The sequence below is a fragment of the Chenopodium album genome, chromosome 24 (assembly GCF_948465745.1).
Source record: "Chenopodium album chromosome 24, dcCheAlbu1.1, whole genome shotgun sequence".
NCBI lineage: Eukaryota > Viridiplantae > Streptophyta > Magnoliopsida > Caryophyllales > Amaranthaceae > Chenopodium > Chenopodium album.
Genome location: NC_137857.1, coordinates 5,388,382 through 5,460,470, shown reverse-complemented (window position 1 = coordinate 5,460,470; position 72,089 = coordinate 5,388,382). Strand labels below are relative to the sequence as shown.

The following is a 72,089-nucleotide window of genomic DNA, read 5'->3' as shown; positions in this document are numbered from 1 at the left end:
TCGAAATTCATATAAGCAAGAATCCTAGTCATTTCAGAATTAACTCCCTCGAAAGAAAGGGCGATACTCTCTACTAGGGCTAGGGTTTTTCTGCCGGTTTTGGCCGGATTTTGCTGATTTCTTCATGTTTCTTCCCATTAATTCCTGTTCTCTATGGCGAATGAACTGATTCTCCGGTACGCAAACCTTAATCTGAATGAAGAGGAGGGTGCTGTTGTGGACTTAGGGGCAATTGATTCATCTGCGTCGAATGATAAATTTAATTTGATGTTAATCGGAAAATTAATTACTACGCGTCCGTATAATGTGGAGGCTTTTAAGAGCACGATGATAAAGTCGTGGTCTCTATCTGACAAAGTTATTATTAGGGTTCTTAGCCCTAACCTCTATGCGTTCCAATTCCTCCATTGGCGTGACAAGAAGAGGGTTTTAGAAGGCAGACCTTGGAGTTTTGATAACATGCTGCTTGTTCTTAAAGAAGTTGAGGGGGATGAGCAGCCTGAACATGTATCGTTGGTGCATTCACCTTTTTGGATTCGAATTAAACATCTCCCCTTTAGCTGTCGTTCTGATAATGATGTGAGGGAGATAATGCTGAACTTGGGTGAGGTTCTTGAGATTGAGGAGGATCTTCTTGGATTGGAGCGTTTTCGTAGGGTCAAAGTGATGCTGAACATAACTAAGCCTCTGCGGCGTTGCCAGAAGATTCGTGATAAGGGAGGAAAGGATATTATGGTGGAATTTTCTTACGAACGTCTCCCTTTCTTTTGTTATGCTTGTGGTGTAATAGGTCATTCGGAGAAAGATTGTGTTATGATCTCCGAAGAAAGTAAGAAAAAGAAATTGGGGTGGGGAAGGTGGATTAAGGCTTCACCTAGGCGTGGTAGGATGCAGGACATGGAGGAGTTAGACGAAATTCTTAGTGCTCGAAAGCAGCTTTTTGTTACCGAAAAAACTGATGGGGGTGAGTCGAAGCTTCTTGACTTGGAAGATGGTGAGATTGAGTAGCCAGGTGACAAATTCGACAATTCTATCAAGCAGCCTGAGAATGATGTTCCTACTACTAGCTTGCTGCAGGGTCTGGCAGATGCTTCGGTGCCTAAGGGGACTGTCTCGTGTGTAAGGGTGGAGAGGGGGAAGGAGAAGGATAGAGAGATGATAGGTGGTGGGGGGCTTCAAAGTGATGGAATAGGAGCAGGGGCGGGTGCTGGGGGTGCTTTTGATATTCAGCAGCCTTTAATTTTTAAGGTTGGTGAGGGGGGTCATAATTCAAAGGGGTCGAGTAAGAAGTAAAGGGCGCGTGCAAAAGAGAAAGATAGTAGTGGGGGGAGTGCTATGGAGTTAGATGGTGATAAAGTATTAGGCAAAAGATACAGAGAGTGTGAGGATGGGGTTGCTGAAGAGGAGGTGCGAAGTAAGAGGTCTATGCTTGACTATGATGATAATGGATTGCGGTTGGCGGAGGTTGCAAATTTGCAACCCCGCCGAGCTCCATGAGTATTTTGAGCCTCAACTGTAGAGGGTTGGGCAATCCTTCTGCAGTTGATGGCCTCCGGGATCTTGTCCGGAGTGAGGCCCCGTCTGTGATATTTTTATCAGAGACGAAATTGAGTAGTGTCGAATTTCGGAAAGTTCAGAGTAGAATTGGTGATTTTCAAGGTGTGAGTGTTGATTCGGCTGGTCGGTCGGGAGGATTGGCTTTACTCTGGAGGAAAGGGGTGAATGTTGTGCTTCTCTCCATGTTGGTTCACCATATCGATGTGGAAATTAAAGGTGGTTTAGGTGGTATGAGGTGGAGACTTATGGGCTTTTATGGGTGGCCGGAGATTCAGAACCGCCACTTGTCTTGGAGTTTGTTGAGAGAGCTTTCCTCGCATTCAAGCCTTCCGTGGGCTTGTATTGGTGACTTTAATGAGACATTTTTTGGGTCGAAGCAGCTAGGGGGTAATGCAAGAGCCGAATGGCAAATGGCAAATTTTCGTGATGCAGCTAATTTTTGTGGTTTAAACACCATTGCTTTCACTGGCTATGAGTTCACTTAGGACAATGGTAGAGAAGGTGTTGAGAACGTTCAAAGAAGACTTGATCGTGCCTTAGCGACAGAGGATTGGAAGGATATTTTTGTTGAGTCGCATCTCATACACATCGATAGGGAATGGTCCGACCATGCCCTATTAAACTTTATTTGCGCAAGAATGAGAAATGTAAGCTTGGTGATAAGCCGTTCCGATTTGAACAAGTGTGGCAAACTAACGAGGGGTGTGAAGGTGTTATCGAAGCTGCTTGGTGTGGGGGTTTCACTTTGGAGTCGAAACTTGCTATGTGTGCTGCTAATTTGAAGGAGTGGAGTTTTTCGAAGTTTGGGGAGATTTTTCGTGAGTTGAGAAAGAAGAGGGAAAAGCTGAAGAAATTAAACAAGGGTGGACTCACGGCTGCTCAACTTGCTAAGCGGCGTAGTCTAATCCAAGACATTGCGGGGTTGGTCACGTATAAGGAGGTCTATTGAAGGCAGAGGTCAAGGGTCTTATGGCTGACGGATGGAGACAGGAATTCGAAGTTCTTCCACCAAAGGGCTTCGGGTCGAAAGCGAAAAAACACCATAAGCAGAATTAAGAATGAGGAGGGCTCTTATGTTTCGGGTGATGAAGTTGTGGGGAAGGTAGCCGTGTCGTACTTTAGGGATATTTTTACTACCTCTAATCCGCCTCTCATTGAACAAGCTTTGCAAAATTTTCAAGCTCGAGTCACTGATGAAATGAATGATATTCTTCGGGCTGAGTACACGGGGGAGGAGGTAAAGGTGGCTTTAAGTCAAATGCACCCGATTAAGGCCCTGGGGCCGGATGGTATGTGTCCTTTATTTTTTCAATCCTATTACCATATTGTGGGCCCTTCTGTGATCAATTCTGTGCTTAGTATTTTACGTGGAGCTTTTATTCCTTCATATTTGAATCGAACTTACATTGCCCTTATTCCGAAAAAATCTGATGCTGATTCTATGATGGATTTTAGACCAATTTCCTTATGTAATGTGGTCTATAAGCTTGTGTCGAAGGTTCTTGCTAATAGATTGAAATTATTCCTTGACAAGATTATTTCTGTAAATCAGAGTGCTTTTACCCCGGGGAGGTTAATTACAGATAATATTCTTGTGGCCTTTGAGCTTTTTCATCATATGAAAAATTTTCCAAATAAGGGTGGTTGTATGGCTATGAAGCTTGATATGTCAAAAGCTTATGATAGGATTGAGTGAAATTTTCTAGATGATGTTCTCGATAGATTTGGTTTTGAGTATAATTGGAGGAGGTGTGTGATGGATTGTGTTCGATCGGTTTCTTTCTCTGTCCTTGTCAATGGTAGGCCCTCTGATGAATTTTCTCCTGGAAGAGGTATCCAACAGGGTGATCCGATTTCCCCCTATTTGTTTATTTTATGTGCAAAGGTCTTTTCTCATCTGATTCGTAGTGCGGAGGAACGAGGTAGTCTCCATGGGGTTCGCATTGCTCAAACGACCCCTTCAATTAGTCACTTATTATTTGCTGATGATTGTATAATCTTTTTGAAGGCTTCGTTGGGTGATTCGGAGGCAATTCGGGAGGTGCTTGAGGTGTATGAGCAGTCTTCGGGGCAAAAAATTAATTTTGAGAAGACGACCATCTTTTTTAGCAAGGGGGTGCCGGATGATAAGAGAGTGGAGTTGGCGGAAAGTTTGGGGGTCCGGAGGGTTGATATTCATGACTGTTATCTTGGGCTTCCAACGGTCGTTGGGAGGTCTGAGAAAGTTATCACAAAAGGGGTGAAGGAGAAGTTATGGAAGAAGCTTCAAGGGTGGAAGGGGATGGCACTATCTAAGGCGGGCAGGGAGGTTATGATAAAGGTTAGGGAATGGGTGAACGTGGATGCTGGGTTTTTGGGGGACTTGGGATGTGGTTTGGGGGCTGTGGTGTGAGACGAGAATGGTGGTGTTGTGGCAGCTGGTGTGCAGCAGATTAAGGCCTTATGGGAGGTGCGTGTTGCGGAGGCGAAGGCTGTTGAGTGGGGTTTGCGTGTAGCTGCTGGCTTGGGGGTGCGTGACTTGGTTGTGGAGAGTGATTGTCTTCAGGTTATCCAAGCCCTGAAGAACAAGACTGCAGATTTGAGTGAATTTTCTCTTATCATTGATGATATTTTACTGCTTTATAGTAGCTTTGATAATATTTGTTGGTCTTTTGTTAAGCGTGGAGGAAACAAAGTAGCGCATTTTATGGCTCATTTTCACCCTTGGGAGGTGGGTCAGAGAGTGTGGCAAAATGTAATCCCGGCTAGTATTGTTGATGTAGCTTCGGCTGATTTATCTAATTAATCCCCTTTGTGGGTTTTTTCAAAAAAAAAAAAAAAGAATCCTAGTCATTTCGATTGTTTGTTCTATTATTCATCATGAAGGATTAATCTATCTAACCAAAGTTTTATTAGTTTATCACGAATCTTGTTAAAATTGAAAGACCAATTTTAGATGCTGAAATAGTTGTTCAACCAAGACATTACCTATAACTCTATAACATAACGATCCTTGTTTAGATTAGGAAACCACCTTTTCTTAAATTTATTTAGGCATCAAGAAAACATATACTTGAAGGTACGTAGTACATAACAGAAAACACAACTAGCCAACCAGGCGGTCCAACACAACTACTAGTTAGCCCCAAAATACAACGCTAGCTATAGATATGTTTAATGTGCTTTTAATTAATCGAAGGACAATTATTGAAATTCATACGCGCAAGAATCTTAGCAATTTCGGCTATTAATCCTATTGTTTGCAACGGATTAACCTTGTCTAGAACAAAACTCACAACCCTTAGAGCATACATAAATTTCGCTTTTAGAAATTCCCAATTTAATTTTTGGTGTACCCAAAATTCAAATCTTATCAGTCAATAAGAATGATTGGCAAAGATAAAACATGGTTAAAACATATATAATACTTGCATGTACGTAGTACGTAACAATAAGACATGGCTAAAACATATCTTGAATGTATGTAGTACGTCATAGCAATAATTTTGGGCGTACTCAAAAATTGATTTTTATTTGTTAATCAAAAAATTTACTAATATAAGACTTGATTAAAACATAGATCATGGTATATAAAATGTTTTTTTAGTTTGGGTATACCTAAAACAAAGTGACTCAATACTTTTTTTTAAAAAAATACAGAAGTATAAAGTTAATCCTGCATAATCACATCCATTTTTAGCACTCTTAGCTTGACTAGATTTATTGCAACTCTATATAATCAAGGTCTCATTAGTTTAATCATGGTTCTTATTATAATAAAATAAAGTAGATTTTTATTGATAAGCTATATTTGGAAGCTTGAAGATTATAGGTAATGGATAAAATAAAGAAGATTTTTATTGATATAATAAGTTGTACTTTATTTATAAACAATATATATATATAGTGTATGTGAGTGTGTGACTTTTAGGTTATTTTAACATAAATAGGTTGGTTGCGTCGTTTTTACAGCTTTTTCAGGAATGAGGCCTAAGGCCCTTTTTACCCTGCTGTTCTGAGTAAGTGACACATGTCATGTCCTGATTGGCTCTTTGAGTGCTAAGCTAGGCCTCTAAGGGACACGTGTCACTATACAATTGATGCACGTGGTTATGGTATTTTTACCTTACCCTAAACAACTAGGCGGTCCCAAATGACTACTAGTTAGTCCCAAAATCAAACACTAATAAAGTTACGTTTTTCTTTAATCGAAAGACAGTTATCTAAATTCATACATGAAAGAATCTTATAGCAATTTTGTCTATTAGTCCTATTGTTTGCAACATATTAATATAATCTTGCATTGAAATAAACTCACAACCCCTAAAGCATACATAAACTTCGCTTTTAGGTATCATCAATTTAATTTTGGGTGTACCCAATTAACATGCGAATCTTATTCGTCAATTTGAACGATTGACAAAGATAAGACTTGATTAAAAAATAAATCATGGTTTATAATATAATGTTTCATAGTTTTGGGTATAACTAAGTTATAAATGGGTGTACCTAAAACGAAGTGGTTCAATTCCTTTTTTTTTTTTTTTTTTTTTTTTGTTTACAAAATACAGAAATATAAGATTATTTTGGATGACCACATCTGTTTTTAGTACTCTTGAGTCTTAACTAGATTAATTACCACTCTCACTAACCAAGGTCCTATTAGCTTAGGGTGTATTCTATTCACCTGATTTTCACTGATCTGAACTTATCTTAATTAACTTATCTGAACTTATTAAACGTTATTAAAATTATTTTAGTTGTAATTTGTACTTGGGTTACCCTTATCAGAACTTATTAAATCTGATCTGAACTTATTACACCTGAAATAAGTGAAAATAAGGTGAACAGAATATACCCTAAATTGTTGTTCTGATTTAAGTAGAAATTCCAAATTTATATGCTGAAAATAGTTACTCGGCCAAAACATTACCTATTACATAACCTTTAGAGATGATCAATGGGCGGCCAGGTCGAAGGCAAAAAAATTTGCCCATTTCTTGGGCCGGGCCGGGTCGGGCCATGCTTCAGGCCGAAAAAACTTGTGCCCAAACCCGCCCAAACTAGTCTGCCATGCGGGCTTTTCGGGCCAATTTCAGGCCGGGCAAAAAAAATCAACAAAAAATGCATAAAATCCATTTCCCAAACCCGTCCAAACTTTTTTTTAAATCGGGCCGGGTCGGGCCTGACCCGATTTCGGGCCGGAAAAAACTGGCCAAAACCCGCGCAAAATTGGGCCGGGTCGGGCCGGGCTCATTATGATCAGCTCTAATAACCTTAGATTAATTTAAGGATACGTGAACATATATATACTTGAATGTATGCAGTACGTAACAATGCTTAGGCTGCCACAAACGTCTACTAGTTAGTCCCAAAATAAAACGCTAAAGATTAGTAGTTTTCCTTTAGTATCGAAATATAATTATCAAAATTCATAAATGCAAGAATCCTAGTAATTTAGATTGTTTGTCCTATTATTTACAATTAAGGATTATCCTTGCGTAAATAAAAAAAATTAAAAAAAAAAAAAAAATCTAAACCCCTATAGAGGATACTTACATAAATTTCGCTTTTAGATATCCCCAATTTGTTTTTCGGCATACCCAAAATTATTTAGTTTTGTGCATATCCAAAATCGAAAGACAACTAATTAGAATGATTGATAAAGATAAGACTTGACTAAGACATAGATTACGGTGTATAAAATGTTTCTTATTTTAGGTATACCGAAGTTATATTTGGGCGTACCTAAAAATGAAGTGGTTCAATTCTTTTTTGTAAAAAATACCTAATGTTTAAGGTTATTTCAGATAATCACATCCATTTTTAGGACTTTGACTATATTTATTGCTACTCTATCTATCCAAGGTTAAAACATTATATACTTTTTTTTTGGTCCAATGGTTAAAACCTATACTTGAATGTGCATATTATGTAACAACAAGACATGGCTAAAACATATACTAGAATGTATGACGTAGTATGTAACAATAATTTTGGGCGTACTCAAAAGTTGATTTTTATTTATTCATCAGAAAATTGACTAAGACAAGACTTGATTAAAACATAAATCATGGTATAAAATGTTTCCCAATTTTGGTATACTTAAGTTATATTTGGGCATACCTAAAACAAACTGGCCGGTTCAATATTTTTTTTTTAAAAAAAAAAAATACAGAGTATAAAATTATTTCGGATAATCACATCCGTTTTTAGCACTCTTGATTAGATTTATTACAAATCTATCTAATCAAGGTCTCATTACCTTAATCACGATTCTTATTAAATTAGAATAAAAAGACCGATTTTAAATGCTGAAAATAGTTACTTAGCCAAAACATTATTACCTATTACATAATGATCATTGTTTAGGAGAGCCCCTTATCTTAAATTAATTTAGGAATAGGCAAAAATATTTATACTTGAATGTACGTAGTATGTAACAAAGAAATAAACTAAGCGGTCTCAAACGACTATTAGTTAGTCCCAAAATAAGTCGCTAAAGATTGGTTATCTTTTAATCAAAGGGTAGTTATCAAAATTCATACACGTACAATTGAGACGAGTTAATATACATAGGGTATGTTCACATTTACTGAACTGAGCTGCACTAAACTGAACTGAACTGATTGGAGTTAAAGTGAACTAAACTGATTGGAACTGAACTGAACTGAATAGAGCTAAAGTGAATATTTTATGAGAGAAAGAAATTAGGAACTGAACTAAAATGAAATGATTGGAGCTGAACTGAACTAAAATGAACTGATTGAAGCTGAACTGAATTGAAATGAACTGATTGGAGCTGAACTGAATTGAACTGAAATTAAGCTGAAGTGAACAGGCCCATAGTTCAATTTTTATTTACCAAATAAAGCGAATATGCAAATTACATTTTCAGGCTAGTAAAAATTACAAATAAGAAAATATTATATAAGAAAGGAAAAACTACCAACCTTGAAAAAAATAGTGAAATAAAAAAAGTATGACATATAATTATGTACAACATTACAAGTATAATTCAAATTATACGCTAAATACACTAATTTGGTAAAAATCCAATTAACATTTATTTTGAGGGGAAAAAATCCAATTAATAAGTATAAGATTTTAACTCAATTTTGTCGGATTCCCTAAAAAAAAAACTAAAATGTTTTCGGTAAGATATTTTTTTTGGAGAAAATAATAAAGATAAAGATAAAATTTAACAAAAATAAAAATTAAAAAAAATAAAAAACAAATCCCCAATTATGCCTAACTAGCAACTACCCTCAAAAAAAATTTTACTTCCCTCAAATCCTCAATCACGGTATTCATGGCTAACTTTTTTTTTGAATGGAATAGGGAGGGGTGATTTCATTAAATAATAATAGCCATTTGACACTTACAATCATCTCTTAAGAGATCTAAATTCTCAATGGCATCGCTTCTGAACTTCTCTAGATAATTTTAGATGTCTTTGCATCATTTTTGATTGAGCTCCATAGATGTATAGTCGCAAAAGAGATATAACTTGATTGATCATCAAGATCTGCAAATTTGCCAGACGAATCTTCTAAATTTGCACCCTTATACCAACAGACGCTCAATTCCACAAATTTACAAGACGAATCTTCTAAATTTGTATCCCTGCACACACTAACACCAAACAAACAAACAATACCATCCTTTTCTTTTTCCTTTATTTTATTTCCTTTTTTTTTTACCTCATTTCCATGTTTATTTATTTATTTATTATTTTTTTTAAGGCTATTATTTTTAGAGCTTTAAAGTTCTTCATCAATGGTGATTATGATAAAAAAAAAAAAAAAAAAAAAAAAAAAAAACATAAAATCAAGTACCGTTTAGAAGGATGAAGGTATATAAATAAAATAATGAAGTAAAAAATGGAGGTTTAATACGGAGTAGTAATGTTGACAATAGAGTTTAATAATATAGATGGATCATTATGGAGGCTGAAGATCTTTTTTTGTTATACTTCTGGGATAATCATGTTTGATTAATACAGAGTAGTGTATAATTTAATCAATCTTAATTTTACATTCTTAATAAATCAACAATACAACTTCTTAACGTATCAACAATTTAGATCTAACATTTTTATTACATCAATGAATGATGAATATTTATTGTTAAAGATGACATAGATTGAAGATGAAGTTCAACCCAATTTATACGAAGGTTAATAATAAGGTTAAAGGTTATATAGGTTGAAGTTGAAATAATTAAAATTTGAAATATAGAAAAATCTATTAAAAAAAAAATATAATTCATGCGTGTATAACCAAAAAATAATAACCAAACAAACTCTTAATGATTGTGAAACATATGTGTTGAATTGGACGATTAGGGTTAGACAAATAATATATTAACGGTTTAGATTTAAAATATTACTGTAGTCGACCATAGTCGTCCATAGCCGTCCGTAGTCGACAAATACGGTAGAATTTTTAATTAATAAACACAAATAAGAAGAGTAAAAGTACATTGAAAAAGTAAACTGACATTAGGTAGGCAAAAAAGTAGAGAGATAATGTAATAAAAGTACATGGGAAAACAAAATATACATAGGAAATTTAAATTTGCACAAGTATTGTTGCAAATTGGAGGGAATTTTGGTAAAACAATTAATATTATTGGTTGTTGGAAAAAGCAAATGGGATGAACATTTTGGGACTAAAATTTGTCCATAAGGAACTATCAAAAGAGGACAGATGGAGTATTAGTATAAAAGTTATCGCCGGCGACGTATTGGTATTAAAGTTAGCAAGTTGTGACAAATTGGTATAAAAGTTAGCTACCGCCGACATATTAGTATAAAAGTTAACAAAGTGCGACAAATTGGTATAAAAATTAATAAGTTGTGACATTTCACCCTTTCTTCTTGCCAAAGGATTTTTTTTTTAATTTTTAATTTTATTTGTGGTAATTCTCATTTTATGCCAAGTACGTAATTCTCTCCTCCATGCTCATGCACCTAAGATAACGACCCAAAAAAAATGTGAGTTAAAAAATAATCTCAAAAAAATGAATGAAAAGAGAAATTTTTATGATTTAATGTCTCAAAAGTTAAAATTGGCATGTATTAAGTTGTACTAAATATTTAAGAAGTTAAGGAGCAAATAAATTACTACCTCCGGTCCACATTAGTTGGAACTTTTGTCATTTTGGGCTGGTCCACATTAGTTGCAACTTTCCCATTTATTTCCTTTTGTAGTAAATTTTTAGTGATTAAATTACAATTTTACCCTTACTTTTTTTTAAAAACAACCTAATTAAAAAACTGATTTATCTAATTAGCTAAAACCCTAACATTAATTAAGTTAACTATTTTCACCAAAATCAACCCCTTTCCATCTAATCAGCCACCTTCATCTTCTTTCTCATCACCATTATTCATCAAATTTCTACATCTTCTTCCACATCCCCATTTTTTTTTTCTCTCTCCTCCTTCAACCTTCCTCGTGAATCGGCGTAGATTTCAACGGCGATTTCCGAGCCGCAGATTTTAGCGGCGATTTGCTGGGTTGGTTGCGTCGGTGGCCTCGTGAGTTTGTTGGGTTGGTTGCGTCGGTGGGTTGGTTGATTTGCTGGGTTGGTTGCGTCGGTGGCCTCGTGGGTTTGCTGGGTTGATTTGGTGGGTTGGTTGCGTCGGTGGCCTCGTCGGTGGCCTCGTGGGATTCAAATCGGTGGGTTGGGATTGGTGGTTTCGGTGTGGTTGAGTCGGTGTGTTGGGTTGGTGGTTTCGGTGTCGGTGTGTCGCGGGTTTGCTGGGTTGGTTGCGTCAGTGTGCTGGGTGTGGTCGTGGCTGGGTTGGTGGTTGTAGGTTAGTGGTCGTGGTCGGTGGCTTGGTTGGTGGTCTGGTGGTCGTGGCTGGGTTGGTGGTCATGGCTGGGTTGGTGGTGGTGTACTAGTGGGTTTCTTTTGTTAAATTGGGTTGAATTTGTTTTTTTTTTTTAATTACTTGATTAAAACTTAAGCATATACCCTTATATTTCAATAATCATGTTTATGAAATTTTGCCTCGGCCTCCGCAATCACCCCCAAATTTGCAACTAATGTGGACCGGAGGTAGTATATAAAATTGAATATTGGGAAAAAAAAAGCTCGATACAATCTTGAAAATATTTAATCAAAGAGTTTGATCTTGTAATAATTCTTGATTAATTTTTATGCATAATCTTGAATATTTCTCTATATTTTTCTATTTTTCCCTTTTGTATTCTTTAACTTCTAATAGCGTCTAAGAAATTTACAATAAATATTTGAAGCAAATATATATATATATACAGAAAAACAATAGATTTGAGCTACAAGAATAAGAATAATTATTTGTATAATATACACTTATTATTCTAATAAGAAAGAGGGTTAAATGTCATCACTAGCAAATTTTTATACCAATATGTCATCACATGGTAACTTTTATAACAATATGTCGCCGGTGATTAACTTTTATACCAATATATCAGAACTTGCTAACTTTTATACCAAACTGTCGCCAGTGATAACTTTTATACCAATATATCACAAGGGTGCTAACTTTTATACCAATTTAGTTAATTGGCCTAATAAGGTCAAATAAGTTCAGATAAATTCAGATTAGTTCAGATAAGTTAAAATAAGTTCAGATCAGTGAAAATAAGGTGAATAGAACACACCCTTAGTACTTGTTCTCTTCACCTAAAACAAGTTTTGATTTTTTTTTAAGTTTGATCTGGTATGATCTGAATATTTATTATCTGGTTTAATCTAATCTGATTTAACAATTTGACTAAATTTTGACCGTATTTTAATGCTAATCTATTAAGAAAAACATTATAAAAATGGATCTTGTTAGATTCGTCTCATTATGAACTTTTCAAATATGTAATTGTTATAATTTTTTTTTAATACGAAATTAGCGATAAGTAATTGATAATCAAAAGTTCATATCTGGTTTGATCTGAATCTTTCTGATCTGATGTGAATTTATTAAGGAATAAGTAATCTATTAATCTATTAATTATTACTAAAATAGAGTATGCTAACATCACCACATCCCACGTGTCGCTCTCTTAATTAATTTTCCCGCCTAAATGCTGATGATGTTATCTTTTTTTTTTTCTATATTTTTTTTTTGTGGAGCTTTCATATTTAATATTTTTAAAATTTAACATATTAGAAGCTTTTACATACAACTAAAACCTATCAATTTATCATAGAAATTGAAACAAATTTAAATAGCTAACTAATAAATAAATTCTTATATGAAACTATGTATTATACGACGTTAAACAGGTACAATACTATATCATAATTTTGATGAAAATAAAAAATTTTAAAATTACAAATATTTTTTGTATGTAATACTTATTTATATTCATGTATGATGGCTATTTTTTTTAACATGTACAAATTACAAATAGGTTTTATATAAATCGTGCATCGCACGGGTTCTTACCTAGTAAGTATGTGAAATAAGTTGAAGAGAGCAAGTCTTTAATTAATTATTACTCCTTATTGGCCTGGTATAAAGAGATTGTATATTTGTATTCACTTTCATGATAAAATTTATTTATCTTGTCAGCTTCATTTTATGGTGGCCTAACCTCACTTCAAGAGTTGGATCTCAGCTACAATCAGCTTGCTGGAGAAATTCCCTTATGGTTGCTAAACTGCACAAGTTTGGAAACATTGGATCTCAGTTTCAATGAATTGATAGGAAATATTGGGTCATCTCCTCTGGTTCATCTCCTTTCTCTCAAATATCTCATACTATCATACAATCATTTGCTAATTCCTGATTCATTCCAATCGTTGGCAAACCATACCAAGTTAAAGTACTTTGTTGGAGACTCCAACAAAGTTGTCCATGAGTTCTCCAAACACGATGCCCAACCTCCTTTCCCTCTAGGACTACAACTTCAGGCACTTAGTTTGTCAAATTGTGCAATCTTTACATATCCCCCGTTCCTTACCCATCAACGAGACTTGAGGCTTGTTGATCTTTCCGATAATTCACTGCAAGAAGAATTCCCAACATGGCTTCTCGAGAACAACCTGAACTTAGATGCACTTTTCCTTAGCAATAACTCCATTGAAACACTCCAATTACCTTCTGTTGTGCATGCCTATATAGGCCGAGTATGGGTTGCCAATAATAAGATACAAGGACAAATTCCAGCAAACATAGGCGTGGTATTTCCCAATCTTGTTGAATTGGACTTGTCCTACAACAGATTCAAGGGAAACATTCCCTTAAGCTTTGGTGATTTACATTCTCTAAAAGGTTTATATTTGTCAAACAACCGTCTATCAGGAGAAATACATCACCTACCAAATAGCTTAGAATCTCTTGATCTATCAAATAATGCTTTTGAAGGCAAACTTCCGTTTTTCAATGGCTTATTGTCCTTGCGATTCTTGAATTTACAAGGTAATAATTTTTCAAGTAGCCTCCAAATGAACCGATTTGGTCCAAGCTTAAAAATTCTCAATCTAAGTAATAATTCACTAGAAGGTCCTATTCCTAAAGACATATACAATTCTTCCCAATTAAGTGTCTTGGACCTATCATTTAATAGACTGAATGGACTTTTGCCAATTTTTGCCAGCTCCATGATGCATACTCTCAAGTTAAACAATAATAAATTGAGTGGTCATGTAACAGATGCATTTTGTAACAGTATCTCTGTAGTATCTGTGTTGGATTTGAGTAATAATAACTTGAAAGGTCAAATTCCCAATGCAATCAGTAATCTCACTCAATTAGAAGCTCTATTCTTGAGAAGTAATCAGTTTCACGGTCAAGTTCCCCTTCAATTGTGCAACTTGCATTTGAGTATATTGGATCTTTCCTCCAATAATTTACATGGCCCTATACCCACTTGCATATCTCAAACACCTGCTGGGTGGGGCGTCTATGAAGGTGCTATTGATATAGGTACGGACTTTGGGTTAAAACATGACGGCAAGGTGGGAAACTTGATTGACATGAAATTACAATCAGCTCACAATTCCTTTAACAACAAGGTAGAGTTTGTGACAAAGAACATGGCTTACAGTTACGAAGGTGTCATCCTTGAATACATGTCTGGAATAGATTTGTCTTGCAACAAATTAACAGGCCACATACCACATGAGCTTGGCAATTTGAGCAACATTCAGGCATTGAATTTATCTCATAACCAATTGTGGGGTGTCATTCCATCAACTTTCTCAGACTTGAAGAACATTCAGAGCTTGGATTTATCCTACAATCACTTGAATGGAAGAATTCCAGCTGAAGTTACAAATTTGGATACTCTTGAGGTCTTTAACGTCAGCTACAACAACTTATCAGGAAGGATCCCACTTCAAGGTCACTCATTAACCTTTGATGACACCAGTTACAAAGGCAATCCATTCCTTTGTGGACTTCCTTTGTCCGTCAACTGCACTACAGATGATAATACGCCTTCCACGAGTACAAGTGAATCCCAAGATGAAGGCAGTGGCTGGATTGACATGGAAGCCTTTTATATCACCTTCGCGGGATCTGGTGTGACTATGTTTCTTGCGGTTGTCATAATCATGTTGATTAATCCTCATTGGTGGAATGCATGGTTTTATTTTGCTAAAGCGTGCATCCTTTCCTGCTACTACTTCTTCGAGGAAATCATAAGAAAGCTAAGAAGAGCAAGGCGTGTTTGATGATCATGGGGTTCTTTATGTGAAGGTTGCATTGTGATAATGTATGGTGCCTTGTTTGTTGTATTCGATGACTATGCACAATTAACTATGAAAAAGTTGGTATTATTTCCTTAATAAATTCATGTCACAAGAACTAAATTACTAGTCCAGCCTGCATGCGTAGATGATTATCATTTTCATAAGACATCATAACTGCATTGTTCTTGCACATTAACATCAAATCCTTAAATTTACAAGAAAAAAAATAAATAAATAAAAAATAAACATATTAGATTAAAAACTTGAACACACGTCCTTTTCCATCAAATAGATTAATAGAGGCAATTAATTAAGCTACTCTATTCAAATCAGTTAGCTGAAATAAGACTTCACATTGCAACAAAACGTACAGTTAGCAGTTGGCAATTCATTTAATTAACAAGTCAGGCACTACATGAGGTTGGTAATTTGAACAATGCATTGAATATCTCATAACCTATTGTGGGATGTTAATTCAAACTCTTACCATAGGGTGACAACTCTAATCAGAAGTCATGGTAAATGAAGTATCAAGAAGCATCCCATTATATACAAATAGCAGGATTCAACCACTTAAATAAACCTATTTGAATCAAAATAATTGACCAGCATACACACAGAGGAGGGTATCGTAAATCTAATGAGTACGAGTACATATTAACAGTATATATATACAAGTATCAAATTGTAGCCGGATTATTGTCGGAAGAATAACAATATTTTTCCTCTTACTTGTCCTTAGGTCCCGTTCTCTTCACTTTATTTTTGTTGAACTGAAATTATTTTTACTGAAACAAAATTATATTTGTTGAACTTAAATTATTTTTGCTAAACTTAAATTAACTTTACTAAACTGAAATTATTTTTACTAATTTTCTATTATAATTTTTATTTAAGAAAACTGAATTTTACTGAACTGAACTTAATTTTACTTAACTGTATTTTTATTTACTGAACTGAAACTATTTTTACTTAATATTATTTTTTTAAGGTGAAGAGAACAGACTCTTACTTATATTTAAAATGATTATGTATGAACAAACGTTTTTGCAACCAAATTCACATATCAATGTAATTTTATTCAATGATTATGTTTTCTAATGTATAAATTTTAAAAGACTTAAAATGAATGTGTTTATATTAGGGATGGCAATCCAGTCCGGATCAGAGGTAAAAAATCCGCTCCGAGTCCGAGAAAAAAGTAATCCGAGTTCAATTCCGTTAAAATAATCCGACTCCGAGTCGGAGGAGGGTCGGAGTCAGATCCTACAAAAAATCCGACTCCGACAAATGTCCGACTTTGACGTATTATCTGACTCCGACTCCAATCGATAGTGGATTTTTTTGTGAGTCATGGTGGCATTAGGTGTGGGTTGTAAAGGCCAAAATAGCCCAATTTCTCAAAGTATATTGAATAACAAAAAAAAAAAAATCGGAGTCGGGTCATAACAAAAAAAAACTCGAAGTCGGGTCAGATCGGAGTCGGAGGTCGGATATTGAAGTCGGAGTCGGAGTCAAATGTCGGAGTCGGAGTCGGAGTCGAATTTAGCCTCCGACTTCCTGTCGGGTCGGAGTCAGATTTAGCATAATCTGCTTCGAGTCCGACCCGTTGCCATCCCTAGTTTAAATAACGTATAAGTTCCTATGTACATTAGTACATTACCATTAAAAAAATATCCAAGGAGACAAAATCTCACTTTGGTTGTTCAATTATATGAAGTTCAGGTTAAGAATTTTTCTAGCGTGGTTAGCGGAGCGGAGGGAAGACTTGCAAGTCAATTTCAAGTCTTTTCTCCAATCACAAATAACCATGCATGTGGCCGGTGTCTTAGAAGTCATCAAGTCATTTTTTATGTATGACTATTTTTCCAAGTTTGAGATTTGTGCCATTATGATTTTCGGAAGTCATCAAGACATTTTTCAAAAGGGTCCTTCACTCTGAAATAGGCGGAATGAATATTTAGTTGTCCAATAAAGAACATATGGTTGTTTTGTAAAAAACATATAACTATTTTATAAAAAAAATCACATATAGCTGTAAGCTGTATTGTAATTAACATATAGTTGTTTTGTAAAGAACATATAACTATTTTGTAAAAGGTCAGATAAGTTCTTTCACCCAAACAACTACTCATCCGTAGATCTCAAGCCAAATTAGTGCTAACTCACAGATTGTATTGCTTGATTTGCTTCGGATGAAGTTTTTGATTAAAGCGATCGTTGATCGAATCTACGATAAATGTAACTAGTTCTAAGGTGATTTGTACAAGTGTTGAAATTTTAGATTTCCTAGAAATTGTTTATAAGTGTCATTTGGCTATCATTTATTAATGAAATCCTTTTTCTTCTCGTTAAAAAAATAAATAAATAAATAAAATAAAATAAAAAAAAGCTCATTTGTTTTATTACAAAACTTTTAAGTTTATACTTGTCAATTAAGTTTTCTTACCTCATATTTATTTATAATTTAATCTTGGGAAAAATAAATAAATTAAATAACCTCTAATTTGAAAGGAATATATAATGTTAATTATGTGAAATTTAAAACACTAATAAAATTTGGTTGAAATGATAAGTGTATAACCTTTATTTGCTGAAGGTTGAGGATTCGAATCTAGATCAAACCATAATAAGCGTTGAAGAGTGCCATTTGTCACCGTTCCTTTAAATGAAACATTTACTTAATTTCAGTTCAGCTGCTAACATTCTGAAAGCTTAAAATTTTCATGCATTAGTTTATACTTTATAACAATTGTGTACAAGTCAAAAATCATTTGTATACGGACAATATTACATGTACTTTGTATTAAGAAATGTAGGAAGTAATATTCCAACTTCCTCAAGATGACAAAAGCCTAAAATGATTAATAGTCGTAAGTCGTAACACATGTTTTAGAATAATACACAATTAAACACCACTCACGTACACATCATATCAGATGTACCAATTATCTTATTGTCCTCATGGGTCATATTTTTCTAGTATTCTTGGGTGGGGATATACAATTCGATTGATTTACTAATCTCTTGGTATGTAGCACAGTTCACTGTCACAGTTGACTCAAAATTCAAGGTCTTCGGCTAATCGGCTAATTTAATAGAACTATGTATGTGTATGAAGGGCCTAATCTCATTGACTGAAATGAGTTGAATTGAACTAAATTTATTTGAGCTGAACTAAACAAAACTGAATATTTTATAAGAAAAGAAAATTAGGAGCTGAATTGAACTAAAAATAATCATATGAGAATAGGCTCTAAGAATGACATTTAAGAAATTTCAGAATTTTATATGAATATAATTTGAGTATATATATAAGCATATTGAGTACATAACCTATAACTTTTTTTCATTCAAAAATAAAAAACCTATAACTTTTTGTTTGTTATAAAGTTAGCAATTAAAAAAAAAATGAAAGGGGTAGGTAAGTGGTTATGGATGATGACGGTATTGGCTACTTGGGTTGAAGTAAATGGGTGTTCGGAACAAGAAAAAGCTGCTCTTTTGCAGCTTAAACAAAACTTGGGAGACCAATTTCCCTTAATTCTTCGATCTGAGTGGTTAGCCTCCTGGAAGGAAGGTAAAACAAGCAATTGTTGTGGTGATTGGGAAGGTGTTGCTTGTGGGCTCAATTCTCGAGTAGTTTCTCTCTCTCTAGAGAATAATTTATACCCAATTGTTGAAGTGCATTTTAATGCATCTGTATTGCATCCTTTTCGGGAACTTCGAGAACTTAATCTCACTTCCATGAGCATTAAAAGTTGGGATGAGGATAAAGGTAATGCATTAGACTTCAACACTATTTATATTATCATTACTTTTGTGTATTTTGGATTAGTGGATGACTTGTTTCTTGACTAAATTGCCATGCTAAATCTGCTTCAATTTGAAATAGATGCACCAAAGTTGTCATCCAAGCTTAAAAGTCTTGAGTTACTTAATTTACGAGGCAATAGTTTTAATGTAAGTAGCCTATCACAATTATGTGGATTTTCACAACTCAAATATCTATTTTTAGACTACAACAATTTGGAGGGATTACAACTTCATGGTAAGCTTGAAACTACTTTGTATGTCTATCAATTTCTAAAAATATGTGAATCTAGCGCCATTATATTTTCAAATTTACATACCTAATTATATATTATTTCTTGAGATGAAGCAGATATTGTGGCCATTAGTCAAAATTTAGAAGAGTTGGGTTTAGGAGGTACTGAGATTACCGGCTTCCGAAATAATAACGGTAAATTATTCCCATTGTTTTTAGTTTGAATATAAATTATTCCCATTAATGCTAAGGATCGTTAGAAATTTTACATTAGTTGTTTTTTTTTTAAACACATTAGTTGTTGTTTTGTATACAGTATAGCATTAAAACCCTGTTTTGACACCAAAATGCCTCAAAAGCAATAAAAAACCTACTTGGCATACTTGACCAATAGAACAAAATATATTTTGTTTTATTTTAATTAATTTTCATTGTCTACAAAGAGGTAGAGTTAATTAACTCACAATTACTACTGGATGCATTATTTTTGATCTGTTGTAACTACAATTATACACTAATAATGATATTATAATAATATAGGCTCTACAAAGTTGTCATCAAGTCTTAAGGTATTGGATCTATCATTGAATATGTTGGATAACAACATCATTAGCCAACTATCTGGATTCCAATCACTCCACACTCTAAATTTGAGAGCCAACCATCTGAGAGGAATTGTTCCATTAAATGGTAAGCATGGAATTACTAGTTCAGCTAACTGTTAATTTATGAAATAATTTATTTACTTAATTATTTGATTAAAGCTATAAATATGTGTGACAGCTTTGCATCAACTAAAGAATTTGGAAGAGTTATATTTAGATGATAATTCGATCACTGGCATCACTAATTGTAATGGTACGATTGACACACTTTTGATATATTTTGCTCTTATGTAACTATATATATACAGTTATAGCAATTACCACCTACAATTGTTGTTTTAGAAATTACCACCTACATTTTTATATTTTGAATTTTACCACGAAATATTTTTAAAACATCAAAACTTCTCACCTACTTGACTTTCAACTCAAATGTGACGTTATGTGGAGCCCACTAACTACCTAATCTCTCCCTTTCTTTCCTCCTCGCTCGATTTCTCATTTCTATGTATTGTACTCCTCTCAAAATTGGAAAGAATTATAATTCATGAAATAATTAACATGAATATGTAACTTAATTTGAGGTTTTTCCCCGATTTTGAGAGGCGTACAATAAAGGGGAATGAGAAAGTGAGAGAGAAGGAAAGAAAAGGAGGGAAATAAGATGAGAAGGTAGTTCGTGGGCCCCACATGACACCACACTTCAGCTAAGTAGGTGGGAAATTTTGATGTTTTTAAAAATAGACGGTGGTAAAATTCAAAACAAACAAAAAAAAAAAAAAATTCTAGGTGGTAATTGCTAAAACAGCAACAACTGTAGGTGGTAATTGTCAAATATATATATACTCATGATGATATAATAATATGCAGGTTCTACAAACTTGTCATCAAGCCTTAAGGTACTGGATCTGGCTAGGAATGAGTTAGATAATAACATATTTAGCCAACTGTTTGAATTCCAATCACTCCACACTCTGAACTTGAACGACAATCGATTGAGAGGAAATGTTCCAATTGACGGTAAGCATCCAAATAATCAATCACTTGTGTTCTTAAGAAAGAATTAATAATTGACTAAAGATTTGCATGATGACAGCTTTGCATCAGCTAAGGAATTTGGAAATGCTGGATTTAAGTTCCAATTATATCACTGGATTTACCAATTACAATGGTATGGTAACCTCAACTCTTTTTTTAAGTATATTTTATCATTACTTACTTGGGTAATAATCCCAAATAAATACAAAACATAAATAATGAGTTCCAAAATTAAAGTACACAATGAAACCCGCAAACAAAAAAAAAAAAAAAAAAAAAAAAAACAAAAACAACTAATAGATTTTCATAAACTATAAATCCACATATAAATTACACATATTTTAGATGTCCATAATATCTTGAATAAAAGATACGCAGATAAAAGATGGTTAGATTTTTAATTTAAATCTTTTTAAGTAATCTCTATATAAAACATTTTCATTATACTTGAATGAGAGGTGTCACACTAATATACTATCATGTAGCACATATTTTATTAACTAAAAATTCTAGCGTAGTCGTCAACTACGCACGACTACGGACGACTATGGTCGACTACACTAATATTTTTAATCTAGACCATTGATATCACATTTGTCTAATCCTAGCCGTTCAATCTAACACCTAAGCTACACAGTCATTAAAGGATTGTTTGGTTGGAATTTGTTTGTTTTTTTTTTTCTTTTATTTTTTTTTAACAAGCATGAATTTTTTTTTTAATTAAAATCAAACTAAATTTATATAATTTTAAATGAGGGTTGTTAAATATCGCCCTTGAATATCTAACTAACGCCCGCAAAATAAAATTAAATTACATATTTATCCTTATAATAACGATTATAAAAATAATTAATTTTATCTCATTTACCGTTTTCTCTAGTGGTCAACGGCCACCAATGCTCATCGAACAACCACCCCTTCCACCATGAGTTTCAAAATTAAAGAAATTTTTTAAATTTTGCAAAATCAAATTCATTAGATCTTATGGACAACGACGAAATACAAGAAACACAACCTTAGACACTCGCTGAAGGGTCATCGAACCGTACGAAATCAGTACGTTGCAATAATTTTTTTAAAAAAAATCGAAACCTAGGAAACGCCTAGTTTTTTAGAATACCCTAGTCTGAAACGCCTAGTTTTTTCGTTTCAACCTAGGGTATTCTAAAAAACTAGGCGTTTCAGCCTAGGCTATTCTAAAAAACTAGGCGTTTCAGCCTAGGCTATTCTAAAAAACTAGGCGTTTCAGCCTAGGCTATTCTAAAAAACTAGACGTTTCAGCCTAGGCTATTCTAAAAAACTAAACGTTTCACCTCAAACGCCGAGATTTTTCATACAACCACACGATTGATCGCACGAACTAGACGTTTTAGCCTAGGACGTGCGAAAAATTTAGGCGTTTGCCGCGAATTCAAAAAAATTAAAAAAATCACACATTTTTCTCCACCGGCGTTCCCTTTGTCCTTACTCGTCATAACCGCGGGTGTGTAAATCGTGAAACCAGAGGTAAGGAGTTGGTGGTTAAAAGAGGAGGAGGAGGAGGATGAGGTGGTGGTGGTGGTGGTGGGTAGTATGAAGAGGGGGGTAAATTGAGAGGGTAAATTTGTAATTTTAGTTTATTTTGCAGGCGTTAGTTAGATATTCGAGGGCGACGTTTAGCTTTCCACTTTTAGATACTTCATCTTCAACCAATCTATACCATTGGTAACTTTATTAACCTTTTAATGAGTTGAATTTGACCTTCATCTTGTTTTTTGTTGAAAAACTATCGATATATAATCTATATATCAACCTATGTCATCTTCATCCTAAAACCTTCATCTTCAATAAAAAATAGTCATCGTTCATCGATTTCAAAATTATATAAATTTGCTAAGTTAATGTTTAACCATTGTAATTCTTCAATTTTAAGTCATAAAAGTCGAATAGTTATAAAAATTAATTCCAGATCGACATTATAGTCACCTTAATTATTTGTAAAAAAATATTTTCGTTAAAAAGAACAATAATATCATTTATTATTATTATTTTGTGATTAAATTTGATATGATTTTACGATTAATTCGACATTGTTGAAGGTTACACATCTCTTGTTGAAACTTGAAGATAGGCAAGATTTGAGGTTGAAGATGAATGATTTTTTTTAAAAAAAAATTTATTTAATTAAATTTATTTTTAGAAAAAAAAAATAGTAATAAATTAATAAGTGGATTGGTGGGTGTTTTTTTTTTGTGGAAGGAAATATATGATAAGATATTTTTTTTGGTGATTAGTGTGTTTTTGGGGGGATATAGATATCTGATATGTAGCATAATTTTCCTTTCGTCCAAAAAAAAAGATACAGTAACATAATTTTCCTAAATTCAACTCTTATTTTCTATACCCAACTTGGAATTTTCTAGCATTAATAATAAGTTGCTTATATGCTTAAATTAACCACTAAAAGAACGTACCTAGCTAATTTTGTAGTCAACACTAAGAAGACATAAAGTTAAATTGCCAAAATGATAATTTTAAGAAGTTATTTATCATATATTCGATCATATACATGTATGATTAGATTGATTACAAAGTTACAATTATTAATAATTTATTTTAGTAAAACATGTGAAATATTTTATTAAATCAATATATTAAACAAAATTAGTGATAATTTTGTTTTATTAAAGATCAAATCAAATTTTTTTTTTGTTAAATATGTCATTATAACTAGCATAGCCGTCGTTCATTAAAAGTGAAAATTGTTATATACATCCGTGTCACCCGTGTGTAAGGTGCACTCAAGTGTATACTCCTCATTGAAAATATTTTTTGCTCATTACAAAATCTAAAATGAGCAAAATTATACTCCCTCCGTCCCCAAATGATAGTCCCTTATGGCCTATTTTTAGTCCCAAATTGATAGTCTCATTTGCTTTTTTCAAGTACCATTAATATCAATTTTTTATCAAAATTTCCTCCAACTACAACAATATTTGTGCAAATTTAACTTTCTCATGTAAATTTTGTTTTTCAATGTACTTTTATTACTTTCTCTCTCTACTATTTTACATACCCAATGTAAATTTATCTTTTCAATGTAATTTTACTACTTTTATTTAAGTTTCTTAATTCCCGTGATTTTTGCCCATAAGGGACTATCATTTGGGGACGGAGGGAGTATCAAATGAGCAACAAAAAAAAAGGTGCACTTACCTCTATGTGCACCCTGGTGTATCTGTGTATATAAAAGGTTTAAACACTTGTTTTGTTTCTTACAGGATAAAAATTAGATATAATAATTATTTTTTTGATCTAGAGAATTACTTTTACATTAGTAGCACTTTGGTTAAATCCCTACAAATTACAGTCTGTATGTAATTCACCGATATAAAAATAAAAACGATTAGTTACCCATTGGTTAAAAAAAATAAATAAATAAAATGCATACATCATGTTAGGCGTGAATCAGGGATACTAATAATATTTAACTTTATTTTTGCCAAAACTAAATTCACAATCTTTTTTTTTTCCCTGAAATCTACTAAGGCCTATTATGTTCACCTTATTTTCACTTATTTCATGTGTAATAAATTCAGATAAGTTTAGATCGGATTTAATAAGTTCTAATAAGGGTTACACAAGTAATAATTACAAGTAAATAAGCTACAATAAGGTCTAATAAGTTCAGATTAATTTAGGTAAGTTAAGCTAAGTTCATATAAATGAAAATTAGGTGAATAGAACACATCCTAATATATGGCCTGTTCACATTTACTGAACTGAGCTGAACTAAACTGAATTGAACTGACTGGAGCTGAACTGAACCGATTGGAGCTGAACTGAACTGAATTGAGCTGAAATGAATATTTTATGTGAGAGGGAAATTAAGAGCTGAATTGAACTGAACCGATTGGAGCTGAACTGAACTGATTGGAGCTGAATTGAACTGAACTGAAATTAAGTAAATGTGAACAGTCCCTAACATTCAACAATTTAAAATCAGTGTTTCTATTTTAATAAGAATCATGCTTCGGTTAATAAGACCTTGGTTACATAGAGTGGAAATAAATATAGTTAAGAGTACTAAAAACGGATGTGATTATCCGAAATAACTTTAACTTTTGTATTTTGTAAGAAAAATAAATTGAACCACTTTGTTTTAGGTACGCCCATATATAACTTAGGCATACCCAATACATGAAACATTTTATACACCATTATCTATGTTTTGATTAAATCATATCTTTGTAAATCATTTGGTTAACTAATAACATTTGAACCCAAAATTAAATTGGAGATACCTATAAATGAAATTTATTAATAGGCGAAGTCCATTACAAACAACAGAACTAATAAACAAAGTACATGAGAAGCTTAATCCACATTTATTTGTAAAAAATGTAGATTATAAAATTAATCTTTACCTTTTCAGATAATGCTTCAATAAAGTATTTGAAGGTTACTACAATAAAATTAGGTAATCCTAATTATCCAAAAAAAATTTTGGATATCCAAATAATATACTACCTCCATTACATATTAGTTGCAAGTTTGGAATATTTTATCTCTCACAAATATTGCCCAAAGTTGCAACTAATATGTAACGGAGGTAGTATATCTTATTATACATATCCAAGTAATATCTGAAGAAGTATCTACTACTTTTTATTGCATAGAACTTATGTAATAAAAATACGTATAAGAAAATAAAATTGTAAAATTATACAATTATTATTTGATAAAATAAGTTTAAAACAAATTTAATGTACTAATATGTCCGCCTCTATAATACAAATATTCTCCATCTCTATATTAAGTGCACCATTTCTCATGGGCATGTATGTCAATGCAAAATTTTATTTATTGGGAATGTTTAGCCATTGTTATTATGAGGAGAATTAAAATTAGGCATCCCCAATTAAGTATTACAAAGTCCCAATAAAGAAGATTTGAAGATTATTATAAATAATTTAGGCAGTAATTAAGTATTATAGAGTCTCAATAAAGATATTTAGGGGTTATTATAATCAAATTAGACAGTCCCAATTAATTATTATAGAGTCCCAATTAAGATATTTGGAGGTTGTTATAATGAAATTTAGGCAATCCCAATTAAGTGTTATAGAGTCCCAATAAATGTATGTGCGTAAAGGTTATATTATAATCAAGATTATGTGTGTATGTGCGTGTGTGCGACTCATAATCTAATGGAATAATCCAAAAACTCAAAAGAACGATAAAAAAATATCAATCAATCACATGTACTGATGTACTCCCATTGTTTGTTAGATCATCATTATTCAATATCTTCGGAAAATTTAAGAAATGGAATATTAACACCAAAAACATAATCTTTTATTTCATTTTTTAAAAAAGTTATACAACTATTTGTAAATAAATTAAAAAAAACAATATAATTTATAGTTTTGTGTGCTGTATATCCAATTTAATTAAACCCCATTCATTTGAGGTTACCTATTTATTAATTGGGAGGTCCCATTTAAATATTACAAAATACATATTCAACATGAAAATATTTAGTACTTTATTTGGTTCAACATTAGTAAAGAATAGAGAATGAAATGAATAGAAGGGAAAGGGGAAAAAAATAACTAAACCCATCCAATGTTTGGGTTGAATTTTTTTTTTTAAAAAATTTTTTTTGACACGTATGTTTGGGTTGATAATAGTAAATGAATTAAGAAAAATGAGAGTAATTTATTATTTGATATGATATTAGTAAAGGAAGGAAAGAGAAGAGAAAACCAATTATAAGCTTGGTATATTTAATTTCTTTCTTTTCTCTCAATTTCCTCCAATTTTGAGAGGAAAAGATGGGAAGGATTTTGTGAAGGGAGCTTTCCTTCCATTTTCGTTCATTTTTTTTAATCAAATATCATTTAATTTTTAGAACCAAATAAAGGAATCCATATTTGGAATTACCCTTATTCACAAAAAAAAAAAAAAAAAAAAGGAATTGCCCAATATTCATTTGGGACTACCTAATAAGTTATATATTTTGATTTTGATTGTAAAAGTTATGTTATTTTCTCTAAATTTGTGGTTTACAAATCTTTATTATTATTTTAGATGTCGTATTACTATTTATTATAAATAATATTCTTCTTTCAAAAAAAGAAAAACAAAACAAAAAATTAAGAACACGTCAGAAAATGACATGTATTATTGCTAATATACCTGTGTTATTCCTAATATGTCTTTTAGTATATAGTTATTGATTGATTATTGATTTATTTGGAATTAACTAATATTTATTTAGGACGGCCTAAGCCATTTTACATATAAAATTTCGTTTTTTTAATTACTTGGTAGACATATCATTTTTTTCAATTAACTTACACATTGTAGTATGGTAGAGGGAATAATCGGTCGTTAGACGATCACCCTCAAGCCAAACAATATTTCTACCTAAACCAACCTAAGACAAGTCTAGGGTAAGTAGAGGATCGTATCCACAGGGAATGGGTAAGTACACCGAGAGTATGAATTGGTTGCAATCTAGTTCAGTCACAAATTGGGGATTTTGATTAGATAACTACTATGAAGACAAACACTATGGGGAAATGGGAGTCGACACTAACTAAACCAATGGATCAAAATAATAGGCAAGCATGAACACAAATTGGGTGATAGAGAGGGCACTCAACATTGCCTTCTTTCGAAGCCACAACACTAAGCATTCCTAAACCAAACTCAACTAACAAGATAGGTCAACCAAGTCTTAACAATGAGAAGTAGACTACTAACTCGGGTTTGTCTTTCGATCGGTCCAAGAAAGCATTAAGGCACAAACAATTGGGATTTCTCACCTAATTGTTGCAACTAAGACTACCACATCGATCAAACAAGGAACCGTAATCAAGAGGAATTTAGCATAATCATTTAAGAAAAGGCTCACAACTAGACTTCATCTCTCAATGCAAGCATAGAAGTGAATACATGAGCAATAAGTGGCCATCCAATTACACATGCAATTAACCAATTATTTAACAATCAATCATCAACCCAAAATGAACATGCAAGCACAATTAACAATCAACCCATGGCTTGGTTGGGTCTTCACCCAACCCCTAGCTAATTAACTACTCACTAATCATGGTGGAAAACAATCTAACAATTAAATCTAGGGTTAACATGAATTCAATTAAACTAGGAGAGAGATTAAACAACGATGGTTGGACATGCAAGAATAATTAACAAAGATTAAGCAAGAACTAAGATTAATAAAAGATAAAATCAGAAAATTAAATAGCAAAGGAGAGAGAAAGAGATTACTAATTGATGTTTCAAGATTGAGAATAATTGTTGTTGAAATTGATAGAACAAACTTCAAATAATTCTTACAAATCAAATTGGGCCGCGAGAATGCGTGTGTAGCTGCTGCTTTGGTGGGATGATGATGTGGCTTTGGCCTTTGAAGATTACTAGATATTAGTTGGCAGCTTTATATTTATCCTAGTTTTAATTAAGTTAGAATTATTTTTCCTAGTTGTTTTTAATTAAACTTCCTTTTCTTCTTACGTTCCTTATAAAAGGAGGAGTAGTTACGTAGGGGGGAGGAGTTTTTAGGATTAGTTTCTTTACTTTAGTCTAGAGATTCCTTTAATTTCCTTCCGTAATTTTCATAAGCTTAGTTTTAATATTATTTCTTTGTTTTAACTTTGGTTTACTGTTTTAATTTTAGTTGGTTTATTATTATTGTTTTTATTATTCTTTATTCTATTGCTTCTTGCTTTTAATCATGTCTCCTTTAATTGCCTTGTTTAGTTTAGGTTTAATTATGTGTGAGTAGTTTTCTTTCTAGGGTTTATGGGGATCCATGATTAATATGAAGGGGTAATTTATTGTTGTTAATTATCAATGCTAGATTAATTTCTTATTGATTGATTTAATGCTCTGTGACTAGATTAGGCCTGATCTTTTATGCATGAGTTTGACAATATTGATTCGAGATTCGAGAGATGAGAATTGATGTTTAGGTCTAGTTTCAATAGGCAGGTTAATTTATAAATGGTTAAGTCGAGATTCGAGAGATGAGATTTAATACCGGTAGATTTATTCTGTGATTGTAATACGTAGCGAAAGCCCTTTATAATCTGGTTAATTGATGCATTGATGATTGATTATTATGTTTTACCCTGGAGTATTATTTATTGGTGAACCTATGCCCTAGATCTTTAATTCATTGATTTTTTTCTCTATCCTTTATTCTCCCTACTTATATTCTTCGTAGTATAGACTTTAATCACAAAAATATTGGTTACTTTGATAATTTATATTATAATAATTAATTAGGAATAGAAAGACTTGTTTCCCTGTGGATTCGACCCTACTTCCCTATCTGCATTAGTTAGAGGACTTAGGTAATACTTTTGATTAGGGGATACAACTTTACCCTGTCAAAATTTTACTACAAAAGCGTGTTTTCTGGACGCTTTTTAGGCCTTTTTTCGACGCTAAAAAGCGTCGAAAAATTATTTCTCGACGCTGCTAAAAAGCGTCGAAAATACGTGAGTCGAAAATTTTCAAGGACCCAAAAAAGCGTCGAGAATATCGACGCTTTTTTGTGTCCTAATTAATATACGAAGCGTCGAAAATTACGTATTTCGCGCATTATCCCAAATGTGTGTAGTTTTTTAGCGACGCTTTTAACATACTCAAATTTAGCGACGCTTTTTGTTGTCTTGCGTTTATTCGTGTCAACCTATGGTATGGCGGGAAACTATTTGAAATTTGAAAATGTGCAAATATGTAGACAATAAAAAGCGTCCAGAATTGTTTTTAAGCTTTTTTTCTTTTTATTAAATTATTACCATCATACATACATTATAGTTATTTAAATTTATCATAAATTAAATTAAATTAATAACATTATAATAAAAATAAACAAATATTCTATATAACTAGATTAAAAAAAAACAATAATTAATCAACAATTATAAGAGCATGTACTTTATTACCAAATTTATAAAAGAAAACATCAACACAATTATTTTTTATAAAAAAAACAAAAAAAAAAAACGTCGCATATTATAGTAGCTTGTCCCTAAATAAATACATCATGAGACTAAAAACCAAAATAGATAGATGATGGCCTTATAGACGATATAGTAGCTTGTTGATGCTCAAGTGTCCCGACCTATTCTCTTGTTGCACCTACATTGCCTTTTCCAATCTTCAAAAAAAAAAAAAAAAAAAAAAGTATAAATTAGTACATTACACAATATAGACTCAAGATTCAACATGTTGTATATTATTTAAACATAGAATTGTAAGTTAAATATAGAAATATAAATGAACATCTTATTTTTTTATTTTTTTATGTTACGCTAGTATTAAGGTTACATTACCCAAAGGGTGGACAGAGTACTAATGCTCATATTCGGAGTTGTACTGGTATACTTGTATTTTCCCAAGGTTGGTATAAAAACCTTAGTGAATTAATCAGAAATTTGAAGCAAATCTCGGGCATAATGGCAATCCAACAAGGTTCAAATCAAGTATATTCAAGATTACACGAGCAATCTTTAGTCTTTCTAATAAGTATCTTAGGCAAAGTCCATGGAACAGTGCTAGTGGAAACAACCAACCCAAGGTGTGCAATGAGAGCAACAATAGACCAATTTCAACAAAAAAAAAAAAAAAAAACAAATAAAGAAAAGACCAATTTCACAAAGGATACTCCTATCAGGTTTATATTGATAAAACCCGCTCACATAATTAAGCATGAGACAGCTATGGGGGGAATATCTTTTTTTTTTTTTTTTTCCTTTTGACAGGAAGCAACTGATATTATAATTTAGGAAGCCTCCAAAGCAACAACAACAAAAACCATGGGGGGACCTCATCAGACCACACCCTCACATCCTCAAAGTCACTACTAGAGTTTGCAAGCAAATGTGCAACCCTATTACCTGTTCTTCTCACAAACGAGAAGTCCAGGCTGGTAACAAGCAATAAAGAGAAAAAATGGCATTCAAGATAATTCCCAAAGGCGTTGCAAACACGAGTTATGTTCTTCAGCTTCTGGGGAACATCTTTAAAAGATATGGAGTGCTGCATCAGTAATCTGATGTCTGAGGACAGAATTTTCTATTAAGAACTATTTCCAATGTGAAAGTAAAGCGTATATAAATCACCTAAATCCAAGTTAATTTGACTTGCTTGCTACTTTAACTACCAAATTCCTTTCACATGTAAGAAGCCAAAGTCCAAAATTGCCTTAGGACTAGGTCAGAAGGTCATATTGATACTATAATCGTTACTATAATACTCCATGCTCAGAAGGTTAGAAGTAATATTGATTAATATCCTACCTTCTTAAGAACTAAGAATGTGACTGAAAAGAGCTGCATTCAAGAAGTCACTAAATTTCTATATCAACCTCTGATTATAATAATAGATTAAAGATTAACACTAACATTATGTTTATCATACCTACAACACCACTAGTATAAGAGCATGCACATCTAATCTAATAACAGATAAAAAGCTACAGACCATTAAAATAGGGCATTAAAAGTTTAAAAGATGTTGTGAAATAAAGATAACAGACAAATCTTACTTTATCCTATTCTAATATACATAAAATCATGCACATCTAATTAGCCATACACACAATCACACAATAACAAATAAGTAATAATTGTATTAGTAGTACTACTACTAGAATTATGATAACCAATATTGGAGCTTAAAGTTTCAAAATTCATAGCTGCCTGAATATTAGAAATCAATGAGCGATAGGCCAGGAATATATCAGGTGTAAGACAATAATCTACCTCGTAATCGTGGATTTTTTGCTGGCCGATTCTAGATAGATGGTCTATATATAGCTGCTCCTAATTCAATTGCTTCACCAATAGCTGGTGTCTAGCCTCAAATCTAGTCCAACAGAAGGGAATTTTAGATAAAGATCATACATAAACAAAGAAACCAGATCATTAATATTGATAGCAAGGTACGTATATAAAAGCTAAGAATGAATAATTCATAATAAAATCAACAAGATATCTCTGACAAAGAAAGTCAATTACCCATCTCTATAGTCCAACCTCTTAAACAGCAATGGAGGCTTAAAGCTGTGAAGAATATTTCTGACAAAGAAATTGGTTATACAAACCTTAGACTTTGAAATTGAATTCGAACAATTAACATGTATTTATTTCTGGGCATTGTAAACTGATATAAAATCAATGAAACCTAGATAAACAGAAATTAGAGAAAACCTTTAAAATAGCAAAATCAAAACATGAAATTAAAGAATCTTACCAGAAAACAAATCAAAACGAGTGAAGCTAAGAGTAAAATACATAAATTAGAAGACAAACAAAAATGGATTGTCGATCGACTTCAACAATTAGAATCGAAAATCGAGATGTGGAAAAAAAAATTGCACTTGCTTGAAATTCCTTGAGAAGTACAAATCTTGTGAAGACAGAAAAAATCATTAATTTTTGTAAGTAGATCTTGAATTTTGAAGCAAAGAATGAGAAGAAGTTGAGTAGTGACTAGAGCGAGAGAGAGAATAGAGAAGATGAGAGGGGCGGCAGTTGAAAATAGTAAGATTGAAAAGCGATAACCCTAAGCTGCAACGTATTATCACGTGTAGGGCATGTGATTATGTTTCTCGACGCGAAAAATAGACGAGAAAGTCAAAGGACGCTTAAAAGCGTCGACAAAACACGAAACTCTTAATTTAACTGTGACGGTCTTCCATAGTGTCGAAGGTAAAGCGTCGAGAATACAAACATTTTTTAGTAGTGGAAATTGAATTTGTAATATATACGAATACCAATTACAATGATTCTATTCAAAAAGAAACCACACCTAAGACTTTAAGAAAATAACTAGAAACCACCCCCTTCTTTCAAATCTTCACCATTCATGAATCAACCCAAAAATACAAATATTATCGAAACAAAAGCAAAAACACAACCCAAAATTAATAAAAGTTCACAATAATAGGAACATAGGGAGCGGAAACAATGGACCAAGCAAGCACTATAAATTAAACAAGCAGCATATATAGTTAAAACAAAAGCAATATTTGAACAAAATTAATGCAAATCAATATCATAGTAATAGTGCCCATTGTAGATAACTCATAAGAACCTTTCTTGAGCTTATGATAAAAATTCAGACAATTCACCTCAAAAATCAGGTGTTGCAAAAATCACCAATAATAAATCACATCAAAGAAAAAAAAATAGAAATAAAAAATTCATATTAATTTTATAAACTAAAAATCGCAAATCAGAAAGAATTGGAGTACAAAATCAATTGAAACAATAATAATGTAACACTTACCCAAAATCATAAACCCGGGTATACCTTAATCCCTTGATCCCTAAAAAAAAGGTATACCTTGATCCCTGCACCATCACATCACTCCTGCTCGAAAAACTAAAATGCAGATTGAGTAACTGTACCAAAAAAAAAAACATACAATTAATAAAGTAAAAAATACCTTAAAAAAAGTCTTGGATCTTTTGGGGAGTCTTAAAATCGCTATAACTCACAACGAAGATCAAATCATCAGACAAAAATGACGTCAACAATGAAGCTCCAATCACAGTAAAAATCCAATTATAAATAGTTATATAATTTTTTGTTAATTATTCCTCTGCAAAAAGTTGTAAATACTCATAAATTGAAATAAATCAAATAAAAACGAGTACCGATTAAAATTATAAAACAACTAACTCATTACATATATAAGTATAAAACCTCATAATATTCTGTTTTATAGTTTGATATAACTCAAATCAAAGATCAAATGCATACAAGGATATTTAGTTCTTAAGTACAATGCCATCGAATCTAGTATTAGTTTAGTATATCAACATGATTAGATAAGGTAACTACAAAACCCATGACTTAATATGCAAAAGGTTCATTGAGAATTCTTCCTAGAGATCAGATTGCTTGCATTTGAACTACTCTAACTCATTCATCAGAGGAACCTTAATAAGCCAAGGTAAATCAAACCCAACTTTTGCAGGTCAAATTCTTTTTCCACGAAACAGAGACAAATGATTTGTTGCCCACGTCTTTACTGAAATCTGCATCAAGATCATATGGCATTTAAAATCTTCCACTTAGTGAGTAAACAAGAGGTTGGTTCAGGATTACGTATCTTATTTAACTTATACCAAAACCTCAACAACTAGCTTAAAAACTACTATTAATAATAAAAAATATAAAAAAAATAAAAAAACTAGCTTAAAAACTATCTTCTACCTTCAAATAAATCTGTAGTTCAAAAGTATTAATTTTTACCATCCCCAACAGCTATAGTTGGCAATTTGTTTAATAAGAATACCACCCAAATTCTTGATGAATCTATCCCTGAATTTAGTTACGTTCTTGATCATCATATCGTCCTTTGTCACTAGCAACAAACCTTTGCTCAATTAAAACATTAGAACCTTGTGCATCTAACAATGTCACCATTAACATTCAATCAGTACATCACCACAATAAACCCAGCAATCCAACCTCTCAAATATAATCAAATCCTTCAATTATTCAGTTCCTTTAATTATAATCAAATCTCCTAACAAAATTAAACTATAATAAATAATTAGAAGATGTTAAATCAATATTAATGACAAAAAAAATCCAAATAAGCTTACCTAGATTTGCATGCATCCTCGCCAAATCTTTCTACTTTGATGGCATAATATATCCTCTTATTCAACCTACCACCAATATACAATGTCCAAAAAAAAAATAACTGAATAAGATCCAATTTTAATATAATTGGAATAAACAGAGTTAGAGGATGTGTAAGGCAATTAGGCAAGAGGACTTACGGCATATGTGGTGGTCTGCACTGATGTCGGTCCGAGTGTGGGTGGTGAGGGTGGCGATAGTGTGAAATATACAAAAATCTACACCAGCAACCCAAAATAATGAAGTATAAACAAACGAATATGTTATCAATTCCCCTGGCCTGCACCCAGGCCAACACAACAATTGAATCAAACCCTTAATTTGATACTAATAATGACCGATTACTATACAATAACTAATAATTCAAGATAATTTCTGAACAATAAATCAATATAAATACCTAATTTGACTGATCAAACTACATAAATTATAAAAAAAAAAAAACGAAATTTATGAGAACATTACCAGGATTTGAAAAAAATAACAAGTAGATGAACAATTTTTCCACAAGTGTAAGCCAAAATCTCTGAATCACAAGTGGTTGTAGGAGACGAGATTGTATGGATGATGATAGAATGTCCGGAGTAATTAGGTTTTGGGAGAAATTGAGATAGAGATGGGTCTGTGGCGGCGAGTGGAAGCAAGCAGTTTTAATTTTTTATTGCGTTTTTTATTTCCCTGCTTTCTTTTGTTAGTCGTAATATGCTTATCTGAAATATAAGATTGAGGCACGTGCATGAGATTTTTTTCGACGCTTTTTAATGTCCATACAATATTATGACTCAGAAAAGCGTCGAGAAAAAACGGAACCTAAATTTTATGCTGACGGCTTATATTCAGCGTCGAGGCAAAAGCGTCGAGAAACTAAGGGATTTGTAGTAGTGAATGATTGAGTTTTGAGGAAAACTAAACTAATTAAAGAGGGTTTAGAGAAGCTAAGGGCCTAAGAAAACTAAAAGGAGTTAAGAAGGAAGAAGATGCCTACAAATGAGCCCCTTAAAGCTATTTATAATCCCCAATTTCATAGTAAACTCCGCAATAGAAAGTTCGCGGAACCCGTCGGGAGAGGCCTCTCCAAGGTCTGGAGAGGCCGCTCCAAAGTCTGGAGAGGCCGCTCCATGTCTTGGAGAGGCCGCTCCAAACTGAGGAAAATTGGGGAAGAATGCTCCGTAGCAGGGTGGAGTGGCCTCTCCAAGAAGGTGGAGAGGCCGCTCCAGGTGGAGAGGCCGCGGCATAATGTTGGAGAGGCCTCTCCTTACTTTTTCTTTCAAAACTGCCAAGTGAGGCAGGAAGTTCAGCAACGAGGTGGGGAGGCCTCTCCAAATAGGTGGAGAGGCCGCTCCAGGTGGAGAGGCCGCAGCATAAAGTTGGAGAGGCCTCTCCTCACAAAATCCTTGAAACTGCCAAGTTTGGCAGTAGCTACAGCAGCGGGGTGGAGAGGCCGCGCCACTCTATGGAGAGGCCTCTCCATTGCACATCTCTCTTTATTCTTGACTTGACTCCTTTTCCTTGGCTTCTTTCCATCATCTTCTTGCTTCTAACCTTGGTTCATCACCCATAGGCTTCAATTCGTCGTCTTTGGACCTAAAATCTCAACAAAAACACTAACAACCTGTGAAGCATAGGATACACAAAAATTGCATAAAAATAGAGTGAATAATGAACTAAGATATCAATACCTCACATATTCAACGTTAAAAACCACTCTATAATCATACAAAATAGCATGCTATCATAGTATTTTTTTTTTTTTTTTTTTTTTGAAAAGCAGTATAATTATTTAAATACTTATGATTGTCTAAAATGAACCTTAAATTGATAGCATTTTGGTAGACCTAACTTTTATTTGGGCACTCTTAAATATTAATATCATGTAATTTACATTCTAGTAATGCCTAACAATTATTTAGCATTTGGGAACGGTCATTCTATTTATTCAGCAATAAAAATTAGGCAGACCTAACTTTTATTTGGGCACTCTTAAATATTAATATCATAATTAAAATGTAATGTCAAGTGATTTATATATTTATTGTCAATTTAGTAATGCCATTAATTAGTAGAAATGCTTAATCCATCCAATAATTTCTTAAAAACTAAATCGACAAACCTAAATATAAGGGTTTGTTTGGCATCACTGTGATTTTCTGTTTTTTGGTTTTTTGTTTTTTTTAAATCATATGATATACTGTATGTCATATAATGAATCAAAAATTAGTCAAACTTATTAAGATTATGTTAATTTTGTAAACTAGCAACAGAATAGTGGAAACACCTTTTTCTTGTTTTCTGTTTTTGGTTTTTTGTTTAAAAAAAAAAAAAAAAAAAAAAAAAAAAATTGAAAACTGAAAACAAAAAAACGATGCCAAACAAGTTCTTCAAAAGTATTGAAAAATGAACTTATACAAATTAAATTCTTGTTGGGTGATCCCAAATCATGTGTGGATATTCCCACCTTGTTAGGGTACGATGATGAGGGGTTAATATTAAATTGCATTTTTTACAACTTACTAACAATGACACCTTTATGATGAACTTCATATGTGGCAGGCCACATTCTGTAGTCGGAGTTATTCGATTGCTCAGGGTCACTAGACCAGGGGTTACACGGTCAGTGAAGGATTATTTTTTATTTATTTTTGACAAGAGTCAAGGATTACTTGATTGGTCTCTGGTTACACGGTTAGGAGTTACTCAAAGGCGAGGAGTTACTCGGTCAGCCAGGGGTTACTTGAGAAGTTAGTCGGTCGGTCAGGGGTAACATGTGTGTCAATTGGCCACATGGCCTAGTGTGGCCAGCCACATAGAAAACATGTGTTTTATTTTTATTTTTATTTGTTTTTTATATATAACCTTATTAAATATCTATACTTTAGGTAAATCCTATACAAATTTTTTTGTTGGTGTGTCCTTTATCGTACTCTATATGTTACTTTTGGGACAACCTATATTACAGTTTGGAGTAACGAAATAAAGCTTTGATTTGCACATAATATTGAGTATTTTATGTAAGGAAATTTTTTTGCCAAAGGGTAGAACTATTATAAAAATAACTAAAAACAAAGTATAATTAGGCTAAGGCCCTCAAAAAAAAAAAAAAGTATAATTAGCCTAAGTGAAATAAGATCAATTTTTATCTTTTAATTTGTTTTAATCATAGGCAATTCTATTATACCTCTCTTTTAATTTGTTTTAAACATAAGCAATTCTATCATTTATAGTATATAGCAGTATTTGTCATGTATTGTAGAATCTCCCATAAATTATACTAATTGGTCAAAACCTTAAATTGAATATTTACATTATGTTAAATCTTTTAATTATTAGCTTGGTTAAAAAAATCTAAATATGAATATAAACATAAATTTGTAATTATATATATACAAAATTTAAAAAAAAAGTAACTGTTAACACACAAATTTGGTATAAAAATCAATTTTTAAATATATTGTAATTAATATTGTAACAAATCATTTGTTGGTAAAGAATATTAGGATCCCTCAAAAAAGGTAAAGTATGTTAGGATAAATTTAGTCAAAACTATCCCCCCCACCCCCCAAAATCCCCAATTTACGGAACACAAATATTTAAAAAAATCCGGTGTACACTATTTTACTGAATGGCGGATTGGCGGCGGAAAGAAAATAAAGGTTTTACTTACCCAAGTTAAACTCATATTTCTCGCTCCTTCCTTCTTATTTTCCCCTTTCAGATACTATAACTTCTCTCTCCTCCTTTTTTTTCTCTCTCCTCTTCATTTAACTTTCTCTTCCATTCTTCCTTCCATTTATTATATCCCTTCGTTTTTCAAGTTTTATGTCCACAAACATGTAGATAGCAAAAGCAGTTGAATTTTGCAGCTTTCTTACAATTGAAGCAAAAATGCCAACCTATAAAGCATGGTGACTAAAAATTCTGCAAACCGTCAATGTTAGTAAAGTATGAGTGACTGGAACATATTATGTTTCTGATTTACATTTTATTTATTACTTTTTTTAAAAAATTTTGTTGTTATGTGATGTGGATCTTTATTATTTTGATTTGTTTGAGTGATTGTATTGTTTTATCATTGTTAATTTTGTGTATCGTATATTTTGGTTGATTTTGATACTCTGTTTTTGTGAAAAAAAAAGGTCACTTTTATGAAAAAAAAGGGTCACTTTTGTGAAAATAAAGAGTCACTTTTGTAAAAATATATGTCACTTTTGTAAAAAAAAAAGGGTCACTTTTGTAAGAAAAAAGGGTCACTTTTATAAGAAAAAAGGGTCACTTTTCGCAAAATGTTCGATGTACAATAAAATTATTGTACACCGGGGGCATGCAAAAGTTTTTGTTTACGGAAACAGTGGTGTAAATTTTTTATTTTTTATTCTTTTTTAAAAAAAAAAATTCTATTTCATTATTTCTAAACCAATGTTATTTATTTATCTATTTATTTTTATCTAAAATCATATGATCACCTTCCTATTTTACAGTTATTATCTTTGAGATCTTCAACCTTCAACAATGACATGTTGTTTATATTGAGTGCTTCAATATTCAACAATGGTGGATAAATAAAAAAAAGTATAATAAAATTAAATAAACAAGAAATCATAAGATATAATATAATACAAGATTCCTTAAATGAAAATATTCATGAAGATAATCATATTGATTATAATCTACTATAAGCTAGTTTGACGTGAAATTGAAGAATGATCATGATAGTTATACATTAAATCTATTAATTTTATATAAGTTGGTAAATTTTGGATGAATAATGAAGATTAGAGGTTGAATATGAAGTGTCCCATTAATATATATGTTAAAAATGAATTGCGCCATTGAAGAAAGATCAATTTTATAATTTATTTAGATAGTACTTTATAATATTATAATTTGGGAAAAAAAAAATTACCCTCTAAAAGTAAGAAAACAAACAACACTTTGTTGACTGGTCGCTGACTGGTCATTATTTAAATGATGTGTAAATTAGACTTTTTAATTTATAAAAAAATGTAATATTCAACGGCTAATATTAAGCAGCAAACATAATAAACGGTTTAGATCTAATCTCTTAGTGTAGTCGACCATAGTCGTCCGTAGTTGTCTGTAGTTGACGACTACGCTAGAACCATCTTTTATTAACATACATAAACAAGTACAGTATTTGTTCATATACCTTTTTTTTTTTTTTTTTTTTTTGAAAAATAATAAAGTATTATACTTAATTACTTATTATGGAATACTCCTTATTGTTAAAAAGAGATTCTATTCACTTTCATGATAAAATTTTATATATCTTATTGTCAGCTTCATTTTATGGTGGCCTAACCTCACTTCAAGTGTTGTATCTTCGAGACAATGAACTTGCTGGGGAAATTCCGGTATGGTTGCGAAACTTGAAAAGTTTGGAAACGTTGGATCTCAGTCATAATCAGTTGACAGGAAATATTGGGTCATCTCCTCTAGTTCATCTCCTCTCTCTTAAATATCTCATACTGTCATACAATCATTTGCAAATTCCTGACTCATTCCAGTCGTTTGCAAACCATACCAACTTAAAGTCTTTTGTTGGAGACCACAACCAGGTTGTTCATGAGCTCTCCAAACACGAAGCCCAACCTCCTTTCCCTCTAGGAATACAACTTCAGACACTTAGTCTGTCAGACTGTGCACTCTTTACATACCCCCCATTCCTTCGCCATCAACGAGACTTGTGGTCCGTTGATCTTTCTGACAATTTCCTCCAGGGGGAATTCCCAACATGGCTTCTGGAGAACAACCTTGAGCTGGATACACTTTTCCTTAGCAATAACTCCTTCATTGGATCACTCCAATTGCCTTCTGTTGCGCATGCTTATGTAAGCCACATAAGGGTTGCCAACAATAAGATACAAGGACATATTCCAGCAAACATAAGCGTGGTATTTCCCAACCTTGTTGAATTGGACTTGTCCTATAATAGATTCAAGGGAAACATTCCCTTAAGCCTGGGTGATTTACATTCTCTAGAAGGTTTATATTTGTCAAACAACCATTTATCAGGAGAGATACATCACCTAACCAATAGCTTGGAATCTCTTGATCTATCAAATAATGCTTTTGAAGGCAAACTTCCGTTTTTCAATGGCTTATTGTCCTTGCGATTCTTGAGATTACAAGGTAATAATTATTCAAGTAGTCTCCAAATGAACAAGTTTGGTCCAAGCTTATTAGTTCTCAATCTAAGCAATAATTCACTTGAAGGTCCTATTCCTAAAGACATATACAACTCTTCCCAATTAGATATCTTGGACCTATCATTTAACAGATTGAAGGGACCTTTGCCAATTTTTTTCAGCTCCAATATCCAATCTCTCAGTTTAAACAATAATAAATTGAGTGGTTATATGACAGATGCATTTTGTAACAATATCTCTAGGGTGTCTATGCTGGATCTGAGTAACAATGACTTGAAAGGTCATATTCCCAATGCAATTGGTAATCTCACTGACCTACAAGTTCTATTGTTGAGAGGTAATCAATTTAACGGTCAAATTCCCCTTCAATTGTGCAACTTAGTTAAGTTGAATATATTGGATCTTTCCTCCAATAATTTATATGGTCCTATTCCAACTTGCTTATCTCAATTACCTACTAGGGGGGGTATCCTCCAATATTTTGCTTACGAGATGATTGACAAGGTAGAATTTGTGACAAAGAACATGGCATACAATTACCAAGGTAGCATCCTTTTTTCCATGTCTGGAATAGATCTCTCTTGCAACAAATTAACAGGCCATATACCACACGAGCTAGGCAATTTGAGCAACATTCATGCATTGAATTTATCTCATAACCAATTGTGGGGTGTCATTCCATCAACTTTCTCAAACTTGAAGAACATCGAGAGCTTAGATTTATCCTACAATCACTTGAATGGAAGGATTCCAGCTCAAGTTACAAATTTGGATACTCTCGAGGTCTTCAATGTCAGCTACAACAACTTATCAGGAAGGATCCCATTTCAAGGTCACTCATTAACCTTTGATGACACCAGTTACAAAGGCAATCCATTCCTTTGTGGACTTCCTTTGCCCATCAACTGCACTACAGATGATAATACGCCCTCCACGAATACAAGTGAATCCCAAGATGAAGATAGTGGCTGGATTGACATGGAAGCCTTTTATATCACCTTCGCGGGATCTGGTGTGACTATGTTTCTTGCGGTTGTGATAATCATGTTGATTAATCCTCATTGGTGGAATGCATGGTTTTATCTTGCTAAAGCATGCATCCTTTCCTGCTACTACTTCTTCGAGGACAGCATAAGAAAGCTAAGGAGAGCAAGGCGTGTCTAATGAGGTTGTTGATGTGAAGGTTTCGTCCCTTGTGAATGTGATAATGTATGGGTAGTTCGCTTGTTGTATTCGATGACGTCTATGTATAATATATGTACTATGGATGCATGTTCTGCTTGTTCATCTCTTTTTCCCTCTTAGTAATTATCTATGAAAAGTTGGTATTGTTTTGTTAAAAAAATCAAGTCACGAGAACTTAATTAAAAGTCCAGCTTCCATGCCTAGAGGTCTTTATTACCAACCTACAACAGGTATATACATGATTTTATCTTGTTATTGAAGTATGTATCTTCGGTCGAGGACAACATAAGAAAGCTAAGGAGCCTAAGAAAGAGCAAGGCATATTTAGTATAATGTGTTTAATTTCTTGGTGTGATGATATCACCCCTTGTGAGAATGTGATCGATAATGATACCTCCGTAGTTGTATTATGTATAGTATATTAGTATGGAATGATTTATAAGACTATAGATGAAAATAGATGTGCATTGAAAAATTTCTATGATTATCACATGTTCTCCAATTTTATCACAGATCTGAGATAAACCATGAGTAATTGAGTAGAGGTTTATCATGAGTAATTGAGATAAACCAATTTGATCATGAGATAGATGTGATTATATTCGATAGATGATTTTGTTTTCTAATGTATAAATTTCAATATTTGTGTATCCTATGTACATTACCATTAAAAACGATGCAAGGAAACGAAGAATGAGTGTCACTTAGGTTGTTCAAATATTAAACATAAAAAGGTCCAGAATTTTTAGCGGGGTTAGCGGGGCGGAGGGAAGATAGACTTGCAAGTCTCAAGTCTTTTCGTAAATAATACGGAGTAGTACCTGTCTTGGAAGTCATGAGTCATCAAGTCATTTTCATGACTATAGACTACAACAAGTCTGACAACTTTCCAAAGTCTTTTGAAATTTGTACCATTATAGACGTTATTTTAAGGGTTTGATTTGATTTACAGAATTGAGTTGAGCTAATTGAACTGAATTGATTGAAGCTGGATTGAATTAAAATGAATTGTTTATAAAAGAAGGGAATTAGGAATTGAATTAACTGATTAGAGCTAAACTAAACTAAATTAAGCTGAAAAGAACAAACCCTAAATCTCTAAGTAACTACAAGAAGCAAGAATCATTTTATATTACCCTTATTTAATCTCCTCAATTTAATGAATAAATTCTACCTACATTGCCTATATAATTTATAAGGAGTCATAATTATTCAAGTATCGGGTTTTAATTAGAGTTGTGGAAAAAAATACGTAGTAAAATGCCAACAAAACAAGAATTGAATACAAAAAAAAACGGGTGAGTGTCAAGAGTTTCTACACAAATTATTAATCACGACACATTTAATTAAATAGTGAGACTTACGTACACGTATATTATTTGTGGAATTAAGATATATTCAATGAGGCTCACACCTTTTCATATAATAAGACAACATGACATGAATCCAACATAGAAAAAACAAGTTAGTGTTAAGTATTTCCAGCATGTTAAAACAATTTATCAACACAACACTATATGTTTATTAAATGGGCCAGGTTAGAGTTAAATTCTTATACCAGTTTAACTCTGAGCACAAATCCGTCGACGACACGACACGATTGGTAGGTCTGGTTTAAATACATATCCTCTAGCTATACCTTCTAGTCTTCCACAACTCCATGTAAACAAGTATTTGGTTTTTTTTATAGTGAATAAAAAAAAAACAATTTAAGATGATTACCATATGTCTCGCCTATAAAATATTCATTTATTCAATTACAAAACTTTCAAGTTAAATAAAAACTATTAGCATCTTTTTTTTTTTTTTTTTTTTGAGGACAAACACGAGCGAAGCTATATTAAATCAAATCAAGATCCACCAAAGTGTTTAGGCTTTGGGGAAAAGGACCCATACAAACACGCTCCGGAGCCATACTAGTATCCCATCTAGCAACGAAATGGGCTACTGTATTCCTCGCTCGTTTAATATGCTTACAATAAAATAAAGAGAAATTTGCACTCATGTTTTTAACATCATCAAAGAGGAGGAAAATGGGAGTAGCTCCTTCTTGGTTAGCTTGAATAGCACGAACAACAGCAAGGGAATCACTTTCAAGTACAATCTTATCAATCCCCAACCTACAAGCCAACTCCAACCCATATCTCATAGCACCAGCTTCTGCCATATCTGGACTCCACATAGCTTCACAGCGCTTGACAGCAGCAGCCCTCAAAGTGGCCTGATTGTCACGAATAACAGCCCCAAAGTAAACCCCAACCCCATCCATGACATAGGCATCAACATTCACCTTAACAACCCCACTTGGAGGTGGAGACCACGAAGTAGCAGATCTTTCCCCAACCCCTGCACCTCCCATTCGCACCTTCTCATTATATATCCCATAATCAGAGCTTAATCGAACAAAACCCGCAGCCATTCCCACAACATTAAAACCAACATGGCCATCAAAAATATGTGAGTTACGACAGTGCCATGTTGCCCAGCACAACGAAGCAAAAACTCGCAGCTTTTCTTTACTCACCTTTTTTGCAAACCAATAAAGTCTGTCAGCAAAATTCAAATCAGAGCAATCCTTAAGGAGTTCCCTGTAATCGCTGCATCCCCATATTTCCACAACACATTTGCATTCGAAAATTGAATGCACAATAGTTTCTTCATTGCATCCACAGACCTTGCAATTCCTGGCAGCACCAATATGACGCCTATAGAGAACATCAGTCACAGCAAGCTGCCCTTTGCACGCACGCCACAGAAAATGACTTAGTTTCAGGGGACCATTTAGATTCCATATAGCACTCCACACATCCTTGTCAAACAGCCCATTAACCAATTCAACTCCCACGATCTCAACACACCAAGACATCTTAGCCAATACCCACTCCTTACAGTATACTGCCCAGTTGGTGTAGACTACCAATACAAGCTATCTCGGGGTAGTCTTCTGGAGATTGGGATATTCAGCACTGCCTGCCTATCAATCTCAGAAAAAACCTCCTCAATCATGGTTCTATCCCAACAACCACCTTCCATATCAATTAAATCATTCACTCGCAGATTCAAGTTGCTGTCAGGTTTAGGAGTACGAATAATATGAGAACCATTCCCATGGAGCAAAGCATTATCCCGTACTCTAATTGAGGTACCAATTCCCATGGAGCCAAGCATTATCCCATACTCTTTGATTTGCTCCCCCGACGGCTACATTTCATAAACACTCCTTCATATCATCCGTAACAAGAGGGACAATGCCAGTCGTAGCATCCTCCAAGCTGCCCGGATTATCAGAGCTGAACAGAGCCCCAAAGTAGGACGCAATCGCCCCATCAATGTCGTTCACCGAAGTCTTCCATTCCCCTCCATCGTCATACAATCCCTGAATAAAATTTTTCCCTCGTCTCTAAGATGCCTTATGATGGAAAATACTTAGTATTTTTTATCTCCATCTCTTAGTTCATTCGATCTCGCCCTATTGTACCAATATGACTCCTCAAGTCTTCTCAGCTCTTCAATCTCATTTTTAATTTTATTACATAACTCCAACCGTCGCGCATCGAACAAACCTCTTTGAGCATCCTACAACTTTTTCTCGGCCTTTTTAATTTTTTTCTTTAAATCCCCAAATTTTCGCCCAGCTCAAAACGAGAGGTCTTCACCAACCCTTGCAATTCACTTATGAATAGGTTCACTCGCCCCGCACACCCATTCATCTGACACAACTTTACTACATTCATCACTAGAGAGCCATAGAGCTTCAAACCGGAACACTTTGCCTTTCCTACACACTCATTCTTTTCACCAAATTTCAACAAAATCACAGTGTGATCAGAGTGGCATATTGGGAAGTTAATGACTTCCGCATATGGGAACAACGAACACCATCCACTCGAGGCAACGTATCTATCAAGCCTTTATCTTACAAAAGTTTCCACCGAATTACCCCTCTCCCAAGTGAATATATTGCCTTTGTAGCCCAAGTCTCGGAGCCCACAGTCCACCAGATCGAACGTCTCTAATGCATCCATCTTTCTTTCCCCCTTTAGCCCCAAAATTTCATTAAATTCACCCGCATAAAGCAGAGGGATAGCACAACCCGAATTGATTTGCCTCATAAATTCCAACGTACGATGTTTATTTGCTGCTTCGGGCCACCCATAAACACCAACCATCTTCTAACTCGGAGTACCATGGACATTGCATACATTTGCCTCAATATGATGAGCAGAAAAAGAAACCACTTCCACATTTAAGTCTTTCCACCAAAGCCCCAACCTTCCCGACCTACCATTACTACTCAAACATATCCCATGCACAAAACCACACCTATTTCGAATCACTTCAAGATGATGAGAATCGATTTTTGTTTCCATCACGAAAACAATGTTTAGCCGGTCCCTCCAACACCAATCTTGGAGGGCTTTAACTGTCGATGGGTTGCCAAGCCCATAACAGTTCCAACTTAAAATTCTCATTGCTCTTCACGGGGTTGGACATCCCCAACCTCCGCTTCTTGATGCAAATCCGGCAGCACTATGTCATCACCGCCCCCTCTAGCTTTCTTCGAGGATAACTCATCCCCACCCAATAAATCTCCACCTCCTGGCAGTCTAGCCTTTTTCTTTCCAGATTGTAGCCCACCATATCCATCATCGGTTTCCATGACATCATGCTCCTTGCCTCGGTATCTAGCAGCCTTAAACACCTTCCTGCCTTGTTTTTTAGGAGAAGACAACCCCACCTTGAAAGAAAAAGGTGAAATTGCAATGTTTTCATCACCCACCTTTTGTCTCATATTCCCATCCACCTTTCCTTCAACATTTGTGTTGGCAGCATCACAATTGGAACAACTAATTGTCCCCCACTCTCCACGGTCCCACATCCCTTGCTATCCCCAGTAACAACATTATTTCCCCTAGTCAAAAGCAGCATCTCCTCCCTTTCCTTTAGCTCACTCTGCTTATTAATGTTAGTGTTAGGGTCGTTTTCTTTAGTTATAAAGAGCTGTTTTCTAGTGGACATAATCTGAGTAACTTCCTCAGCTTTTTTCATTACTCCTTTTCTGGGTGATGCCCTCAAGAAAAAACCCCAACCCAACTTCTACATTTTATCGTCCTCTGTCACATTCACACAATCTCTTTCAAAGTGTCCAATAATCCACACGCAAAGCATAAGTACGGCAGCCGCTCATACTTAAAGTCCACCTTCACCTCCTTCCCTCTTTTATCTTTCATCCATTGATATCGCCTAAGTGGTTTATTTACATCAACCATCACCGTAACTCTCCTATACCGATCCAAACCCAAAGTATTCTCTTCAATTTCCATAAACTCCCCTATATTCGAAGTAACAGCCTTCACATGAGCATTCGAACGACAATTAAATGGCAGATTAATTACCATAATCCAGAAAGGTGAGTGAGTTAATTTTATACGGTCAGGTTGTTCACCCCCCTCAACTTCTTTCAGCAATAACAAATGATTTTCCCAACACCATGACCTACCTTTCAAGACTTCTCTATCCTTCCAATGAAAGAATTGAAAAGCAAATAAATTAGGGCTATGGACCCTAATCACTAGATTATTTATGAGAGTCCATACCTTTACGTTTGAAAGTCTCGACATTATACGGACGATTGGTACACAGACGTCCCACAAGAAGCAAATTGATGTTTTCATTCGATTCCTCACACTCCACGTTATTCGGATCAATAAGGTCTCCTTCCTCATCTTCCAATCTCAAAGAAGAATATTGTTGCGCCAACTCATCGGCCATATTGCCGGAGTCAGATTGTTGGGGACGGAGATTGTCGTTCGTGACGGAGTAACGATCTTTCTTTCGAGAGAGTTTTGCCCTATATATCTTTCGAGGGAGTTAGTTTAATCATTAAAAAAACTATTAGCATCTTTATCGTTGAATAATTAAAAACTGATAATAAAACAAATTGAAATTTTGAAAGTATTTATTTTAATAAATCTAACATGATTTTTCAATGAGAACATAAGGAAGCTAAGGAGCCGAATAAGAGCAAGGCATGGTAGATGAAATATCAAGAATCACGATAAGGGTGAGAACTTTGATCAGAAGACATGGTAAATGGGAAATTCCCTGTTTTTCATATTGAGAAATGAAATTTATTTCTCATGGGGGCATTTTTCTAAATAAATCAACAACTTTTCATTATTGTGGGCTCTACAATTGAATGAAATTGAATAAAGTTATTAGTTTAGTTACGAAAATGCTATGTGAGAAACAAAATTTGTTATTTTAATAAATCTAACATGATTCTTGGATGAGAAGATAAGGAAGCTAAGGAGCCTAAGAAGAGCAGGGCATGGTAGAATATCAAGAAGCACGACATGGGTGAGAACTTTGATTAGAAGACAGGGTAACGGGAGATTACAAAATTTATTTCTCATGGGGGCATTTCTGTAAATAAATCAACAATTTTTTCATTATTGTGGGCTCCACAATTAATTGAATAAAATTGAATAAAGTTGGTGGTTTATTAATGAAAATGATATGTGAGGAACAAAATTTGTTTATCACTATGAGAAACTGAGGCATCCCCGTGTTAAGCGAAGTATCAAGAAGAGAATCCAATTTTATACAAATAGCTGGTTTTAACCACTTATTAAACCTAATTGAATTGAAATAATTATCTGGATACACATTGCATATAGAGAATCGGAGGGTATCGTAAGTCTAATGAGTACATATTAACATGTATACAAGTAGGCCGGGGTGGCAATCGGATCAGGTCGGGTCGATTCGTGTTCGGATCAGTTGATTTCGGGTCAACTATCCCTCAACCCGAACTTTACCCTTTTAAGTTTTTGGGTTGATAATTCCAACCTGATAATTTCGAGTTCGGGTTAACCCGAAATTGACCTATGTTGACCTAATTTTTTTGTTTGGTTTAAGTTAGGTTGCTTTGATTTGACATTAACCTAAATAATCTGTTTTTTTTTTTTTTTTTATAAAAAAATAACCTAAATTTTTTCAATTTAAACAAGTGTACCTTCAACTTCTCAAGAAAAACAACGCTTTAATCCTAATTGAAATAAAGAACACTAGGTTAGATCCCGTGTCATGCACGGGGTTTTTCAATCTTTGTCACGGAGTATTAATTTAAAATCTATTTTTTTTCTAATCTATTTTAAATACATATTTTATTGCTTTCTTCTATTTTGAACCTTGATGGCATTTTTGATAATTTTTTCATTCACCATCTATGTTAAGTTGAAAATTTTATATTCATAATTTTTTTTTACTATAAATAATCATTAAACATTAGAAAGTAATTACTAATATAAGAATTTATTTATACAAAGATATGGTTAGATATTTAATTTTAGAAATATATTATTCCACGGTTTTTATCCTAAATTTTGAAAGTAAATATATTACGTATACTTTCTATCAAAAAGTATTTTTTGTTTTTTTTTTTTAAAAAGATTATACTAAGGACACACCAGAAGATGACACGTGTCATTGCTGGTGTGTCTTTTAGTATATTGTTATTGATGATTGCATAACAAGCCTAATCATATACGAAGTATTACAAACTAAAGTCTAACGAATTACAAACCAAAGTTACAAATAAGAATTAAAAATTTTATTAAAAAAAAGAACAAGATCTAAAGAAACAACAAATCTAATTCTCCTACCATACCGTATTTCAAAAGAAAGATTGTATAGAAAACTAATTGAATGAAATGCAATTAACTTGAACGTGAAAAAAGGAAAGCTTGGAGGTGTGGTGATTGAGAACTGGGAAGCTGATAAGATTGAAACTCAGTCACTTGATTTTATTATTCCAAGACCTCAAATATTTATACAATTACTCTCCTTGAGCCACAAGGAAGAGATTTAGCAAATATAATCATACTAGGAAACTAATTATCCTTTCCTAAGATAAGCTAGAAAATATGGCTAACAAATATATCTTGCCTAACAATAAGATTTTGTAAAGATACTACTATATCTTTTCCTAATAACCCCCCTCAAGTTGGAGCACTTGAATCAAAGATGCCCAACTTGCTAAGGAGATAATCAAATTGTTGTTTACCCAAGGCCTTGGTAAAAATGTCCGCAAGTTGCTCATTTGTACGAACATGAATTGGAGTAATTAAACCTTATTGAATTGCATCTCGAACAAAATAACAATCAACTTCAATGTGTTTTGTTCGTTCATGAAACACCGGGTTTTGAGCTATATGAATTGCCGCTTGACTATCACAAAATATAGGAATAGCACGAGGATGTTGGACCCCTAGGCTCAATAGTAGGCCCTTTAACCATTTCATTTCCATGGTAATAGCACACATGGATCGGTATTCGGCTTCACCGGAAGAAGTAGCTACGGTGGGCTGCTTCTTGGACTTCCAAGCAATGGGAGAACGACCCAAAAAAACCAGCCAGCCTGATAAGGAGCGACGGGTGAGAGGGCATGCTGCCCAGTCCGAGTCGCACCACCCGTTAAGGGTGAGATCGTTGTCCGTACGCAGCAAGATGCCTTGACCCGGGGTGCTTTTCAAGTAACGCACCACTCGTATAGCAGCCTTCCAATGAGCTTGTTGTGGAGCCTTCATGAATTGAGAGAGCACATGTACAGAGTATGTCAAATCTGACCGAGTAACGGCCAAGTAAACTAGGCGCCCAACTAGCCTTCTATACGGTTCTGGGTCATCAAGAAGGGGGCTATTATCACGACCCAAGCGATGATTTTGCTCCATGGGTGTTAAAGCCGGTTTGGATCCTAGAAGCCCCGTCTCAGAAATTATATCAAGTGCATATTTACGTTGACATAGGAACAAACCGATACTACTCCTTGCTACCTGATGCCAAGAAAGTACTTGAGAACACCCAAGTCCTTCATATGAAAACACGAACTCAAATAATTTTTGAACAATTTTAAAGCTGTAGAATTGTTCCCTGCAACAATTAGATCGTCCACATAAATAAGGACATTAAGTTGAATTGAGCCCTGTGTATAAGTAAATATTGAGTAGTCTGGGTAAGATTGAACAAAACCATACTTCTTCAAACCAACATCGAGGAGCTTGTTTAAGACCATATAAAGACTTCCGAAGACGACAAACAAGACGCGGTTCATCAGTGGTAAAGCCCAGGGGAAGTTTCATGTATACTTCCTAATTCAAGTCACCATGGATCGGAGAAACGCATTATGTACATCCATTTGATGTAATTCCCAGTTCTTTGCAGCGGCAATGACAAGGAATGCACGAACTGTGGTCATCTTGACAACTGGAGCAAACGTCTCATCATAATCTATGCCTTCGGTTTGATGATTACCAAAGACAACTAATCTCGCCTTTAATCTTTCAATGCTCCCATCAGAGTTGTATTTAATTTTGTACAACCATTGACTTCCAAGTGCCTTCTTCCCGGGAGGTAATGTCTCCAAGGTCCATGTGCCATTATCTTCAAGGGCACGCATTTCTTCCTTCATTGCTTGCTTCCAACCACTGTCTTGCATTGCCTCTTTAAATGATCGCGGCTCCTTTCCACCTGTTATTGATGCAACAAAATTTCGGTGTTTTGCAGAAAACTTATCACAACTAACATAATGTGCTATAGGATACGGCATACCTGAGGGAGGTGGAACGATTGGATTAGGAGGATCTTTTGATGGACTATTTCGAGCCACATTAGTATGAGTAACAAACCCCTTGAATCTTGTCGAAGGAATTTTAATACGATGCCCACGCCCCATTAGATCGGGTGCCGTGGCATCCCCAAGCTCCTCCTCCCTACCTGCTGCCGTAGTAGGGTTTGGCGGTGGCGGCACAGCCACAGGTGGCGGCAGCAGTGGCTGCCCATCGTCACCCTCATCAATCGGATAAAAATAATTCGGATTATCACCCAAATTAATAATTGCGTGGCCATGCATTCATACCATCAGTAGTAACATCTATATTTGTGCTTTCGGCATCCAAATAAGGGTAAATATCCTCAAAAAAACGAACATATCTAGACACAAAAAATTCCTTTTTATCAAGATCAAATAAATACCATCCCTTCTTCCCAAACGAGTACCCAACAAAGATGCATTTACGACTACGACTTGCAAATTTATCTCCCTTTGTCCGTTGATTATGAGCAAAGCACTATGACCCAAACACACGTAATTCACTAAAAAGAGGTGGGGAGCCAAACAACATTTCATAGGGTGTTTTATTGTTTAGAAGGACTGAAGGGGTACGATTAATAACATGGGCCGCAGCTAAAGCACACTCCCCCCAAAAATAAATTGGTAACCCCCCTGGAAACGAAGAGCACGAGCAACATTAAGAATGTGTTGATGTTTTCTCTCTACCCTCCCATTTTGTTGTGGGGTTCCTACACAAGAGGTTTGAAATAAAATACCCTGGGCAAGGAAATAATTTTTCAAACAAAAAAACTCAATACCATTATCACTGCGTACAATCTTTATTTTCTGTGAGAATTGCCTATCAATCATAGCAATAAACGACATGAATACTCTAAAAACTTCAGTTTTATCAATCAATAAATAAATCCAAACTGCACCACAAGAAGAGGGTTCGGCATATGGTCCCCATAAATCACAATATACTATCTCAAAAATACGGAAAACTTTATTTTCACTTAAAGAAAATTTGTCTCTAGTGTGTTTAGAACTACTAAGAAAATGAAGGAGTTTTACAACTTTTTCGGAAGGATGACCCAAACGCCTATGCCATAGCTTCAAAGTGTCTTCAACGGATATAGCCGCTATTGATGCCTCCTCCCAAAGATAATATAGTCCATCCTTTAGATCACCCGTTCCAATCACCTCCCTCGTGCGTTGGTTTGTATAGTACAAATTGCAGAGTTAGTTATGACTTCACAATTAGTAGTAGAGCACAATTGTGAAACCGAAATCAAGTTACAGTTTAATTTTGGAACAAAAAGGACCTTATAAAGAGTAATTTTGTCCGTTAATTTTACAACCTCTTCTTTTATGGCAACTACACTTTGGCCATCCGGGAGTCCTACATTGCACGAAGGAACATCATGGACCTCCAATAAACAAGAAATATCGCCGGTTACATGATGGGAGCAACTGGTGTCGATGATCCACCTTCCATTCACACGATGGGGTGTATTGTCATCGCCAAGCATGGCGGTAGAAGGTTTTAAAAAAAAAAAATTATTGAAGCAACCTTAGCTCCGATACCATGATAAGATTGAAACTCAATCACTTGATTTTATTATTCCAAGACCTCAAATATTTATACAATTACTCTCCTTGAGCCACAAGGAAGAGATTTAGCAAATATAATCATACTAGGAAACTAATTATCCTTTCCTAAGATAAGCTAGAAAATATGGCTAACAAATATATCTTGCCTAACAATTAGATTTTGTAAAGATACTACTATATCTTTTCCTAATAGAAGCGGAAAATTATTCAAGCAGATTGTTGAGAGCTGAAAACTTGAGAGTTAAAGGGAGAAAAAATGTAAAATGAAAGAGTTAATGAGGCGGTTGAGAAGAAAAATAGGGTTTTGATTTTGATATCTAACATATATACTTACCTCCGATTTTTAGGAGAAATTGGAGAAAGTAGTAAAATATGGAGGTAGTGGGGTTGGTGAAAGTATAAACAATTGTAAACAGCAAAAGTGGTGGAGAAATTGGAGGAGAGAGAATATTAAATCAATAAAATATGATATTTGTTGGGTCCACTAAGTAATAGAAATGAGTTGAATATTGTAAAAAATTTCCAAATAAGGTAATGGAGCAAGTATTTAAAAACGGCCGAAAAAGGAAAGTAGAACAAGTATTTAAAAACGGAGGGTGTACTTAATATGTGTGCCTAAATTGAACATGTCAAATAGTAACGGAGGAAGTAGAAGTATATGTTTAATTGGGCTTGGGCTAGAATTAATAATTTTCTATTTAATTTGGTCCTAACCTTTTTCGTGTTTGAATTATTAGGTTGGGTTCGGATTCACCCGATTTGATTTTGACCCAATAATATTTTCGGGTTACATGACTCATTTTCGGGTTGGAATTTTCAACCTTATAACCCGTTTAATTTCAAGTTGGGTTCATGTTGACCCATCTAAAATTTTGGGTCGAAAATCTCAACCCTTTACCCGCTAATTTCAGATCGGGTTCGTATCGGGTTATGGGGTCGGGTTAGATTTTGCCACCCCTAATACATGTATCAAATTGTAGCCGGATTATTGTGGAAGAATAGAACTCCGTACTACGTAATATTCTTCCTCTTACTTGTCCTACCTTACTTTTGATTATGTATATACAAATGCTTTTGCAACCAATTTCATAGATCGATGTGATTATATTCCATGATTATGTTTTCAAATGTATAAATTACAAAAGACCTTAAAGGAATAATGTGTGTAAATAATGTATAATAATCTTCTATTCACATTACCACTAAAAAAAATATCCAAGTACTCCGTATCACTTTGGTTGTTCAATTTTCGTAGCGTGATTAGCAGGGTCAGAGGGTAGACTTGCAAGTCATTTTTTTTTTTTTTTTTTTTTTTTTTTACAATGTGAATAACACTCGTAAATATGAAAGCAAGTCATTAAGTCGTTTTTCATGTATTAATGCAAGTATATTTTTCACAAGTCCTAAATTTCTAAGAGTAACTATGACTCTTATGTAATACACTCAATCTAATCTCCTCAATTTAATGAATGAACGAATTCTAGCTATACTACAATTTATACGAAAACTAATTCCTCAATTACATGGGTTTTAATTAGAGCTGGAGAAAAAAACAACAATATGCGAGACACAAATCGAACCCAAAAAATTCAAGTAACACGACAAAACATACTTTATCAAACAATTAGACTTACACATATATCATTTAATTTATGGAATTGATGATAAATACATTCAATGAAGCTTACACCTTTTTATATAACAAGACAATATAACACGAATCGGACATGAAAAAAACAAGTTATTTTTTAAGGTTTCAACACATTTATAGAGATCAACAACACTACAGAACACATTGATTAAATGGGTCAGGTTAGTGTTCAATGGAAGTTAGAAATTGAAATTCTCATACCTATTTTTGAAAATATTTATGTTAACAAATCTAACATGATTTGGAAAGCTTAAAATTTTCATGCATTAGTTTATAGGAAAAAATATAGTAGGATTGTTAAGAAGTAATATTCAAACTTAGACAAGATGACAAATATTAAAATGATCTATAGTCTTAACAAAAGTCTTAGAATTATACTCCGTACAAATTAAATTCTACAACCACTTACCTATGTACACACACATTGGATATACCAGGTCAATATCTTATTGTCAACGACGGTCATATCTTTTTTAGTTTTCTTGAGTGGGGATATACATTTTACATATACAATTCTAATGATGCATTAATCTCTTGGTATGAATACAGAAAAATCAAAGTCTTCATCTAGTTTAATGAAACCATCAACCATGTGTATAAAAAGTGCATTTAGGAAATTCCAGAATTTTATATAAACATAATTTGAGTATACACGTAGTATAAAATTATCAAAAAAAAAAAAAAAATTAGGGAAACTAATGCTCTCTTACCACTAAAAATAAAAGCATAACCTACATAAAAAAAAATTTAAAAAAAAAAAAATGAAAGGTGTAGGTAAGTGGTTATGGATGATGGCGGTATTTAGTATTTGGGCTGAAGCTAATGGGTGTTTGGAACAAGAAAAAGTTGCTCTTTTGCAGCTTAAACAAAACTTGGGAAACCAATTTCCCTTAAAGCTTCGTTTTGAGTGGTTAAACTCTTGGAAGGCAGATAATAAAACAAGCGATTGTTGCGATAATTGGGAAGGTGTTACGTGTGGACTCAATTACCGAGTAGTTTCTCTCTCTCTAGTGGGTCCTGATGACCTAGATGACTCAGTTGAAGTGCATTTTAATGCTTCAGTATTGCATCCTTTTGAGGAACTTCAAGAGCTTAATCTCACTTACATCAACATTAAAAGTTGGAATGAGGGTAAAGGTAGTGCATTTTATTAAACTACAACACAATTAATATTACCATTATATTATTGTGGATGACATGTATTATTCATGACTAAATTGCAATGCTAATTTTGTTTCAATTTGAAATAGGTACACCAAGGTTGTCATCCAGCCTTAAAAGTCTTGAGATACTTAATTTACGAGAGAATAATTTTAATGTGAGTAGCCTATCACAATTACGTGGATTTTGGTCACTCAAATATCTATTTCTAGATTCTAATAATTTGGAGGGACTACAATTTGATGGTAAGCTTGAAAATTATTTTGTGCGTCTATCTATTTATAAAAATCTATCAATAAATCTAGAGCCATTATCTATATTTTTTTAGAAAAAAAAAAATTACATAACTAAGCTAATTATATAGTATTCCTTGAGATGAAGCAGATATTGGAGCCATTAGTCAAAATCTAGAAGAGTTGACTTTGGGAAATAATAAAATTACCGGCTTTCGAAATTATAACGGTAAGTTATTCTCATTATTGCTAATGAAATTAGTAAAATCTAGAAGAGTCAAAATAACATAGACTACAATAATATATACTACTATGTAATAATGATAAGATAAGATAATATATTTATATATAGGCTCTACAAAGTTGTCATCAAGTCTTAAGGTATTGGATTTGTCAAGGAATAAGTTGAGTAACAACATCATTGGCCAGCTATCTGGATTCCAATCACTCCACACTCTAAATTTGGGAGACAACCAACTGAGAGGAATTGTTCCATTAAAAGGTAAGCATAGAACTAGTTTTTCAGCTAAGTGTAAATTTATGAAATAATTTATATTATGGCTTATTTATATATGTTGTGTAGCAGCTTTGTATCAACTAAAGACTTTGGAAGCACTGTATTTGTATGGAAATTTGATCAATGGCTTCACTAATTGTAATGGTATGGTACCACACTTTTGGTATTATTCGTATGTTTGGTTTTATGCATGTAACTTTATACACTCATAAGGATATAATAATACGTAGGTTCTACAAACTTGCCATCAAGTCTTAAGGAACTTATTTTGACTGGGAATAAGTTGGATAACAACATCATAAGCCAATTAAGTGGGTTCCGATCACTCCAAACTCTACATTTGAAAAGCATCGGTTTGAGAGGAATTGTTCCAATAAACGGTAAGGTTGCAAGTAGTTAGTCACTTGTGCTCTTATGAAAAAATTAATACTTAATCTACAAAGTAATTTACTTTTAGTTGCATCACTTTATCAATAGACTTATGGGCAATTTTTGAAGATTAGAGATATAGAGTGAATAAAAAAAAAGTGTACTCATATTTACTCAAATTACCACCTTTTTCAAAATTTCGGTGGATTTTCTGTCTGTGAGCCCCACCTAACGGCTACTAACTGCTATTTTGACCCTTTTGATTGATTTTCCCCTCGATTTTTCTCTTTAAAATAGCTCTCCCAACTTCATTTCGCATTTCCTTCACCAAATTCCAGTACAATTAGGGTAAATAGGTGTAATTGGGGGTTTTATGAAATTAGGGTTCATGCTTCAATTGAATTGGGGATTTTCTTAAATTAGGGTTTCTATTTTAATTGAAAATTTGGGGGTTTTCTGAAATTAGGGTTCCTTTTTTTTTTTTAGGAAAAGCGAGCACGACTATATTAATGATAATCAATCTCCACCAAAGTGTTTAGGCTTTGGGGAAAGGAGTTTAAACAAACAAGTTCTTTGGAAATACTCGTATCCCACCTCGCACCACAATGGGCCACAGTATTCCCTGCTTGCTTAACATGAGAATAAGAAAAATAATTAAAAGCATTACAAATTCGCCTAGTATCATCAAACATAAGGAAGATCGGTGCTGCCCTAGATTGTTTGCTCTGCCAGCACGAGCAACAGTTAACACATCACACTCAAGGATCACCTCCACATATCCCAGTCTTCGAGCCAATTTAATCCCATATCTCGCAGCCCCATCTTCAGCAAGGTCAGGTGGCCAATTCGCCTTAATTTTCTTCACAACTGCCGCAAGTAATTCCTCCGACTGCTGCGTATAACAACACCGAATTGGACCTCATTTCCATTCATTATGTGAGCATCCACATTTACCTTAATTACGTTTGCTGGGGGAGGAGACCAAGAAGAAGGAGATTGAACAGCAGTGTGAGAATCCACATTTACCTTAATTATGTGAGCATCCACATTTACCTTAATTATGTGAGTTCTGAATTAGGGTTCCCACTTCAATTATATTGGGGTTGTTATGAAATTAGAGTTACTTCCGCTTTCCCCTTTGCTTAAAGTGTTTCCTTTGAGTGCAGCTCCTTTCTCTGCCTCCCATAATGGTGGTTTCAAGTAAGAAGGAGAGAGAAAGTGACTCCTTTGCAATCAATTACCCAACAACTATTATATTCCTTTACTAAACAAACAAAAAAAATTAGGGTTTTAGTTTACTAATTTAAAGAGTTGCTGAGAATTCATGAAGAAAGAGGGAGAAGAAAGTAGATTGTTTAGAAAATTAAAGAAGATTTTGAATGAGGAAAGGTTTGGTTGAGTTCAATATATAGCATAGAGAGATAGTAAAGTCGAGATAAATGAATAAAAAAAAGAGGGAAATAAGGTAGGTGGGGCCCACAGTACAGAAATCCACCGGATTTGAAATGGGTGATAGTATGAGTGATTATTTAATTTAACGGGTATGAACTTAAAAAAAAAAAAATTAAACAGGTGGTTATTTTGAAAATGGATACATTTTTTGTTGGTAATTTAAAAATTTTCCTTTATACTTCCTCTGTTTTTTTTAGTTGACACATTTTCATCATCACGCTTGCAAACACATTTTTTTAACGCTTAATAACTTCAATTATCAACATTGCATAATTATAAAAAATGGATATTGATAAAATATACATATAGACGATTCAAACAAGTTCCGACATGACTATATTTTATCGTATTTAGAAATCACAAAAGCGAGTCAAAGTGTAGTTTGTGAATAATGTAAAAGTCAAACGGTGTTAACTAAAAAAACGGAGGAAGTATAATTTAAGAGTTGTTTTTGTAACTCTCATCAAAATCCTCCAAAACTCCAGTCATGTAATTTTTTGCACTCCTTTTTCCTTTTTTTATCTATTAACTATTACTAAAATACAACATTGCTGACACCATCTCTCCTCAAAACTGTATATGTGTCGCTTTCTTATGAAATTTGTTCCCGCCTAAAACCTGGATGATGTCATTTTTTTAAATTTTTTTTTTTGAGATACTTCGTAAACAAGGCAAGTGAATTATTTCAACAATTTTAATCTAGAAAATGGAAGTATAATAAATTGAATAGCAATTGTATTTCTTTCTTTTGATTTAAAGATCTATCGTTCTCTCTCCTCAATTCCTTCACACTAATATTCAAACATCTAGAAAATTCTTGAAATATTCAAATTGTATTCCTTTTGAGAAATCTCCTTCCAATGAAAAAAATGAAAAGATTAATTGTATATACGAGTTCAACACTATACTTTTTTTTTTTTGTCAAAACTGTGCATCGCACGGGGATAATCTAGTTTCCACTAACTTCCAAATAACTTCCTTTCTCTAAAAAAAATATATCAATAAATAAATTTCTAGCTATACATATTACATATATCATGTGCGTTAGCACAGATTCACTCTAGTTAACTAAAAAGAAAAGTGATGCAACTAAATTAAAATTTCTGTTTTTAAAAGTGATGCAACTAAAATGAAGCAGATGAAGTAATTGATTAAAGATTTGTATGGTGACAGCTTTGCATCAACTAAGGAATTTGGAAGTGCTGGATTTAAGTTTCAATGATATCATTGGATTCACCAACTATAATGGTATAGTGACCTCAACTCTTTTTCAGTACACAAAAAACACTGCTATTTTATGTATTCCCTCCGTCCTTTATTCACAAATTTATTTTTTATTTTTCACGAGAATCAAGAGATTTTTTAAAACCCATGATTGAGAGGTACACATATGCATGTTGGGTTAGAGAGAGATAGAGAGAAAGAAAAGATGCATGATTGGTAATTAATGAAGAGATTGAGAGAGAAAATGTTTAAAAAATGACGTAAAAAGTATATAAAAAAAATATTTTATTGAAAAATGATGACAACTCATCAAAATGAGAAAATATTGTAAAAAAAAAAAAAAATGGGTTTATAATTTTGGTAAACATACTCCGCATCAAAATGAGGAAACATTGTCAAAACATTAGAAAAATAGATAACTAAAAAAACCCTCCCCCTGCCTATCCCACCCCCTACCGACCGAGCGCTTACCACAAGCCCCGAAACCAGCTGCTGGCCGCCCCATCCCAACCTTTAAAGTATCTATATTCCGTACTTGAAAGAGAAGTGATATTGTCCTAAAAGATATTCATACTAAAACCAATTTTTTCTCTAAATATTCATAATTGAGATTTTGAGAGAGATGTCATATTGTCATGCAACAAATATGTCTATTAACATAGATAAAACAAAGTACAATCTTCATAGACGTAAGACGTTACAAATATTGAATAAAAGTATTATACTTATTACTCCTTAATCCTTATTGGTAAAAGAGATTGTATTTGATCTATTCACCTTTATGATGAATTTTATTTATTATTTATCATGTCAGCTTCATTATATGGTTGCCAAACCACACTTCAAGAGTTGGATCTCAGTTACAATCAACTTGCTGGAGAAATTCCCTTATGGTTGCAAAACTTCACTGGTTTGGAAACAATGGATCTCAGCCATAATCAATTGATAGGAAATATTGGATCATCTCCTCTGGTTCATCTCCTCTCTCTCATAGATCTCACATTATCATACAATCATTTATTAATCCCACATACATTCCAATTGTTTGCAAACCATACCAAGTTGAAGTACTTTATTGGAGACTACAACCAAGTAGCCTATGATATCTTAAAACAAGATGTCCACCCTCCTTCTCCTCTAGGACTACAACTTCAAGTATTTACTTTGTCAAATTGTGCACTCCTTACACACCCCCCCTTCCTTCCTCATCAACGAGACTTGAGGCTTATTGATCTTTCTGATAATTCACTGCATGAAGAATTCCCAACATGGCTTCTCGAGAACAACCTTAAGTTGGATGCACTTTTCCTTAGCAATAACTCCATTGAAACATTCCAATTACCTTCTGTTGTGCATGCCCATATAGGCCGAATATGGGTTGCCAATAACAAGATACAGGGACATATTCCAGCAAACATAGGCGTGGTATTTCCTAATCTTGTTGAATTGGACTTGTCCTACAACAGATTCAAGGGAAACATTCCCTTAAGCTTTGGTGATTTACATTCTCTAAAAGGTTTATATTTGTCAAACAACCTTTTATCAGGAGAAATACATCACCTAACAAATAGCTTAGAATCTCTTGATCTATCAAATAATGCTTTTGAAGGGGCACTTCCGTTTTTCAACGGCTTATTGTCCTTGCGATTCTTGAATTTACAAGGTAATAATTTTTCAAGTCGCCTCAAAATGAACCAGTTTGGTCCAAGCTTAGAAATTCTAAATCTAAGTAATAATTCACTAGAAGGTCCTATTCCTGATGACATATCCAATTCTTCCCAATTAAGTATAGTGGACTTATCATTTAACAGAATGGAGGGACTTTTGCCAAAAAAACTCAGCTCCGTCATGGATACTCTCAAGTTAAACAATAATAGATTCAGTGGTCATGTGACAGATGCATTTTGTAACTACTTCTCTATGTTGTCTCTGTTGGATCTCAGTAATAACGACTTAAGCGGTCATATTCCTGCGGCAATAGGTAATCTCACTCGATTGCAAGCTCTATTCTTGAGAGTAAATAAGTTTCATGGTCCAATTCCCCTTCAATTGTGCAACCTGCTTTTGTTGAACCTGTTGGATCTTTCCTCCAATAATTTACATGGCACCATTCCCGCTTGCCTATCTCAGTTACCCACTACAGGGGGCGTCTCTGAAAGTTCTGGTGTTGGTATGGACTTCGGGTTAATAAATGAAGGCATAGAAGGAGTCTTGATTGCGATGAAATCAGATATAGCTCACAATGCTTTTTACAATAAGATAGAGTTTGTGACAAAGAATATGGCTTACAATTATGAAGGTAGCATTCTCGGTTTTATGTCTGGAATAGATCTGTCTTGCAACAGATTAACAGGCCAAATACCATATGAGCTTGGTAATTGGAGCAACATCCAGGCATTGAATTTATCACACAACCAATTATGGGGTGTCATTCCATCGGCTTTTTCAAACTTGAAGAGCATCGAGAGTTTAGATTTATCCTACAATCAATTGAATGGAAGAATCCCGGATGAATTTTCAAATTTGAATACTCTCGAGGTCTTTAATGTTAGCTACAACAACCTGTCAGGGAAAATCCCATTTCAAGGTCAGTCATCGACGTTTGATGGCAGCAGCTACAAAGGCAATCCATTCCTTTGTGGACTTCCTTTGTCCGTCAACTGCACTACAGATGATAATACGCCCTCCACGAGAACAAGTGAATCCCAAGATGAAGACAGCGGCTGGATTGACATGGAAGCCTTTTATATCACCTTTGCAGGATCTGGTTTGACTATTTTTCTTGCGGTTGTGATAATTATGTTGATTAACCCTCATTGGTGGAATGCATGGTTTTATCTTGCTAAAGCATGCATCTTTTCCTGCTACTACTTCTTCGAGGACATCATAAGAAAGCTAAGGAGATCAAGGCGTGTTTAATGAGGTTCTTGATGTGAAGGTTTCGCCGTCACTTGTGAATTTGAATGTGAATGTGATAATGTATGGTGCCTTGCTTGTTGTATTAGATGAATATGTATAATTTATATACTATGGATGCTTGTTCTGCTTGTTCATTTCATCTAACTCAGCTCTTAGCAATTATCTATGAAAAGTTGGTATTATTTCCTTAATAAAATCAAGTCACTATAACTAAATTAGAACCAAGTCTAGAAGATCAAGAAATCCCATGTATAGTCCTCTTAAATACATGTTGTAGAAACAGGACATGGTAAATTCAAACTCTGACCCATTTCTTTCTACAACAACGGTGTATAATGAAGTAATGGTACCCTCTTATGAAGTAATGACAATTTATAATAAACTAAAAGACTACATTCCTATATCGATGCCTCTTCCCCAGTTACTCTTTATCATTTCTTCTATCTCTTAGAGATCAACTATGAAAAGTTCGTACTAATTCCATAATAAATATTACAGAGTAAACGTTTTTTCTATTTTACAAAACAAAAAAGAAACAAACAGGGCGAATTCCATTTTCGCCCTCGTTGGTCAATAGCAAAAAGGGCGAATTCCTTTTTTGCCCTCGTTGATCAATAGCAAAAAGGGCGAATTCCTTTTTTTCCCTCGTTGGTCAATAAACATTTTAATAAAATAAAACAATGGTTTTCTCAGTCAAAACAATTCCTTTTTTTCCCTTTTTTTTTTGTCAATTTGTTCGTGCATGTTAGTATTGCTCTACATTTGTCAATTTTTTTTTGTCAATTGTTGATTTTGCAAGTTATTTGGAGTTGTTATTTATGCTAGTAATCGCCCTCTTTGCCTAATAGGGCGAAATTTAAACCTAAGAGGGCGATTTAAATTGCCCTCTTTGATATAATATCCTGTAGTGTATGTTAATTAATCCTGACTAGAAGCATGGTTTTATCTAGTTAAAGCATGTATCCTTTCCTGCTACTACTTCTTCGAGGACATTATAAGAAAGCTAAAAGTAGAGCAAGGGTGTGTTTCATGAGGTTCTTGATCTTAAATTGATGATTGTATGTATCCTTCGCTTGTCAATTCATATTCCAACTTGGTTCTCATAACCTTAATAAATTCTAACCTTAGCTAATCAGATTCTCAATCAAATGCTTACTCAGTTAAATAGTGCAAGATGCATGCATGAACCATTTTTTATCACCCACCCTTACAAAAACGTATATATATACAAATGTAACTACTTAATTGCCTAAAGAAATTTATCGGGTTCAATTGATACGTACTAATCATCACACAAAAATAGGCAAATCTCATTGATAATGCAGAAGCAAATATCATATCTAAAGTTGATTACATGGTAAACTGCTTTCAATTAATTAAGCTGGTATGATTAATTGGTTAGGTCCTTCATATATTCATATCTATACAAATGGCATTTCCCCATTCTGTTGAATCGTTTCTATTTGTTCCGTGTTATTGCTTCCATATTATTGTACGTCCTATAATTAGGGAGTGAGCAAATGTAAATTAAGATATGTGCTTAGGCTCAGTTTGGCATGTCCTTTAGACAAATTATTCTGACAGGCTTAAAAACAAAGTATCACTATAATTTGGTTCAATTATTAATTATAAGACGCTAAATGAACTTCGATCAGGACCAGCATTTTTTTCTAGCGTGGTTAGCGGGGCGGAGGGAAGACTTGCAAGTCAACTTCAAGTCAAGTATTATCTCCAAGGTTTCACAATCGTAAATAATAACCATATATGCGTATAGACCGTGTTTTTGAAGTCATCAAGTCATTTTCCCAAGTCTTGATTTTGTACCATTATGGATGTCGTTGTACATGTCTAAGAGACTAAGAATCATTATATATTACACTTATTTTATCACTTCACTTTAATGAACCAATTCTACAATTAGGTGACTAGGTGAGTGTCGAGAGTCAGATCAAGAAGTTAAATTAAATGGCATTCTACACGAACACGATACGACACATTTAATTAAACAATGACGCTTACACGTTTATCATTAATTATGGAATTAATGATAAATATGTTCAATGAGGCTTAAACTTTAATTATAACAAGACAATATGACACGAATTGGACATGGAAAAAGCAAGTTAGTGTCAAGGGTTTCCAACATATTTGAACAGGTCAACAACAATACATGACACGTTTATTATATTAAATGGGTCGAGTTAATGTTTAGATTAGTGCTTAAACTAATTAACTTATCGTCTCTAGGTCAATTCGATTGATGTATTAATCTCTTTGTATGGTCAATTAGATTGATGTATTAATCTCTAGATATGTATGACAGTACACTATCACAGTTGACTGAAAAATCAAAGTCTTTTTGTTTTTGAAAAATCAAAATCTTTGGCTAGTATAATGGAACCATTTGTATAAAAATGGCACTTAGGGAATTCCGGAATTTTACATGAATATAATTTGAGTATATATAAAATTAACAAAATATAGGGTAACTATTGCTCTCTTACCACTAAAAATAAAAGCATACTCAATACAAATTAATCCTAGAACTTTTTATTTTATTTTATTATAAAATTAGCAAAAAAAAAAAAAAAAAAAAAAAAAAAAAAAAAAATGAAAGGGGTAGGTAAGTGGTTATGGATGATGACAGTATTGGCTACTTGGGTTGAAGTAAATGGGTGTTTGGAGCAAGAAAAAGCTGCTCTTTTGCAGCTTAAACAGAATTTAGGAGACCAATTTCCCTTAGATTTTCGGTCTGTGTGGTTAACCTCCTGGAAGGAAGGTAAAACAACCAATTGTTGTGGTGATTGGGAAGGTGTTACGTGTGGACTCAATTATCGAGCAGTTTCTCTCTCTGTGTTACGTCCGGAATACTTCAATCACTTACTTAAAGTGCATTTTAATGCCTCTGTATTGCATCCTTTTGAGGAACTTCGAGAGCTTAATCTCACTGGCTTCAGCATTAAAAGTTGGGATGAGGATAAAGGTAATGCATTAGACTTCAACACAATTTATATTATCATTACTTTTGTGTATTTTGGATTTGTAGATGACTTGTTTCTTGACTAAATTGCAACGCTAAATCTGTTTCAATTTGAAATAGGTGCACCAAAGTTGTCATCCAAGCTTAAAAGTCTTGAGTTACTTAATTTACGAGGCAATAATTTTGATGTAAGTAGCGTATCACGATTACGTGGATTTTCGTCACTCAAATATCTATTTTTAGACGACAACAATTTGGAGGGATTACAACTTCATGGTAAGCTTGAAACTACTTTGTATGTCTATCAATTTCTAAATATATGTGAATCTAGAGCCATTTCAAATTTATATACCTAATTATATATTATTTCTTGAGATGAAGCAGATATTGAGGCCATTAGTCAAAATTTAGAAAAGTTGAGTTTAGGAGGTACTGAAATTACCGGCTTCCGAAATAATAACGGTAAGTTATTCCCATTATTTTTAGTTTGAATAAAAATTATTCCCATTAATGCTAAGGATAGTTAGAAAATTTACATTAGTTGTTGTTTTGTATCGTATAGCATTGAAACTTTGTTTTTAGACTTTTGACACCAAAATGCCGGAAAAGCAGTAATTTCCTACTTGGCATACTTGACCATTTGAACAAAATAATTTTTTTTTATTTTAATTAATTTTCATTTTCTACAAAGAGGCAGAGTTAATTAACTCACTGCATGCATTATATTTGATCTGCTGTAACTACAATTATACACTAATAACGATGTAATAATATATAGGTTCTACAAAGTTGTCATCAAGTCTTAAGGTGTTGGATCTGTCATATAATAAGTTGGAAAATAATATCATTAGCCAGCTATCTGGATTCCAATCACTCCACACTCTAAATTTGAGAGGCAGTCTATTGAGAGGAGTTGTTCCATTTAAAGGTAAGCATGGAATTACTTGTTCAGTTCAGCATTTATGAAATAATTTATGTACTTATTTGATTGAAGCCATATGTGTGATAGCTTTTCATCAACTAAAGCATTTGGAAGAGCTAGATTTATCTGATAATTCGATCACTGGCATCACTAATTGTAATGGTACGGTAACACACTTTTGGTATTACTCATATATTTTGATCTTATAAAACTATATAGTAGTATATATACACACTCATATAGTCATACTGCTATAATAATATGCAGGTTCTACAAACTTGTCATCAAGCCTTAAGGTACTGGATCTGGCTAGGAATGAGTTAGATAATAACATATTTAGCCAACTGTTTGAGTTCCAATCACTCCACACTCTGAACTTGAACAACAACCATTTGAGAGGAAATGTTCCAATTGACGGTAAGCATCCAAATAATCAATCAGTTGTGTTCTTAAGAAAGATTTAATAATTGACTAAAGATTTGCATGATGACAGCTTTCAATCAGCTAAGGAAGTTGGATTTAAGTTACAATGCTATCACTGGATTCACCAATTATAATGGTACAGTGACCTCAACTCTTTTTTAAGTACTCCGTATATTTTATCATTACTTACTAGGATAATAATCTCAAATATATACCAAACATAAAATAAAAGGTAGATAAGATAGGTTATATTTTTAATTTATATCTTTTTAACTAAGATTAGCCTTGAGTTCAAGCACTATACAAAACATTTTCATTATATTTGAATGAGAGGTGTCATACTAATATACTATCATGTAGCACATATTTTATTAACATACATAAAAACAAGTAGTTTGTTCATAGACATTTTTTTTTTTTTTTTTTGAAGCAAAGCTGTTCATAGGCATTATTGAATAAGAGTACTATACTGTGTTTTTTTTTTTTTTTTTTTGACATATAATAAAAGTATTATACTTAAGTAACTTATTACTCCCTATTTGTAAAAAAGAGATTGTATTCACTATCATGACGAAATTTTTTATATCTTGTCACTTTGTCAGCTTCATTTTATGGTGGCCTAACCTCACTTCAAGAGTTGTATCTCTTTGGTAATCAACTTGCTGGGGGAATTCCGACATGTTTGCAAAACTTGACAAGTTTGGTAACATTGGATCTCAGTGGTAATGAATTGATAGGAAATATTGGGTCATCTCCTCTGGTTCATCTCCTCTCTCTTATATATCTCATACTATCATACAATCATTTGCTAATTCCTCATTCATTCCAGTCGTTTGCAAACCATACCAACTTGAAGTACTTTTTTGGAGACTCCAACCAAGTTGTCCATGAGGTCTCCAAACACGATTCCCAACCTCCTTTCCCTCGAGGACTGCAACTTCAGGCACTTAGTCTGTCAAATTGTGCACTCTCTACATACCCCCTCTTCCTTCGCCATCAACCAGAGTTGAGGTTCATTGATCTTTCTGACAATTTACTCCAGGGGGAATTCCCGACATGGCTTCTGGAGAACAACTTTAAGTTGGATTCACTTTTCCTTAACAATAACTCCTTCATTGGATCACTCCAATTGCCTTCTGTTGCGCATGCCTATATAAGCCGAGTATGGGTTGCCAAAAATAAGATACAAGGACATATTCCAGCACACATAGGCATGACATTTCCCAATCTTGTTGAGTTGGACTTGTCCTACAACAGATTCAAGGGAAACATTCCCTTAAGTCTTGTTGATTTACATTATCTAAAAGGTTTATATTTGACAAACAACCTTTTATCAGGAGAGATGCATCACCTAACCAATAGCTTAGTATCTCTTGATCTTTCAAATAATGCTTTTGAAGGCGAACTACCGTTTTTCAATGGCTTATTGTCCCTGCGGTTCTTAAATTTACAAGGTAATAAATATTCAAGTGGCCTCCAAAATAACAAGTTTGGTCCAAGCTTAGAGTTTCTCAATCTAAGTAATAATTCACTAGAAGGTCCTATTCCTAATCACATATACAATTCTTCCCAATTAAGTGTCTTGGACCTATCATATAACAGATTGAATGGACTTTTGCCAAAAATTTTCAGCTCCAATATCCAAACTCTCAGGTTAAACGATAATAGATTGAGTGGTCATGTGACAGATGCATTTTGTAAAAGTTTCTCTTTGTTGTCTCGCTTGGATCTCAGTAATAATTACCTGAGAGGTCGAATTCCTGCTGCAATCAGTAATCTCACTCAATTGCAAGGTCTATTCTTGAGAGGTAATCAGTTTAACGGTCAAATACCCTTTCAATTGTGCTTAGTTAAGTTGAGTTTGTTGGATCTTTCCTCCAATAATTTATATGGCTCTATTCCCACTTGCCTATCTCAATTATTTACTAGTGGGTACGGTGATGGAAGTCCTTATGTTGATATTGGTATGGACTTTGAGTTAATAAATGATGGCAGAGTGGGAGAATTGATTTCGGTGAAATTAAATTCAGCTCACAATATTATTTACAGCAAGGCAGAGTTTGTGACAAAGAACATGGCTTACAATTACGAAGGTTTCATCCTTAATTACATGTATGGAATAGATTTGTCTTGCAACAAATTAACAGGCCACATACCACATGAGCTTGGTAATTTGAGCAACATCCAGACATTGAATTTATCTCATAACCAATTATGGGGTGTCATTCCATCCTCTTTTTCAAACTTGAAGAACATCGAGAGTTTAGATTTATCCTTCAATCACTTGAATGGAAGGATTCCAGCTGAAGCTACAAATTTGAATACTCTGGAGGTCTTTAACGTCAGCTACAACAACCTGTCAGGGAAGATCCCATTTCAAGCTCAGTCATCCACCTTTGATGCCACCAGTTACAAAGGCAATCCATTCCTTTGTGGACTTCCTTTGTCCGTCAACTGCACTACAGATGATACGCCCTCCACGAGTACAAGTGAATCCCAAGATGAAGACAGTGGCTGGATTGACATGGAAGCCTTTTATATCACCTTCGCGGGATCTGGTGTGACTATGTTTCTTGCGGTTGTGATAATCATGTTGATTAATCCTCATTGGTGGAATGCATGGTTTTATCTTGCTAAAGCATGCATCCTTTCCTGCTACTACTTCTTCGAGGACATCATAAGAAAGCTAAGGAGAGCAAGGCGTGTTTGATGATCATGAGGTTCTTGATGTGAAGGTTTCTTCGTCACTTGTGAATGTGATAATGTATGATTGTATGGTGCCTCGCTTGTTGTATTTGATGACTATGTATAATTTATATGACTATGGATGCATGTTCCGCTTGTTTATCTACTCTCTCTCTTAGCAATCTATCCTAATATATTAAAAGGCGTTTATAAAAACGTCCACTTGTCACGTAGACTCCCCTCATTACGCCACGTCATGCACAAGGTGTTCCTAAGAACGTCCACGCCACGTCATGCACTTATAATAAATAAATAAATAAGAGTTCTCCACAAGATTTGAACACGCAACCTCTAACTCTAAAACTAATTGTTTTACCACCAAGCTAAGTTATTTTTTATACTACCTCCGTTACATATTATTTGCAACGATTTGACATAAAGTAGAGAGGGAAAATGTCTAATCATTGCAACTTGCAAATGATATGAAACGGAGGTAGTATATTCTTTTGAATACAAAATATTAATATGTAACAAATCAGAATTCAATATGAACAACAAATTTAATTACAAGAAAATTGATTTATACATTACAATGTATATTAATGATCAACCCCATGTATTAACCCGGGGTAGCCCGGGCCCAAAAACTAGTTATCTATGAAAAGTTGGTATTATTTCCTTAATAAAATCAAGTCATAAGAACTAAAATCCACCTTGCCTAGAGGCTTATGATTTTTAGAAGACATCAATGCATTGTTCTTGTACTGTTGTACATTACCGCAAATCCTTCAAAAAAAAAACCAACTCAGTGAAGCATACCCGCCACCTCTAGCTTAATCATTATATTTATAAGCTTATCATTTTTTTTTATATATAGGCCAGAGGACATCTTTTAAATAGAATTTCCTTCCTTTTTTCTAGCTTCTCTTTCATGAGGTATCTACATCAGTACCAAAACAAGTTCCCTAGAAACATTGCAGATGAGAGATGACATGCTTTTTCCTAGCTTAGGAGTGCTGATTCTAACCAATTGCTCCCTATCAAACAACAATCTCAATAGAACGGTGCGATCTCTTTAAAGTTCAAACACCATTAGTTCTCCATCTAAACAATAAGATTGAGTGGAGTACCGAGTATATGATTGAAGTACTCTATAATGCTAATCTTCTATTGATGACTCACAATAACTCATTTATTCATAAACCAACTTGAATTTGTTTTTGAGAGAGAGGAAAGAATTAAAAGTTTAGCTGAAAAATCAACAAAAAATTTATTCCTTAAGTACTTGTATACAACATAGTACTAGCACCCATTTTATGTCCTTTAGGGAGTGAACAAAGGTAAATTAAGATATGTGCTAAAGGCTCTGTTTAACATGACCTTCAAGCAACTTACTTCCTCTGTATCTTTAGATATGTGCTTAAAGCTCTGTTTAACATGTGCTTAAGGCTCTGGTGTGAGAATGTTTTATTAGTTTAACCTTGAACACTCATCCTTTTTCATCAAAAAGATAAAGGCATTTGTTCTTAATAGAGGCAATTAAGTTAACTCTAATCAAATCACTTAACTGAATTTAGACTTCACATGGCAACAAATTAGCAGTTGGCATAATAAACCTCACTTCCACCTAATAGATCCTTAGAAGAGACAAAGAGTATCAACCTAGTCACTAATTTCTCTCATCTGAGAAACTTTCAGCTAAGTGACAAGGAATGATTAATGACTTCAGTTTATCAACTTTCACATGATACCCTGATTATACCCTTCCCAGTTCCCATACAAAATTTTCAACCAAAGTCACAATATAATCACCATCCATATTCTAAACACCAGGTAATTAATCAACTCAAAATTAAGACCAAGATAGTATATGTCTACAATACAAGGGGCAAGAAGATGGGACCTCAAGTGATAGGACTTTCACAGACTATAGCATAAGATTGGGTTTTAGCCTTTTAGGTTCATGAATTTCTTTCTTTATCAGGCATTCAGGCGAGTACTCATAGAGGATGTTTATAATTCTAGAATCTGCTACTCCCTTGGCTTTTTACCTCTAGGCTCAAGCTCAAACCTCCACACAAATGGGATGGGTAAAGATCTTCTTTATTTTAGACTCTCAGTCCCTACATTTTGAGGGTCGTTACTACATATTGAGGCATCCCAAATTTCTTTACCTGATAGCACTTAATAGTGTTTCATTTAAATCTAACTCTGCTACCACCAAAAGTTACTTCACATACGAAAAATAAGTTCTTTGACAATATCTAACATCATGCTAACCATCTGCTACTCCCTTGGCTTTTTACCTCTAGGCTCAAACCTCCACACACACGAGATGGGTTCTTATCTTAGACTCTCAGTCCTACATTTTGAGGGTCACT

General features: G+C 33.7%; 7 protein-coding genes and 1 long non-coding RNA gene across 10 annotated transcripts; 6 read left to right on the top strand and 2 right to left on the bottom strand.

Moving 5' to 3' along the window:
- Nucleotides 1-1,493: 1,493 nt before the first annotated feature.
- On the top strand, nt 1,494-2,042 carry LOC145610443 (uncharacterized). The gene has a single exon (XM_081665786.1). It carries the CDS (start codon nt 1,494-1,496, stop codon nt 2,040-2,042), a length of 549 nt encoding a protein of 182 aa, XP_081521912.1.
- A 16,624-nt stretch (nt 2,043-18,666) lies between these two features.
- Nucleotides 18,667-19,086, top strand: LOC145610442 (receptor-like protein 14). The gene is made up of 2 exons (XM_081665785.1): nt 18,667-19,003; nt 19,064-19,086. Exons 1-2 carry the CDS (start codon nt 18,667-18,669, stop codon nt 19,084-19,086), a joined length of 360 nt encoding a protein of 119 aa, XP_081521911.1.
- Nucleotides 19,087-29,805: 10,719 nt separating this feature from the next.
- LOC145611672 (uncharacterized) lies at nt 29,806-35,236 on the bottom strand. Of its 2 annotated transcripts, none has more exons than XR_014106428.1 (7): nt 35,062-35,236; nt 34,737-34,876; nt 34,557-34,622; nt 33,229-33,344; nt 31,956-32,015; nt 31,701-31,803; nt 29,806-30,094 (listed from the first exon to the last, which is right to left on the bottom strand). It is a non-coding gene; the product is annotated as an uncharacterized LOC145611672 (long non-coding RNA). The 2 variants fall into 2 exon arrangements; XR_014106427.1 differs by having other exon boundaries at nt 34,737-34,814.
- Nucleotides 35,237-38,495: 3,259 nt separating this feature from the next.
- On the top strand, nt 38,496-41,256 carry LOC145610441 (cuscuta receptor 1-like). The gene is made up of 3 exons (XM_081665784.1): nt 38,496-38,526; nt 39,892-41,097; nt 41,222-41,256. Exons 1-3 carry the CDS (start codon nt 38,496-38,498, stop codon nt 41,254-41,256), a joined length of 1,272 nt encoding a protein of 423 aa, XP_081521910.1.
- A 27-nt stretch (nt 41,257-41,283) lies between these two features.
- On the top strand, nt 41,284-42,320 carry LOC145612528 (cuscuta receptor 1-like). The gene has a single exon (XM_081667880.1). It carries the CDS (start codon nt 41,286-41,288, stop codon nt 41,922-41,924), a length of 639 nt encoding a protein of 212 aa, XP_081524006.1. The 5' UTR covers nt 41,284-41,285; the 3' UTR covers nt 41,925-42,320.
- Nucleotides 42,321-43,785: 1,465 nt separating this feature from the next.
- On the bottom strand, nt 43,786-44,811 carry LOC145610440 (uncharacterized). The gene has a single exon (XM_081665783.1). It carries the CDS (start codon nt 44,809-44,811, stop codon nt 43,786-43,788), a length of 1,026 nt encoding a protein of 341 aa, XP_081521909.1.
- Nucleotides 44,812-60,586: 15,775 nt separating this feature from the next.
- On the top strand, nt 60,587-62,698 carry LOC145610439 (cuscuta receptor 1-like). The gene has a single exon (XM_081665781.1). It carries the CDS (start codon nt 60,587-60,589, stop codon nt 62,696-62,698), a length of 2,112 nt encoding a protein of 703 aa, XP_081521907.1.
- Nucleotides 62,699-64,982: 2,284 nt separating this feature from the next.
- LOC145612524 (cuscuta receptor 1-like) lies at nt 64,983-69,874 on the top strand. 2 transcript variants are annotated; one of them, XM_081667877.1, is made up of 8 exons: nt 64,983-65,681; nt 65,799-65,954; nt 66,060-66,140; nt 66,457-66,606; nt 66,688-66,762; nt 66,868-67,017; nt 67,094-67,159; nt 67,626-69,874. In XM_081667877.1, the coding sequence occupies exons 1-8, from the start codon at nt 65,309-65,311 to the stop codon at nt 69,731-69,733; spliced, it is 3,159 nt and encodes a 1,052-aa protein (XP_081524003.1). In that variant the 5' UTR covers nt 64,983-65,308; the 3' UTR covers nt 69,734-69,874. The 2 variants fall into 2 exon arrangements, with proteins under 2 accessions (XP_081524003.1, XP_081524004.1); XM_081667878.1 differs by having other exon boundaries at nt 64,984-65,681; nt 66,063-66,140.
- The last annotated feature ends 2,215 nt before the right edge of the window (nt 69,875-72,089 follow it).

Bases quoted from the DNA above. Each gene is read 5' to 3' on its own strand.
- LOC145610439 (XM_081665781.1), top strand. From the start codon at position 60,587: ATGTCAGCTTCATTATATGGTTGCCAAACCACACTTCAAGAGTTGGAT.
- LOC145612524 (XM_081667877.1), top strand. From the start codon at position 65,309: ATGAAAGGGGTAGGTAAGTGGTTATGGATGATGACAGTATTGGCTACT. The intron at 66,141-66,456 runs GTAAGTTATTCC...AATAATATATAG, and splicing joins CGGCTTCCGAAATAATAACG to GTTCTACAAAGTTGTCATCA. The intron at 66,607-66,687 runs GTAAGCATGGAA...TATGTGTGATAG, and splicing joins AGGAGTTGTTCCATTTAAAG to CTTTTCATCAACTAAAGCAT.
- LOC145610443 (XM_081665786.1), top strand. From the start codon at position 1,494: ATGAGTATTTTGAGCCTCAACTGTAGAGGGTTGGGCAATCCTTCTGCA.
- LOC145610441 (XM_081665784.1), top strand. From the start codon at position 38,496: ATGGTGACTAAAAATTCTGCAAACCGTCAAT. The intron at 38,527-39,891 runs GTTAGTAAAGTA...TCTTATTGTCAG, and splicing joins AAATTCTGCAAACCGTCAAT to CTTCATTTTATGGTGGCCTA. The intron at 41,098-41,221 runs GTAATCAATTTA...ATTACCTACTAG, and splicing joins ACAAGTTCTATTGTTGAGAG to GGGGGGTATCCTCCAATATT.
- LOC145610440 (XM_081665783.1), bottom strand. From the start codon at position 44,811: ATGTCTTGGTGTGTTGAGATCGTGGGAGTTGAATTGGTTAATGGGCTG.
- LOC145612528 (XM_081667880.1), top strand. From the start codon at position 41,286: ATGGCATACAATTACCAAGGTAGCATCCTTTTTTCCATGTCTGGAATA.
- LOC145610442 (XM_081665785.1), top strand. From the start codon at position 18,667: ATGACGGTATTGGCTACTTGGGTTGAAGTAAATGGGTGTTCGGAACAA. The intron at 19,004-19,063 runs GTAATGCATTAG...ATTTTGGATTAG, and splicing joins AAGTTGGGATGAGGATAAAG to TGGATGACTTGTTTCTTGAC.